The sequence below is a fragment of the Engystomops pustulosus genome, chromosome 7, assembly GCF_040894005.1.
Source record: "Engystomops pustulosus chromosome 7, aEngPut4.maternal, whole genome shotgun sequence".
Lineage (NCBI taxonomy): Eukaryota > Metazoa > Chordata > Amphibia > Anura > Leptodactylidae > Engystomops > Engystomops pustulosus.
This window is the reverse complement of record NC_092417.1, coordinates 87,898,255-87,970,343: the sequence shown is the minus strand read 5'-3', so window position 1 is coordinate 87,970,343 and position 72,089 is coordinate 87,898,255. Positions and strand designations below refer to the sequence as shown.

The 72,089-nt window shown below is 44.7% G+C and overlaps 1 long non-coding RNA gene across 1 annotated transcript; it reads left to right on the top strand.

Moving 5' to 3' along the window:
• The first annotated feature begins 29,698 nt into the window (after positions 1–29,698).
• LOC140068881 (uncharacterized) lies at positions 29,699–68,951 on the top strand. Its single transcript, XR_011848609.1, has 5 exons — positions 29,699–30,220; positions 66,231–66,342; positions 67,092–67,158; positions 67,623–67,692; positions 68,763–68,951. It is a non-coding gene; the product is annotated as an uncharacterized lncRNA (long non-coding RNA).
• The last annotated feature ends 3,138 nt before the right edge of the window (positions 68,952–72,089 follow it).

The window sequence follows — 72,089 nt, the reverse complement described above, 5'->3', positions numbered from 1 at the left end:
TTTAATTATCCCAGGAAAAAAAATCCAAGATCCAACAAACAAGTTTAGCTTCATTTGCAGCTGATTTCGTTATTAAAGAAAAAATAATAAATACAAATAATTGTTATGAGTATTGCCACGTCTTTAATTTGCTATATAGTTGTAACATTTGTATCACTGCAGATGACAATGTACAACAGGTTCCATGACAATGGTGTAATCATTTACCATGGTATAGAGCCTCATTTTACAAAGCTGACATTTACTCTCCCTAATTAAGTAAATGAAGAAACGATATTTTGTGCCACCACTACACATTACTTGACAATTGTACGCATGAACTTAATTATGGATTTCTTAATATCAACAGCAGAAATCTAATAAAACTCAGTGTGAAGGAACAGAATCATGATGACGCCGAGAGATCCATGTGGGCTACAGGGAAATAGGAAAAAGTTTACAAGTGCAACTTCAAAAAAACTCAAACTTCTTGTACATGTTTGACGTTGGTGGACAACTTTCTTTTTGACAATGTTTTTGTTTTTTCTTACATTTAATGTATGTTGGCAGTTAAGTACAATATAAGAACCGTATTCATTGCAAAAAAAAAAGATTTAAGTGATCATCAAAGAGAATGATGAAAATTAAGAAACCTTGAGAACTATACAAAAGACCTAATGTCATGGAGAACTGCCACCCAAATGGCCACCAAGGTTTTAACTTGACTTTACTGGGCTGACTATTATGGATACCATGTTTCCTATGCAATCCCATGACCACACTGGACAAATATTGAAATATTAAAGGAGTTGTCTGGCTATATGCGGCCTGGCTATATAAAACAATAAACATCTCATACTTACCGCCTCTGGAGCTCTGAGTCACCTGTGGTGCCGCAAATCACTGTGAGTCACTACACCTCTCATACATCATTATTTTCAGTGTGCAGCAGGGTAGCGTTAGTAGTTAGGATGGCACTGCCAGTCTCTGCAAACAAAAAGAGCAGTGACATACTGCACCGTAGGTGAGTGGAAGCACCAGAGAAGGTAAGTATAAGATGTTTATCGTTTTAAAAGCCCCCCCAAGCCATATATAGCTTTTAATAAAATCCTAGACAACCCCTTTAGGGTAAAATATAGGACTTTAAAGCTTGGTAAACAAAATTCTAAAGTATCCTTTTCTCCAACATTTGGTGCTAGCAGCCATGAGATTTGGGCTTCAGAAAGAAACAAAAAAGGAATAAAAACAATGACAAAGGTCATAAATAAAACACAATGTTGTCCTTTCTATAAATGGCAGCAGCCACTACAGGTCTCCAAGAATGGTTGAAATACTAAGCCGCCCCAGATTCTTAAGAAGAAGAAATGTTTTGCTATTCCACATATGCTGCAGATGTCATTGAGAATATAATAAAGCATGGGATTGTTCTATTGGTTAAAAACATTACTTTGATTAATTTTTCACACACTTCACTACAAAACCATCTGTCTGATTAACATTCTGGAGAAATATATTGTTTTGTAACAACGGGAGTCATGCCATGTTCCTTCTTAACCACACAAACATTGGTAGCATTTCAGATAAAGCGGCTTCTAATCATTACAGTCAATTCCGCTGTAGGCAGCAAGTACTTTAATCTTACTTGAGCACTGACCTATAAACGTCTCCCACACACACAATACGTGTTTCTGTTTTTATTTTGCTGCAGTGTTTCCCTTTAGCTTCTACAATTAATCATTTATAGTGATCTATAATTTAAAAAAACTACATTTATTCTACCTAAGACAGGATCCTTATGAAATTGGGCCCGGGGTTGGTACATGTTTTAGGACCACTCCATTCGTCTTTAGCCCCAGTGTATCCAGTTAATTCAACGAGTTAATTCCTTTTCACACTACACAAGGGGACTTGTGGAGAGATGGTATTTCTAATGGGCTCACAGTATTACGTTTTGTATGAATAAAAGATGTGCTTGAAAGTTGTACAGGCCCTTATGACATTTTACACTACATCAATATATTCTACTATAATACTCTCCCTTATGGACAAATAATATTATTTGTATTATAACTATGATATTATAACACTACCAGCTTTCTTGAAACTGTCCCCCTTTTAATACCCCCTGCCTGAAGCTGCCACTCTTAATGTTCCCTTTCCTAATTTTTCTGTACACGCCTCCTTTATAACCCCCCCTTTTCCTGCAGCTGTCCCCTCAAAATGTCTCCATTCATGCAGTTGGTCCTTTATAATGCCTATAGTTTTTTTCTATAGTTCCCTCCTAAAAAGGGGGCATTGTAAGGAGGGGCTACAGAAGGGTGCATAATAATACCCTTATTTTTCTACCCCCCTCCACTTATAATGCGCCTCTGGCCACTGATGTATGCCCCCTCCAGAGCTGCATACAGAGGGAAGAGTAGGGCATTGCTGCTTCTTCTATTGTAGTGGGGAAAGGTGAGTACAGGATTTTATGTTATCTTTTTCACAGTGAAAAGAAGGAAGGAGGGTGGGTGGTGGGTTGCATGGAGGAGGAATACATCAAGGGCTACAGACAGTGGGGAAAGATGAGTATAGATTTTATTGTGATGGTTGGTCAGTGAAACAAAATCTCCCCCTTATGGACAAAATGGGATACTATACTACTGCTAGCTTATAGGGACATATACAACTAGTATAAGATTCAAATGAATATAGAGGAAATTTCTCATTTGTCGGTGGATTTGTTCTTTAATCTGTGACTGAATTACAGAATTCTGCTAAGCCATTTCACTAACACTTCAAATCTTCTCAGCTGCATCTGCACCACTACAAAACCAGGCCCATATGGAAGCGCAGGGAGTGCCAGGGACTGTGATGCTCCTTATTTCACTAGATACATCTGCTCCAAGTCTTCTGTTTTCTCAATATACTTCCTATGGTAGGAAGGGAGCAGCTAAGCATCCCCTGCTGATGTCATCATCCCTGTGGTATCCAGATTTTGTTTTACAATGTAGCTCCTGGCAACATACTTTAAGCATTCTGTTCATCCTGATTTACATGCCGCATGTTTAATGTCTAGAGATTGTGATGCCCAACTGTAAAACCTTGTGGGATTTCAACAAAAGTTATTTAACCTCATTTGGTAGAATCATAAGAGGGACAGATTCCCTATAATACTCCTATAATGGCGATAAAACTAGTATGCCAAAAGCAGTTTCTTAATTTTTTACGTAACTATGTCTACTCTCTCCAAGACTTATTAAAATAGCTAAGACAATAAAGAGTGGACTTCAAACAGTTCCTTGACCTTGGACAGTAAAATAAGTTTGGCCAAAACAGAAAATGTATGTACTATAAGACTGTCCTCTATGCATAGACTATAACTATATTATAATCCTACCCATATGCAGTGGCATAGCTATAGGGGTCAAAGGGCAGGCGCATTGATCTTAATACTTTGATCTCTTTTGATTTTTGGTACTTTCAGCACCATAAATATTTTTACTTTGTGCATTGAGATTTATGACACAGTCTGCCAGACGTGCTCCTCCCTAGAAAACCATTTATCTTTTAATGTAAACTGTAGAAGTTGGTCAGTAGTCAAGTTAGTGATGCCAGGGAAGAATATGTAGCTACATTATCCTCTTATACATATTAAAGAGATATCTTTCATACAAAGTTTAGCCACTTTATCTAAGCTCCTCTAAGAGACCTCTACCATATCTACCAGCTGCACTGGTGGCTAAGTGGCTAAGGGGTGCTGTAGGGGCACTGATACCAGAGTCATATACATAGAAAAGAGCCATATACACAGCTGTTTTCTATGTACAGTGGTTGAGTTCTGTTACTTCAGTTCAGCTCCTATTCTTTGTAACAGGAGGTGAGCTGCATACACGCAGCGTGGCCGCTACACCAAGGAGGGATTAGAGACGGAAGTCTTCCTTGGAATTGGATATCGGATTGGTGGTTATGTTAGGTAACTATTGTCGGCACAAGACCTACAGAACCAAACAGGCCCATATACTGTGTGGTGTCCATGACAAGAATACTGCTCTGTGCCCAATCAAGGAAGCGGGAGGTTAGTAACAATACTGTAGGACAGCCACTATACAATGTTTGGCTTCATAAATTGTGCAGACTTAGCAGACACAGCTTACCAGAGGGGTACTGTGCCAAGTATCAGATTACCGCCAATCTGAAAGCTATCACCTACCAAAGATTAGCAATTAGTATCTAAATCTTGGACAATCCCTTTAAATATGTTTTTATACACTCAGTTGAGCTATATGCAGGATAGGTCATTTGTATTAGATTAAAAGAAATCAACCACATAAAAAACATTAAAAAAAATACAAATACTCACCCCACTCTTCATCATCTCGATTATACATGCCCTCGCCACCTGGTGGCAAAGTCACGCCTCTTGCGTAATGTCCCCTCGCATGGGAGAGGGACGTGACGAGGGCGTGCATTAGCAGCCCGGAGCACCGGATATCTTGTAACTGCGCTATGTGCTGCTAATTATAACTTTCTTTTCTAGGTGATTCTGGCGTGTCAAGATTAGTGATGGACAATGCTGGGATCAAGAGGAGCGAAGGTGAATATTTGTATGTTTGTTAATGTTTTATATGTGGTTGATTTCATTTAATGAGGTTTGGGCTAGGATTCTGGAGGAACAACTTATCAGTGGGAGGTAAGGATGTCAAGGTAAGGATGTTCACTTATCTTAAACTCATCATTTGTTCTTTAGTCAATCGGGATCATAAATAATACAATGGAGAATTGTTAAAACCATGTCTCTGTTCGCACCATGCAGCTAGAAACATTCTGTTCGGTAGGGAGCAGTAATTGATCCTTTTATCACAGATTCTGAAATCTTGTTTACAGCCTTTGCTTGCATTTGCTAATTCTTTTGCTGGTCCTGATCTCTAGGATGATAGATCCCACTAGGGAATTGAGGAAACCACTAAGTTGTTTTCATATTTTCTCCACCAGCATATTACAGTATCCTCCCCCCCCCCTTTACTGGTGGTTGAATCCCTTTAACCAGTAATGTCTACCACACTTTGTCAGTGCTTTAAGTGAGAAAGGTCGAAGTTCCAGTAAGGAATTATCTGTATGAATCAAGTTCTCTAGAGGGAGAATTAAACATTCATCAGCAGGAGTAAGGAGCTATTCCTGGTCTCTACACCAAGTACTTTGCAACTTGTATCTATGGAGTAATTATTTTACTTGGAAAAAGTTATTTAACATCTACATATTGCAGATCGGAAATGCAGAATTTGTAAGAGAAGAAGGTCAAAGATGTTTAGCATTCTCGGCACGGAGGTATGTAAAGAAAAAAGACAACATGAAAAGGCAAACTATTGCAAACTCTTGACCCAAGGGCAGGGTAGCGGTTGTCTTCAACGATCCTAAATAAAACAAGATATGGCATACACCTCAGAACCCTTAGTAATGTGTGAACATTGTTTTAATGTGGATTTTACACACTAAAAAGAATACAATTCAAAATCCATTCTAAAAAAATATTCTAAGAAAGGTTAGTTCTAACTTTCAACTTGGCCCTTTTGACAAAGTATGCCAAAGGCTGGTTTAAATGCTTAAAGGGGTATTCCCACGAAGACAAGTTTCTTAAATGTACTCAGAATAACAAAATAGCACATTCTCTAATTCACTGTTATTAACAAAAATGCAGCATTTCACAGATATAAGTCCAACCTGTCTCTATCAGTCCTGGTTTACACAATTTCAGTTGCCCCCAGACACGACCCTGTAACTTCTGGCTAAGGGTCGGGGCAGCCATCTTGAATTTCTGTGTGATGGCCGTGGACGACTTTCTCTCTGATACACACTCACTGACTTCCTGCTGGGATACACTGACACTGAGTTTCTGCCGGCTGTGTGAGGAGAACTACAAGCTACATACAGATCAGTTCTTTACCTAGGGAGTCATAGCAGATCTAGTGTGTTGTGGAACAGAAGAGATGTAGGAAAGCTGTGTCATTGTGTGCAATAGGGATCTAATGGATCTCATCATCTCTGATTAGAGATGAGCGAACATGCTCGTCCGAGCTTGATGCTCGGTCGAGCATTAGGGTACTCGAAACTGCTCGTTACTCGGACGAATACTTCGCCCGCTCGAGAAAATGGCAGCTCCCGCCGTTTTGCTTTTTGGCGGCCAGAAACAGAGCCAATCACAAGCCAGGAGACTCTGCACTCCACCCAGCATGACGTGGTACCCTTACACGTCGATAGCAGTGGTTGGCTGGCCAGATCAGGTGACCCTGGGATAGACTAGCCGCTGGCCGCGCTGCTCGGATCATTCTGTCTCTGGATGCCGCTAGGGAGAGAGCTGCTGCTGGTCAGGGAAAGCGTTAGGGTGTTCTATTAGCTTACTGTTAGGCAGGAGTGATTCTCAAAGAACCCAACAGCCCTTCTTAGGGCTACAATAACGTTCTACTTTTTTTATTTTAATTTGCATCTTTTACCATTTTGTGAGGAATTAGCAGGGGGACTTGCTACCGTTGTGTTTAGCTCTTAGTGGCACACATATCCATAGCAAAGACCGAAGTGGCAAAATTCAGTAGGGGTTGGATTTCTATTAGGCAACAACTCAGTGTCATCTCATCTGGCATAGTAGTGTGCTTCCTTTGATACTTGGCTAGAAAATAGCCATAGGAGAATACAAACAGCTTCTTGAAGCCTACAGTAGCGTTCTATATATTTGATTTCTGGTTGATCTGCTGGTGGCTGTAGTTTCTGCAGTGCATGTACTTGCCAATTCTGAGCAATTTGTAGTGAGACTTGCGACCGCTGTGTTCTGCGCTTAGTGGCGCACATATCCATAGCAAAGGCCGAAGTGGCAAAATTCAGTAGGGGTTGGATTTCTATTAGGCAATAACTCGGTGTCATCTCATCTGGCATAGTAGTGTGCTTCCTTTGATACTTGGCTAGAAAATAGCCATAGGAGAATACAAACAGCTTCTTGAAGCCTACAGTATCGTTCTATATATTTGATTTCTGGTTGATCTGCTGGTGGCTGTAGTTTCTGCAGTGCATGTACTTGCCAATTCTGAGCAATTTGTAGTGAGACTTGCGACCGCTGTGTTCTGCGCTTAGTGGCGCACATATCCATAGCAAAGGCCGAAGTGGCAAAATTCAGTAGGGGTTGGATTTCTATTAGGCAATAACTCAGTGTCATCTCATCTGGCATAGTAGTGTGCTTCCTTTGATACTTGGCTAGAAAATAGCCATAGGAGAATACAAACAGCTTCTTGAAGCCTACAGTAGCGTTCTATATATTTGATTTCTGGTTGATCTGCTGGTGGCTGTAGTTTCTGCAGTGCATGTACTTGCCAATTCTGAGCAATTTGTAGTGAGACTTGCGACCGCTGTGTTCTGCGCTTAGTGGCGCACATATCCATAGCAAAGGCCGAAGTGGCAAAATTCAGTAGGGGTTGGATTTCTATTAGGCAATAACTCAGTGTCATCTCATCTGGCATAGTAGTGTGCTTCCTTTGATACTTGGCTAGAAAATAGCCATAGGAGAATACAAACAGCTTCTTGAAGCCTACAGTAGCGTTCTATATATTTGATTTCTGGTTGATCTGCTGGTGGCTGTAGTTTCTGCAGTGCATGTACTTGCCAATTCTGAGCAATTTGTAGTGAGACTTGCGACCGCTGTGTTCTGCGCTTAGTGGCGCACATATCCATAGCAAAGGCCGAAGTGGCAAAATTCAGTAGGGGTTGGATTTCTATTAGGCAATAACTCAGTGTCATCTCATCTGGCATAGTAGTGTGCTTCCTTTGATACTTGGCTAGAAAATAGCCATAGGAGAATACAAACAGCTTCTTGAAGCCTACAGTAGCGTTCTATATATTTGATTTCTGGTTGATCTGCTGGTGGCTGTAGTTTCTGCAGTGCATGTACTTGCCAATTCTGAGCAATTTGTAGTGAGACTTGCGACCGCTGTGTTCTGCGCTTAGTGGCGCACATATCCATAGCAAAGGCCGAAGTGGCAAAATTCAGTAGGGGTTGGATTTCTATTAGGCAATAACTCAGTGTCATCTCATCTGGCATAGTAGTGTGCTTCCTTTGATACTTGGCTAGAAAATAGCCATAGGAGAATACAAACAGCTTCTTGAAGCCTACAGTAGCGTTCTATATATTTGATTTCTGGTTGATCTGCTGGTGGCTGTAGTTTCTGCAGTGCATGTACTTGCCAATTCTGAGCAATTTGTAGTGAGACTTGCGACCGCTGTGTTCTGCGCTTAGTGGCGCACATATCCATAGCAAAGGCCGAAGTGGCAAAATTCAGTAGGGGTTGGATTTCTATTAGGCAATAACTCAGTGTCATCTCATCTGGCATAGTAGTGTGCTTCCTTTGATACTTGGCTAGAAAATAGCCATAGCAATAGGATAGGATTGTTTGGTTTTAAAAACTCAAAAAAAAACAAAAAACACAAAAAAACACAAAAAAAAACAAAAAGAAGTAAAAAAAAAAAAAAAGTTATAACTCTCATTTTAAAAATGTTTAACCCGAGGGCTAGGGGTAGAGGACGAGGGCGGGGACGTGGGCGTCCAACTACTGCAGGGGTCAGAGGCCGTGGTCCTGGGCGGGGTGAGACACCACCTGCTGATGAGGGAGCAGGGGAACGCCGCAGAGCTACACTCCCTAGGTTCATGTCTGAAGTTACTGGGACTCGTGGTAGAGCACTGTTGAGGCCAGAACAGTGCGAACAGGTGATGTCGTGGATTGCTGACAATGCTTCGAGCAATTTGTCCACCACCAGTCAGTCTTCCACGCAGTCCACCCATGTCACCGAAATCCCCACTCCTCCAGCTCCTGCACCTCAGCCTCCTCCCCCCCAGTCTGCCCCCTCCCAGGAAAATTTGGCATTTGAACCGGCATACTCTGAGGAACTGTTTTCTGGACCCTTCCCACAGTCACAAACCACTTGTCCGGTTGCTGCTGAGCAATTTTCCGATGCCCAGGTTTTCCACCAGTCACAGTCTGTGGGTGATGATGACCTTCTTGACGTAGTGGAAGTGTGTAAAGAGGTGTCCGACGATGAGGAGACACGGTTGTCAGACAGTGGGGAAGTTGTTGTCAGGGCAGGAAGTCCGAGGGGGGAGCAGACTGAGGGATCGGAGGATGATGAGGTGACAGACCCAAGCTGGGTTGAGAGGCCGGGTGAACACAGTGCTTCTGAGACGGAGGAGAGTCCTCGACCTGAACAGGTTGGAAGAGGCAGTGGTGGGGCCAGACGGAGAGGCAGGGCCAGAGCTGGTGCATCAGCGCCACTGTCAACTAGTGAAGCTCCCGTGGTGAGGGCTCTTGCGGCGAGGGCTAGATCTTCAGAAGTGTGGAGGTTCTTTAAGGAAACACCGGATGACCGACGGACTGTGGTGTGCAACATTTGCCAAACCAGGCTCAGCAGGGGTTCCACCACTACTAGCTTAACTACCACCAGTATGCGCAGGCATATGAATGCTAAGCACCCCACTCAGTGGCAACAAGCCCGTTCACCTCCGGCCGTGCACACCACTGCTCCTTCCCCTGTGTCAGCTGCTAGTCAGCCCCCTGCCCAGGACCCTGCCACAAAAACCCCATCGTCGCCTCCACGATCCTCCACAGCATCCACCAGTGTTCAGCTCTCCATACCCCAGACGCTGGAGCGGAAACGCAAATATAGTGCAACCCACCCGCACGCCCAAGCCCTTAATGTGCACATCTCCAGATTGCTTAGCCTGGAGATGCTGCCCTATAGGCTAGTAGAGACCGAGGCCTTTCGCAACCTCATGGCGGCGGCCGCCCCTCGGTATTCGGTCCCCAGCCGCCACTACTTTTCCCGATGTGCCGTCCCAGCCCTGCACCAGCACGTGTCAGACAACATCATCCGTGCCCTGACCAACGCCGTTTCTGACAAGGTCCACCTGACCACGGACACGTGGACGAGTGCTGCCGGGCAGGGCCACTATATATCGCTGACGGCACATTGGGTTAACTTGGTGGAGGCTGGGACCGAGTCTGACCCTGGGGCTGCTCATATACTGCCGACGCCGAGGATTGCGGGGCCTACCTCGGTCCAGGTGTTTCAGGCCTACTATGCCTCCTCCTCCTCCCACCCCTCCTCCACCTCCTCCTCCGAACTACCATCCGTGGGCACGGCGCCATCAGTCGGTAGCTCTAGGCACAGCAGCAGTGCCGTCGCTAAGCGACAGCAGGCGGTGCTCAAACTGCTGAGCCTAGGCGACAAAAGGCACACCGCCCAAGAGCTATTACAGGGCATCACGGCGCAGACTGATCTGTGGCTGGCACCGCTGAACCTCAAGCCGGGAATGGTTGTGTGTGACAACGGCCGTAACCTGGTGGCGGCTCTGCAACTCGGCAGACTGACACATGTGCCATGCCTGGCCCATGTGTTAAATCTGATGCCCAGATGCTGCCACTCTCAGGGCAGCGCAGCGCCGCCTCCAACTGCCCGCTCACCGACTGTTGTGCGACGTGCCCACGAGGTGGAATTCAACACTGACCATGTTATCCAGAGTTTACCAGCAGCGCAGAGCGATTGTAGACTGCCAGATGTCAACTTCCACCAGAACTGGTAGTCAGGTCAGTCAGCTTCCTCAAGTCTACAATGAGGAGTGGACGTGGATGTCTGATATCTGTCAGGTGCTGAGTAACTTTGAGGAGTCAACACAGATGGTCAGTGGCGATGCCGCCATCATCAGCCTCACCATCCCGCTGCTTGGCCTGTTGAAAAACTCTCTGGTCAGCATGAAGTCGGAAGCTTTGCGCTCGTCACAAGAGACGGGGGAAGAATATTCCCTTGTTGATAGCCAAAGCACCCTGAGGTCTGTTTCTCAGCGCATATCGGAGGAGGTGGAGGTGGAGGAGGATGAGGAGGAAGAGGAGGAGAATGTTGGCGAGACACAAGAGGGGACCATTGTTGAGTCCTTCACTGTTCAGCGTGTATGGGCAGAAGAAGAGGAGTTGGAGGAGTTGGAGGAGGAGGAAATGGACAGTCAGGCCAGTGAGGGGAGTGAATTCTTACGCGTTGGTACTCTGGCGCATATGGCAGATTTCATGCTAGGCTGCCTATCCCGTGACCCTCGCGTTCAAAGAATTTATTCCAGCACCGATTACTGGGTGTTCACTCTCCTGGACCCACGGTACAAGCAAAATCTTCCCACTCTCATCCCTGGAGAGGAAAGGAGTGTGAGAATGCATGAATACCAGCAGGCCCTGGTGCACAAGCTGAAACAGTATTTCCCTTCTGACAGCGCTAGCGGCAGAGTGCGTAGTTCTGCGGGACAAGTAGCGAGGGAGAGTAGGCGAGCAGGCAGCTTGTCCAGCACTGGCAAGGGTACGCTTTACAAGGCTTTTGCCAGCTTTATGTCACCCCAGCAAGACACTGTCACCTGTCCCCAGTCTCGGCAGAGTAGGGCTGATCTTTACAGAAAGATGGTGAGGGAGTACGTAGCTGACCATACCATCGTCCTAAATGATCACACAGCTCCCTACAACTACTGGGTTTCAAAGCTGGACATGTGGCACGAACTGGCGCTGTACGCCTTGGAGATTCTTGCCTGCCCTGCCGCTAGCGTCTTGTCCGAGCGGGTTTTCAGTGCAGCTGGTGGCATCATCACCGATAAGCGTACACGCCTGTCGACTGACAGCGCTGACAGGCTGACGCTTATTAAAATGAATAAAGGCTGGATTTCTCAGAATTTCCAATCTCCACCAGGTGAAGGAAGCTCAACCTGAATAATTGATCCACTCCTCCTCCTCCTCCTCATTTTCCTCCTTCTCCTCCTCTTTGTACAGTAAAGCAGAGGAAAATGGCTATTTTTTGACAGGGCCCACTGGCTCTTGCTATAGTACTTCATGCATTTAATTTTTCTGGAGGGCCACCTACCCGGTCCTCTGTTTGAAACAATTTTTGTGAGTGCCACATACAGGCACTCAATCTATTCCATTTTTCTGGAGGGCCACCTACCCGGTCCTCTGTTTTAAAAAATTTTTGGGACTGCCACATACAGGCACTCAATCTATTCCATTTTACTGCAGGGCCACCTACCTGCTCCTCTGGTTTGAACAATTTTTGGGACTGCCACATACAGGCACTCAATCTATTCCATTTTACTGCAGGGCCACCTACCTGCTCCTCTGGTTTGAACAATTTTTGGGACTGCCACATACAGGCACTCAATCTATTCCATTTTACTGGAGGGCCACCTACCTGCTCCTCTGGTTTGAAGAATTTTTGGGACTGCCACATACAGGCACTCAATCTATTCCATTTTACTGGAGGGCCACCTACCTGCTCCTCTGGTTTGAAACATTTTTGGGACTGCCACATACAGGCACTCAATCTATCCCATTTTACTGGAGGGCCACCTACCTGCTCCTCTGGTTTGAAACATTTTTGGGACTGCCACATACAGGCACTCAATCTATTCCATTTTACTGCAGGGCCACCTACCTGCTCCTCTGGTTTGAAGAATTTTTGGGACTGCCACATACAGGCACTCAATCTATTCCATTTTACTGCAGGGCCACCTACCTGCTCCTCTGGTTTGAAACATTTTTGGGACTGCCACATACAGGCACTCAATCTATTCCATTTTACTGCAGGGCCACCTACCTGCTCCTCTGGTTTGAAGAATTTTTGGGACTGCCACATACAGGCACTCAATCTATTCCATTTTACTGGAGGGCCACCTACCTGCTCCTCTGGTTTGAAACATTTTTGGGACTGCCACATACAGGCACTCAATCTATTCCATTTTACTGCAGGGCCACCTACCTGCTCCTCTGGTTTGAACAATTTTTGGGACTGCCACATACAGGCACTCAATCTATTCCATTTTACTGCAGGGCCACCTACCTGCTCCTCTGGTTTGAACAATTTTTGGGACTGCCACATACAGGCACTCAATCTATTCCATTTTACTGGAGGGCCACCTACCTGCTCCTCTGGTTTGAAGAATTTTTGGGACTGCCACATACAGGCACTCAATCTATTCCATTTTACTGGAGGGCCACCTACCTGCTCCTCTGGTTTGAAACATTTTTGGGACTGCCACATACAGGCACTCAATCTATCCCATTTTACTGGAGGGCCACCTACCTGCTCCTCTGGTTTGAAAAATGTTTGGGACTGCCACATACAGGCACTATCCAAATTAAATTGTCTCCATAGCAGCCTCCACACGTTGTCTCCATTGCTACCTCCAAAAGTCGTCCATATAGCTGCCTCCATACATCGTCCCTTTATCAAACGAGGTGTGTCAGGCAGAAATTTGGGTTGTTTTCATGGATTCCACATCAAAGTTGTTTACTTTGTCGCCACCCTGCTGTGTTATCCACAAAATATACTGGCAAACTTTTACCATTTAGGGATATTATTTCAGCGCTTCTTGCGCATCTGTTTACATTCCCCTCACCCGGCATATCCTAAACTTATAAGAACGCTACTACACTTGATCTTATACAAAAGGTTCTTAGAAGTGCTGTTTGGGGAGTAGCCTAGAGACAGGGGCTTGGATTGGCGAAAGCTCGCCTGGCAGCGGAACGCCAGCTCCATGCGCATCATGCGCTTCTTGCGCATCTGTTTACATTCCCCTCACCCGCCATATCCCAAACTTATAAGAACGCTACTACACTTAACTTGGTGCAGGCTGGGACCGAGTCTGACCCTGGGGCTGGTAATATACTGCCGACGCAGAGAATTGCGGGGCCTACCTCGGTCCAGGTCTCAAAGGCCTACTATACCTCCTCCCACCCCTCCTCCACCTCCTCCTCCTCCGAATTACCATCCGTGGGCATGGCGCCATCAGTCGGTAGCTCTAGGCACAGCAGCAGTGCCGTCGCTAAGCGACAGCAGGCGGTGCTGAAACTGCTGAGCCTAGGCGATAAAAGGCACACCGCCCAAGAGCTATTACAGGGCATTCCACATCAAAGTTGTTAACTTTGTCGCCACCCTGCTGTGTAATCCACAAAATATACTTGCAAACTTTTACCATTTAGGGATATTATTTCAGCGCTTCTTGCGCATCTGTTTACATTCCCCTCACCCGCCATATCCTAAACTTATAAGAACGCTACTACACTTGATCTTATACAAAAGGTTCTTAGAAGTGCTGTTTGGGGAGTAGCCTATAGACAGGGGCTTGGATTGGCGAAAGCTCGCCTGGCAGCGGAGCGCCAGCTCCATGCCAAGATCCAACTAACATAGTTTTAACTGCAGCACCTTTAATCTACTACTAGTTCACTGCCTCCATACATGGTCCCCTTATCAAACGAGCTGTGTCAGGCAGAATTTTGGGTTGTTTTCATGGCTTCCATGTTAACTTTGTCGCCACCCTGCTGTGTAATCCACAAAATATACTGGCAAACTTTTATCATGTACCGATATTATTTGAGCGCTTCTTGCTCACCTCCTTTGGTTCCTCTCTGCCACCCATTGGTTTGAAGCCTGAGTCCATTTAGGGTATGTCGCCATGCCACTCTCTAGCCTTCCGCTGCTGCCGCTGCCTCTGCATGCCGTCCCCTATAGTGTCAGGGTCAATTATTGGATGTTTTAGATGCTATCTAGCTTCATTCTGTCACTCTGTCATGGCCATGCTGTTGCCCATAATTTTGGCATAATGGTGCGATTAGGCAGCCTCAGAGGCATCCATGCATGCTGCCCCTGCTGTTTCCTGTCCATTTCCGTGGTGTTTCCATCCTTTTATGAGGTTCCCAGGTGTTTGGCCAAGCTTCCCTGTGCAGAGCCTTGGTCCCCTTGAAAAATGCTCGAGTCTCCCATTGACTTCAATGGGGTTCGTTATTCGAGACGAGCACTCGAGCATCGGGAAAAGTTCGTCTCGAATAACGAGTACCCGAGCATTTTAGTGTTCGCTCATCTCTATCTCTGATCTCTCTTTCTATGTGTCAGATACAAGAACAATGTTTAGAAGCTAAATGAAAGTGGATACCCTGTACCCTGATAATATTGGATAACCACATTGTCAGCTCACAGAACTAGATGGATGATAATGGGGGTCATTTACTAAGGGCCCGATTAGCGTTTTCCAGACATGTTACCCGAATATTTCCGATTTGCGCCGATTTTCCCTGTATTGCCCCGGGATTTTGTCGCACGCAATCGGATTGTGGCGCATCGGTGCCGGCATGCACGCGACGGAAATCGGGGGGCGTGGCCAAGCGAAAACCCGACGGATTCGGAAAAACCGCCGCATTTAAAACAAAAAAAGTGCCGCTTGGGACGCGCTTACCCTCACTAGGTCCGGCTCGGTGAATTCCAGCGCGTTCAGATGCTTTTCAGCGCAGCAGCGTCACCTGGTGGATGGCGGAGGAACTACCTTAGTGAATCCCGGCCGTACCCGAATCCACCGCAGAGAACGCGCCGCTGGATCGTGAACAGACCGGGTAAGTAAATCTGCCCCAATGTGTCTGCTTAGAGAATTCCCACCCACACCCTGGAATTTTATACTGACCATTGCTGAGTGATAGGAGCTAAAACAGCAATAAAACTGAGTACAATTGTGAAGTAAGGGGATAAATTATCTTTATTGTATCATTAGGGGATTGAAATTTGAGAATTTTCTTTCATGGGAAAATTATTGGGGCCTTTGTCGTGAAAGGAAACCACTGAGCACCATTTCTGCAAAACTACATTATCGATAAGTGTTGGTAATAATAGTTGAACCACTGGTAAATAAACATGTGAAGGATTTTCCAATCATGCCCACTTAACCATATGGTGGAGATCACGGATAAAACATGATCAAGGCTTTTATGACAGATCTTGATGGCATGGTTTATCCAGACAGCTCAGATCCAACAAGCAATATCTGTGATAAAGGATCCGCTTTGACTAAAGCAGCAAATTACTATCATATTGAAAATGGTTTTCTTCCATGTAGATATTTCTCCAGAAACAAGACAGTAAAGCGGCATATAAAAATGTTGTGATCTCTTAATATTTACATATTTCCTCAGCTATCTCTTCCATAAAGTACTGTCTGTCTTAAATTGCAGTGTAGGGGAAAGAAATAAGAGAAGTGTTTTATAGCACATATGGTCTAATTTTATTTGACATCTGTTTTGTAACAAACAATATTTAGCTCACTTATTTTTTGATACGTACTGCAAACACAAAGACCAATGAGCGCAACTTATCAAGCTGAGTTTTGTTGTGGTAATTATCAGAATTAGAACCTGGTAACAGTTCTGCACTGGGTGTGGAGGTAACAATCAGACCCGTCCCATGGTATATGAGGGGATTCAAAGGTCACTGTACTACATAAGAATATACAATTTTTTTAAAGTAGCACATAGTAGGCAGTAGTGTTCTTGTGGATTTTATATTTGGGGCTCTTTTAAGACTGATACTTACTGTAGTGTAGAGCAATACAATACAATTAGAATAGAAACCAAAAAAAATAAATATCCATAAAAATACAACTCTGGGGCAAGTCCCAAAAAAACACTTAAAGCAAAAATACTATAAAATAATGTAGAGCTGCTTTTGTTTAAGGTAAGTCTTCCACTCAACTTTTAATTGCTGAAAATAGATAATTACGGAGCTTTGAACAACAATATTTTTCTTCTTCCTTGTATGTGATAGGTACTTACGCACACAGTAACAGAAACAAATATGCGTCCTTCCACTTCAGGTCTTGTCAGTACTACATAGAAACATGCGGTTCTATATACTATATTTTTATTTTTTAATTTCCCAAAAAATAATCCAATCACTGCATGTGGTTCAAAATCCTCAACCACCAATAGAACTATATTATGTCATGTCACGAATGTGCAATTGATATCAGGGCCGATTCTAGCATATTTGCTGCCTGAGGCGAATATCAAAATGCCCCCCCCCCCCCCGCTCCCTGTTAAGTAAAAAACTTTACTAACAATTAACATCCCCACAGGCAGCTCCCTGACACTGTGTGACTGACTACAGGTTCTGGGAGTCATTAGTGACATCTAGTACCTTATAGATGACAATCTCTTCCATCAGTAGGACTTTATTCCAGGTTCTCCAATCCATGAAGTATCACAGGTGAATTCACGGCCAGATATCTTCAGCTCCGTGCAGCATCTCCACCCGGCGTCCCTAAAAATACCACAGTCACTTACAGTATGAAGTATATACCCCTCACAACACAACTGACTGCACTCTCCCCACATATAAAACATCCCTTCATTATATATATATAGTCTACTGGAATTATAGCATGCTGAGCACCAATCAATATACAACACCCCCAATTTATTAATACAGCCCCCCCCCCCAACATTTGGTTTAAATGATGCAAAGTAATCTATGGTATCCTATAACTAATATATCCCACCCTGTTATTATGTTACATGTGATTTTATATTCAGTGCTTCCCTGATTAATGTAAATATATAGCACCCCCTAATATACAGCCCCCCAGCTTAGTAATATACTGTATCCCATATACAGACCCCCAACTCAGTAATATACTATATCCCATATACAGCCCCCCAGCTTAGTAATATACTGTACCCCATATACAGTTCCCCCGCTCAGTAATATACTGTATCCCATATACAGCTCCCCAGCTTAGTAATATACTGTACCCCATATACAGCCCCGCAGCTTAGTAATATACTGTATCCCATATACAGCCCCGCAGCTTAGTAATATACTGTATCCCATATACAGCCCCGCAGCTTAGTAATATACTGTACCCCATATACATCCCCCCAGCTTAGTAATATACTGTACCCCATATACATCCCCCTCAGCTTAGTAATATACTGTATCCCATATATAGACCCCCAGCTTAGTAATATACTGTATCCCATATACAGCCCCCCCAGCTTAGTAATATACTGTATTCCATATACAGTTCCCCCGCTCAGTAATATACTGTATCCCATATACAGCTCCCCAGCTTAGTAATATACTGTATCCCATATACAGCCTCCCAGCTTAGTAATATACTGTATCCCATATACAGCCCCCAGCTTAGTAATATACTGCATCCCATATACAGCCCCCCAGCCTAGTAATATACTGTATCCCATATACAGACCCCCAGCTCAGTAATATACTGTATCCCATATACAGTTCCCCCGCTCAGTAATATGCTGTATCCCATATACAGCTCCCCAGCCTAGTAATATACTGTACCCCATATACAGCCCCCAGCTTAGTAATATACTGTACCCCATATACAGCCCCCAGCTTAGTAATATACTGTACCCCATATACAGCCACCAGCTTAGTAATATACTGTATCCCATATACAGACCCCCAGCTCAGTAATATACTGTATTCCATATACAGCCCCGCAGCTTAGTAATATACTGTATCCCATATACAGCCCCCAGCTTAGTAATATACTGTATCCCATATACAGCCCCCCCAGCTTAGTAATATACTGTATCCCATATACAGCCCCGCAGCTTAGTAATATACTGTATCCCATATATAGCCCCCCAGCTTAGTAATATACTGTATCCCATATACAGCCCCCTCCCAGCTTAGTAATATACTGTATCCCATATACAGCCCCCCAGCTTAGTAATATACTGTTTCCCATATACATCCCCAGCTTAGTAATATACTGTACGTCATATACAGCCCCAGCTTAGCAATATACTGTACCCCATATACAGCACCCCAGCTTAGTAATATACTGTACCCCGTATACAGCCCCCCAGCTTAGTAATATACTGCACCCCATATACAGCCCCCAGCTTAGTAATATACTGTATCCCATATACAGCCCCCCCCCAGCTTAGTAATATACTGTATCCCATATACTGCCCCCCAGGTTAGTAATATACTGTATCCCATATACAGCCCCCCCCCCAGCTTAGTAATATACTGTATCCCATATACTGCCCCCCAGGTTAGTAATATACTGTATCCCATATACAGCCCCCCAGCCTAGTAATATACTGTTTACTCCCCAGCTGAAATCTGGCCCCATATAAATATATAACACCCCCAGAAAAAGAAGAATCTGGCCTCGTATAATATATACAGCCCCCCCCCCCCCCTATAAAATTATTCTGGCCCATATAATATATAGAGCACCCCCCATCCCAGTATAAATGACTCTGATCCCATATAGTATATACTGCATCCCCCCAGTATAAAACAATTCTGGCCCCATATAATATATACAGTACCCCCCACTATAAAACAGTTCTGGCCCCATATAATATATACAGTACCCCCCTGTATAAAACAATTCTAACCCCATATAATATATACACCCCCCACAGTATAAAACAATTATGGCCCCATATAATATATCAACCCCCCCCCCTCTCAGTATAGAACTCCCCCTTATCAGCCACATAGAATTAATGAAAGTGCATTAAAAATAATAAAAAATCATACTCACCTGCAGGCAGCTGCTTCCTCGGCGCACGGCTCCGGCTCCGTGACGTCATGACGCCTGTGTCACTGCTAAGAACGGAGCGACACAGCATCCGGAAAGGCGCTGCATCGCTCCGCATATAAATCACGCCTTTGTCTTAAAGAGACAGGCGCGATTTATTTAGCTGGTGGGACCCGCAATCTGCCGACTGAGGCGAGATTTTCATCTCGCCTCATGGCAGATTCGGCCCTGATTGATATGTACTATAGTGACAACAGATACTATATAGATAATAGATGGACCAAAAAGCTGGGCACCAAACCAAAACAGAAAAGTGGCCTTTCAAAGTCCAGTGGAGTCAGAACCCAAAAATACATAATAAATAATGAATGATTCCTAAATCATATAAATATCAGATCATTACACAGAAGCTAGCTAAATCTAGGAATGGCCAGAACATAAAGGCCATGTACAAAAGTCATCCCAGCCCATACACATGCTTAATCACTTTCTCAGCCACCATGTTGGTCTACTGTATCTATTCCCTAGTTCAAAATAGCCCCATGATCCAACAAACCTTCCCTCTCCTTACTAGTTGGTCCTCATGTTATTTATCATTCCTAGTATAGTATTCCCTTTACAGTATTTTTCAGACTATAAAGCGCACCGGAGTATAAGGCGCACCATCAATAATGCCTGCTAAAATGTCTAGGTTCATATATAAGGCGCACTGGACTATAAGACGCACCTGATTATAAGGATGTAAGACCAGCAGGTGGCAGACCTGTGCACAGTTCAAGGCAGCTGTTGTCTGTCAGTACAGTACATATATAAGGCGCACTGGACTATAAGGCGCACCTTTGATTTCTGAGAAAATCAAAGGAATTTTTGTGCGCCTTATAGTCCGAAAAATACGGTAATTGTCATAGCCTCCTCACTCATTTCTGTTCCCCAACATAGGTCTTCATCAATAGGTCTACTTGTCCAAAGTATTGCTCCCTGTACTTTTTGGTTCCCAGCACAGTTCCCTTCTTATTCAGGACCTGAAATTTAGACATACATATGAACATAGATGGTACAGAGCACAAAATGCAACACAAGAATTGATAAATCACAAGTCTCATGTAACTGCAGCCGACTCTAATAAAGTTGAGTAACTTATCAGACATCTAGAGCTACAAGTTTCAGAACACCTAACTTACACATCTTTGTTTTGAATCATATAGAATATTCATAAAGAAATCTGTGGATTTCCAGATTGGACTACAGGTTTCATTAAGCCTGCCAGAGAGACAAACACAATCAAAAGAAAGTACATGTCTCTTCTGAGAGAATGGGACTGCTGAATGGTACAGTATATACATCTTTCCCCTTGTCCTTCTCGTACATTTAGTACCTATAGATATACACATACACCGTAAAAAAAACCGCACACAATATAGTAAATTACTCATTAATGTTGCATCTACTCTAGTGTCGCTCTGAGTAATCCCTTTTATTGGAAGAAATGTGTCAGGGATGCAGGGTTGTCTTTTAGGGTTCAGTATGAGGTACTGCCCTTGTAAGGGTGGGAGTCATTACGTGGAAGGCCAGGGACAGTAAGTTGTTATATCCATTGAATACTCTTCAATGGTGGTGGCTACAAATCAGATGTAAGAAGCATATCTGGTAAGGCAGATTTTTTCTCTGTATTTGCTGGCTGGTGGTTGCTATCTTAAAACAGACCTATTGCTGATTGGTGTGAGTAATTTAGTGTTGTGTCTTTTTGTTGTTTTTTTTACCATTGGGGTATGTATGGTCTATGCGTATCTATATAGGTACTTTTTAATTCCAAACACAAAGTCCCAAAAAGTCAGCTCACCTTCCCTCCAATTTACCTCCAGCGCACAGGTCACAATAGCTCCAGGATCTTCTAGCACAAACACGATCCAAAGAAATAGACACCAGCGCTTCAGAGGATTGAAGATGCAAAAACTTTCCGTTTATTTCAATTCCAGTAAAACATACTTAAAGGTAAGGTGCACACTCCCATAACATGGTATCCAGCAAATAACCTACACATTTTGCTCCTTAAAGCTTAGACAAGGTACTTTTTAATGCATACTTAATAAAGATCATGTTTTAGCTGTTTGCTGGTGCTATACCTTTTCTAGTGTAAATAGGGCATTTTTGTGTACTAAATTGTGACCCTATTTCTTTAAGTAAATTTGTTGTACAATTGTGCTATTCTTGACTTGACTAGTACATTTGAAAAAATATATTGTTTATATGTCTTTAAGAGTAAATTGAGTGGTTCATTTTTTAATTGAATTATTTCTATTCTTTTCCCTTATAAATAATGGCTGGACCATTATATAAGCTCTTATATCTCTTGTGTCTCCCCCTCACCCTCCTTGCAAGCCTGGCCCTCACTCGAATTGTTTCCATATGATTATATATTAATTGTATTGTCTTATTTTATTCGGTTATGCCCCCATGATTTGTAAAGCACTATGAAATATGATGGTGCGATAGAAATAAAGATTATTATTATTATTAATGGGGAACTAGCAGATGTCCAACTTCAATCAGACAACACTTCATACTGTAGTGTTCAGGTCTGAGATCAAATCAGGTAGCAATGAGTCAATACAAAAAACAGACTGAGGTCCTGAAAGGGGAGTCAGTTAGCCAGACAGGGGTGAAAATCAGGATTCACAAGATAGACTATCTTTACACAAAATTTACCAAGGGTAGTACTATATGGGTGACCCTATTGGGGACTTGCACTTTCCCTAGTGAAGTTTTGTAATAGTCGTTAACCCCTTAATCTATGTTAGACAACATGCTAGGTGCTGGGTTATATACTATAAACTGTTAGGGACAGGTGGCAAAAGCTGCAAGATTTGTTGATGATGTGCAATGCTGGTTCATAGTATGGCAAACATTACTTTAAGAGCATACACATATGCAATTCTTTTTTGTTCATGAGAGGATCTACCACCAGAAGAGTCTAGAGGCTTCTCTCTCCCCACTACTAGAATACATGTATTCAGGGGCGTAACTTGAGGGGGTGCAGAGGGTGTGATCACAACCGGGTCCTGGAGGCTTAGGGGCCCATAAGGTGCCACTTTCCCATATGAGAAGATTAGTACTATAAAACATACATTATAGTCAGGAGCCTGGCACAGACTTTGCACTGGGGCCCTTCAGTTTCAAGTTACGCCACTGCATGTATTTATGTGTAAGATGTAATCAAGAAGTCTGTTAATGTGTTGAGATGACCATGCATGTCAGATACTGTAGCTATTGTCCACAGGGTTAGTAAGCTAGAAATGTGAATAGCAAACATAGTCAAGCAATAAGGTATAATTTCCATTCTTCTGTTTCCAGTTAAATAGTTAAACAAGTGGAATTATTATTTTCTTTAGAGGAATTGCTTATTTACTGATGTAGTGCTGTAAAAAAATGACTTATTGTGGCAAGTAATGAGTATGACGCGCCCACTGGTGACATTTCAGCTCCTGCCCTCTCAGTCTAATTTGCTCTCACTTGCAGTAGACAGCTGTCAATAGATCTAATATTGTTTGGTTTCCAGCAGCAGGATTCCTGACACCACTGATATCAGAGCAGACATTGAGTGATCCTAATAGAGACAGCATTTAACTATGCAAAATAAGCAAATGTATTCAAATATCTGGAAAATATATATCTGTAGATTGGAAGATAGAGCAGAAAAATGGAACATACATACAGTGGATGCATTCAAAAAATGTATGTTCATGTTTTAGTATACCTAAAAAATACCTAAAAAGCTGTGTGTGACTTTTACACAGGATATCTTTCTCTTTTTCAGATTCATGCTCATTAATTCATCCTAGATAGTGGAGTGCTACATCACACACTCTTTTTAGATTTCCCATGCCGACTTCTGTAAAGAAGGGTAGCAATATTGGAGTGAAAGGGTTCTTCAACTTTTGGCCATTGCAGAAAGTTGCCCTCTGATCCCTTCTCACTTGGAATTATATACATGTGTGTACTTCAATACTGGTTTTAGTACAACCTTAATTTTGGGCATGTTCCTTCTATAACTACTTAGCAAATCCTACAGGAGGACTTGAAGCTCTGGAAGAAGGACCCTGGACCATAGAACTATAGTATTATTTGTTTTTTGACCTTCGTTTTTCATATAAGTTATACATTTCCAGAACAATAGGAGCTATGTCAGTACAGACCGATTTGATTCAGACCTGGAAAGAAGCTTCTGTGAATAGAATCTTTAATGATTCGCTTATATCTGATCACATTGGCCCACATTTATCAGAGCCCCTGTGCCAGTTTTTTGTCTGACTTTGCACGTTCTTTTTAGTGCAAACTGTTTGCACACAAGACTCATCTGTGGCGACATATTCTGGCGTGTGCTACTCTATACCCCACATGACGCAAAATTCTGCACTGAAAGGGGCGTTCCTGTGGACAGTTGGACCGTGTGACACATTTATGATGCAGTATCTGGCAGAATTGTGTTGCAGGCCCTATGTTAAAGGTTGTTTATTTCTGTACTATCATTTTACATTATTTGCACTGTTTCTTTTTGTGTGAAATTATATATATGATTTCAAATCTAATTTCAACGTTGACAGAACAAGTTAGAAGACATTGATGCAGTCATTACACCCATCACTATTCCAAAAAACATTTCAATAGAGATCATTTTCAAAGAAGGTATGAAAATGTCATCAACTTGTACCAGGAGGAGGGAGCCAAGTAACTAGTTTTCTAATTAAGCTACTTTTCCCAAAAAGAAATTCTTAAAAAAAAAAGAAAAAAAAAAATCAACATTTCTACCAAGGTGTAAGCTTGTCATAAATTATCCCAAATCCAGATTATTATTACTAGACAACTTTGCAAATACAGATCCCAAATATTAGCTTACGAATGTGACAAGACAGAGAGTGTTATGTCTCTCGCAGTCGAGCATTTAATAAATGCTTGCGAAACCGCATTAGATATTAATATTCAGCTTTGAAATAAAGATTTAAAACGTGCTTTATTAATCCACATATTTAAGTCTCCTAAATGAACATTTCTGTTTTTCCGAATAATTTCTACCATCTGTGTCAAAATTCTGAGAGGGGAGGGAAAAATTTTTTGCGGTGGAACAAATGTTGGTTTTAGAAAACATTCTTAGTGCACTGTTAAAATTGTCACACATTAACATCTCGGGCCATCTGCGGAGACGACACGCTCGGAGCGGCTTGCGAGTATGAGTTGATTGGCTCAGCGTTAATAAGTATGTGGCATCTTACACCACAAGGTGAATGAAACTCATTTTTGGAATGATTTTTTATACTTGCGTGGTCTACTTGCCTTACTCGGACCCCCACTGCACTCCCAGATTACTGTCACTTATGGGGTGTGATGCTGCCATATGTAATAATATAATATTGCCAGCGCGTCTTAGAGTCTAGAATCTGTCGCACAATGGGGGATTCGACAGAATCTAACAAAGACGATTTAAGAAACGCATGGTGTTATGACAGTAATAATGGAATGAAATGTGCAATGAAGCGGCTGTCATATGGCAGGTTTTATTATAAATAGCAGACAATATCTTGCTGGCCTTCATTAGGAGCTCCTTTGTTTGTCAGTCAGTATTATAAACTCCATTAATGGATACTGTAATACAATGTTAAATAGCTATTAACATACCTGCAACCAAAAATTTAAGTAATGACTGTGCCTCTGTCTCATTACACACTGTCACTACGACCGCGCTTAGTTACATGGACAGGATGTAACTACCTAAAAGCCACTTGATGCCAGCTCTTATGTGACTTCTATCTTTTAGTTCCCCAAGTCAGACAAGCCACAGTCACCACTGAATTGATTGACTTCTTCTTGTTGCAATGCTTATAAGTCCATATGCGTGAGACAGGTCAAAGGCTTTAGGCTACAAGGTTACAACAAGGCACAAAATGTCATAAAAAGGGCTTATAAGCATGTCTATCTGGCCTACAATTATTGGCTGGCAATAGGGACACCAAAGTCACAGTGATCAACTGGTTGCTTAGCCAACCTCATTCTGAAAAAGTATCTAATGTAGCCAAACAAGTAGGGAAAATCTGAAGCAGTAAGGGAAAGATGGAAGCGGTTAACAATTCATATCTATTTCTTCAAAGTTAGCCATTGCCTGTGTCCTTTTGGGCTAGCTTCAGGTGAACGCAATGGTATTGCCCATCCCTGCTGAAGGGGATGTTACTAATGTCACCTGAAAACCTCTTAAATAATTGCTCAGTCGGTCACACTCTGGCCTAGGAGCCTTAAAAAATCCATAAGGTGTCTGTTTACCATTCAAAGAGACCAGTACTAAAAATGATACATTATAGATTTACACTCACTGGCCATTTTATTAGGTACACCGCGCTAGTAACGGGTTGGACCCACTTTTGCCTTCAGAACTGGCTCAATTCTTCGTGGCATAAATTCAACAAGGTGCTGGAAACATTCCTCAGAGATTTTGGTCCATATTGACATGATGGCATCACACAGTTGCCGCAGATTTGTCGGCTGCACATCCCAAAGATGCTCTATTGGATTGAGATCTGGTGACTGTGGAGGCAATTTTAGTACAGTGAACTCATTGTCAAGTTCAAGAAACCAGTCTGAGATGATTCCAGCTTTATGACATGCCGCATTATCCTGCTGAAAGTAGCCATCAGATGTTGGGTACATTGTGGTCATAAAGGGATGGACATGGTCAGCAACAATACTCAGGTAGGCTGTGGCATTGCAACGATGCTCAATTGGTACCAAGGGGCCCAAAGAGTGCCAAGAAAATATTCCCCACACCATGACACCACCACCACTAGCCTGAACCGTTAATACAAGGCAGGATGGATCCATGCTTTCATGTTGTTGACTCCAAATTCTGACCCTACCATCCGAATGTCGCAGCAGAAATCGAGACTCATCAGACCAGGCAACGTTTTTCCAATCTTCTACTGTTCAATTTCGATGAGCTTGTGCAAATTGTAGCCTCAGTTTCCTGTTCTTAGCTGAAAGGAGTGGCACCGGTATGGTCTTCTGCTGCTGTAGCCCATCTGCCTCAAAGTTCGACGTACTGTGCGTTCAGAGATGCTCTTCTGCCTACCTTGGTTGTAACGGGTGGCAATTTGAGTCTGCCCATTCTCCTCTGACCTCTGGCATCCACAAGGCATTTTCGCCCACAGAACTGCCGCTCACTGGATGTTTTTTCTTTTTCGGACCATTCTCTGTAAACCCTAGAGATGGTTGTGCGTGAAAATCCCAGTAGATCAGCAGTTTCTGAAATACTCAGACCAGCCCTTTTGGCACCAACAACCATGCCACGTTCAAAGGCACTCAAATCACCTTTCTTCCCCATACTGATGCTCGGTTTGAACTGCAGGAGATTGTCTTGACCATGTCTACATGCATAAATGCACTGAGTTGCCGCCATGTGATTGGCTGATTAGAAATTAAGTGTTAACGAGCAGTTGGAGAGGTGTACCTAATAAAGTGGCCGGTGAGTGTATATTTGGAGGGTTGGGTATAGATTTTGCATTGGGGGCTAGCAGCTTTAATTTACTTGTTCGGTTGAAACATGGTGTAATTTTATAATGTTAGAAATGGCATGGAAGTGTTCTATAGTCAAGGTATGAAATAGGTTTTTGGGCTTAAACAGGGAGATTCCTTCTTGTGCAGGAACACAACGCATTGGCCCACTCCACCACTGGAGGTGCCCGTCTTCACTGGAAAATAATAGCAATGCCTGGTGGCTCTCAAGGCATTTCGAATTATTTCAGGGTTTGTATGCCAGAAAACTGTTGTAGAAGCCCTGATTACCGTACCCCAAAATTTACACAATACTATGCTGTGATGCCATTTTTAACCCTTCCCATTAAAGAAGAAAAACAGAACAAAAGGAAAAAACAGATCTACCTGTGTGTCTGTCTGTTTAAAAGAATGAATTCTGCTTTCCTTTTATTATGTCCTATGTATCCCACTCACCTGTTCTTGTTGAGAAACTTCCTGACCTTGCGTTCCACCCACCATGGATACAAAGCATTTGTCAGGCATATCAAATACAAGCAAATGGTTTTCGACACTTGACACAGATGTTAAAGGAGGGAGTGTTTAATTACTCACATGCCGCGTTAATAAAGTCTGATTTATTTATAAAACGCTCCCTCCTTCACCTGCTGGCATCCTGCAATGATTCTCTGCACTAGATCATATTCATCTCCAGGTCTATTCTAGTGCTTCAGCTGGAAACACTACAGAACTTCATCTCTTTGGGATGCGGATTATTCCGGAATATTTACTTGACTCTATTCAAGCTGTATTGTCAGGGAGAACAGCTGGGTGTCCTTTCACTTACTACATTTTCCAGCTGTGCATGGAAATCCATTATAATCAAGAAAATATTCCCTGATCATATGTAAGGCGATGTCAGAATTAAAGATCCACTCCAACCAAAATGTGTACATGGGTACCATATCACGGTGGTCCCATAGTCTGAATTTCACACAATTAAGGCAGTGATCGAGATCAGCAACTTATTTAACTGAAACATAGCATAAAACAGTCCAGGATAGGGTCTTTCATTCGGGTCACTTTTTATAATATTTAAGGTGAGATAAGAATCCATCTCCAGGTACAAAGTTACATTTTATCTGCTGAAAACTATACATTATTGTCTCTCATGAAAACGATATCAGATCATCCAGAAAAAATACTGATCATAATTTCTCAAGTTTTTACATTATCTGTTATACTACTTTTAAAGATAGGACAGGGCCTATTCCTGCCTGTATTTGAAGACCAGACAGTCACTTCCTATGGACATCGGCATGGTGAGCAGAATTCATCCAGCAATGTCAGGCTGGCCACAATCACCGGCACATGGCATATTGCTTGCAGCTCGCAAACTGCACACATTCATGTGTATGAGTCCTTAATGTGAAGGGTAAAGTATAGTGGATCAGTATTAACACAATGGGGGTCATTTACTAAGGGCCCGATTCACGTTTTCCCGACGTGTTACCCGAATATTTCCGATTTGCGCCGATTGTACCTGAATTGCCCCTGGATTTTGGCGCACGCGATCGGATTGTGGCGCATCGGCGCCGGCATGCACGCGACGGAAATCGGGGGCGTGGCCGAATGAAAACCCGACGTATTCGGAAAAACCGACGCATTTAAAAACCGAAAATGTGTCACTTGGGACGCACTTACCTTCACTCAGCCCGGCTCCGTATATTCCAGTGCGTTCAGATGCTCTTCAGCGCAGCAGCGCCACCTGGTGGATGGCGGAGGAACTACCATCATAAATCCCGGCTGGACCCGAATCCAGCGCAGAGAACGCGCCGCTGGATCGCGAATGGGCCGGGTAAGTAAATCTGCCCCAATGTACGCTGGTCTACTTGCCATTTCACTAAGAATCTAATTTAACAGTTATCGGAAGAATCTAGGAAAGGGTTAACAAAATCTTAAAAGGATTTGAGATAAATTTACCCCTGGAACACTTGCCAAATCCCTAAAACCTGGCAATGATTCCATTATATCCACATCAACATTATCAAGGTACAAATTTTCCATAGTTTCAGACTTTAACTATAAAATCTTCAGATAATGATGCGGTAATTAGATATAAAGTGGCATATATGATATATATTTAAGTGCGGGGCAGGTCAGTTACTCTTTGCTGGCCAGTTAGCTGGGGTTATATTTTATTTTAGTTAATTTATTGTAAAACTGGCATAATTGCACATTACGCTCCATTAAGAGCCCTCATCATTGAGCATAGATTAAAATTTGGTTTTAAATCCTATAGCTGGACCAGCAAACACACACAGACAGTAAAATATGTGATGCTCTGCAATCTCAGTCATCAACTTATTAAAGCTGGTAGATGACACTAATCATCACTATGTTACTACAGGTTATTACAGGCAATTTAGAATTGATATTATTTCACACAACAGGGAGAGTATGTGTATTTGCTATTCAACATTTATATCTATATATAATGTACTTTACATGAAATGGTAAAAACCTTGGTTTCTATCTAAACAACACTGCATAGTTGTATTCACTACTCTGCTGGGTATATCACTGAGCATATATGCAGCACCCCTGCCGATACAAGGCAGAGGGGTTGTTGCGAATACGTCCCAATATGTAGCTTGCAACCTGTGTGGAGTCTGATCAACCCCACAGCAGGTCACTACACAACACGGGGAATACAGCAGCGGTAGATCCTGCCTGGTAAGGCAGGAGTCAATTGTTTAATGTGATGTCATTCCATCAGCCAATCACACCTGTTATAATATTGTATTGTAAGCTGGGATGCAATTGGAGGAGTTACCACCACCTGACCAGTGGGAGTAATAAAACCTCTAGTCAGGAAAGTTCTAGAGCCTAGTCTGACAGGAGTCAGTCAGAGATCAGAAGACTGACAAGTGTCAGTCAGACAGTCAGTCAGGGAGTCTAGTGAGGTGAATCAGAAGAAGACTGGAGTTAATCCAGCCAGAGCAGTATGACAAGATTCAGTCAGAGGAAGACTGACAAGAGTCAGTCAGACAGACTAGTTTAGTTGGTCTCTGAGGGAGACCAGTACAGTGCAGCCAGTAAACCAGATCAGACCAGTCTAGTCAGACAGAGGAGAGCCAGCTCATTGAGGGTGATATCTGAAGTAACCCAGGACAAGCTGAAGCATCCTACGAGGACACAGCTATCTCCCAGCCTGTCCTTGCATCCAGGCTGGTGATCTATCCCTGTGGTTCCCTCTCCAAGTGCATCCCCAGCCTGCTACCATTGTTAAGATTCGTTTGGCAAGTTATCCACTGTTCCTGTTGGTTCCAATAAAGAACTGTAAGTTGCTTTTAGACAATGTTTGCCTCCATCTGCTCCCTGCTACTACGGCTGTCACCATCACGAGCACCCAATCCACTACACAGGGACTCATACTCCAGACCCCAAAGGGTTGCCCCAGGGAGAACCACTATACCAGTCTCTCCCTCATCATTTCTTGCACACACCACCTGCTGGAGACCCGCCAGGCTGTAGGACAGTCCTCCGGTCCCCATACCAAGCACATTGATACTAGTGTGCCTAGGCCGCAACCACCAGCCACTCCGGTATCCCAGGCCCTGGCTGTCTCCAGGCCCCAAGAGAAAAAGGCTAGGCCCTGGTGAGGGATGTTGCATATACATTACATATCCAGTGCTGATCTTGAGTTGTAGTCTTAATGAAAAAGTACTTAAGAGCTGTATTCACTATTCTGCTGGTGGAACCACTGTGTACACATATGACTTTTCCAGTACTGATCCGAAGATCCAGACAATATTATACTTCAGAGCTGCAGTGACTATTCTGCTGGTGGTATCACTATGCACATAAAGTACTTTACTCATCCTGTATACAATTTTGCAGCTTACCTGAAATCTCCCAGCATTCCCTACTGTAATGTTATCTGATATATAATAGATGAAACTCACTGCCCCCTGAATTAATAACTAATATACTGTATTCAGTATGTGCTCAGTTGTCCACCGGTTTGCTTGCAATTACATAATTGGACTGTAACTCAGTGCCATAAAGCTTGTGGAATTTCTTCTCTTAGAGGGAAATGACATGTTTAAAGTTTATCTAAAGTTCAGACCTCAGTTATCTTCAGTGGTAGAATCTGGGTTATGAAAACCCAGTAATAGTGAAGGGTCTTCTGGGTGTGGTACCTTCTGACTTTTGTTGGCCTCACTTGGTGAAGATTTTATACTGTATTTACATATCACAGTAACTACTCTAGATTTACTCCAAATAACTCACCCAACCATAATCTGCAGTAGGTGAAAATGTTTTGGTTCCACCCTAGAGCAGAAATGGCTGGCAGCTGACATCAACAAAAATTGGGGGCATTTTCAGGACGATTAAAATAATTTTTGAGAAAGGAAAGGATGGTAATTAGAGATGGGCGAATCGATTCTAATGATTCTAACTTCGGTTAGAATTTCAGGAAAAATTCGATTCGCCACGAAGTTTTTCCCCTCATGTTTCTGCTAAATGGGCGCAAGAAGAACGTGTTACATGGGGCAGAGAACTCTGGGAAGGAGAAAGGAACACCCTCGATGACATCTGCAGACCTGTAAGCCAATCAGTGACCGGCAGGCTTATGTGATGTCACACAGCCCTATAAAACCAGCCATTTTCTATCTCAGCACTTCACACTTCATGTTGTAGCGTCCAGCTGCTACTATTGTGCTGTGTGATTCTTGCTGCAATCCTTCGCTGTTCTCTAAGGGGTATCTGTATACCCCAAATAGCAGTTCTATTTAGTGACAAAATTGAATAGGAAGAAATCTATTTGACTTTCATACATCAGCAGTAGCGATTGGTGGACTAATCCCTGGTTGTTCTTTAAGGGGGATCTGTATACCCCAAATAGCAGTTCTATTTAGTGACAAAATCGAATAGGAAGAAATCTGTTTGACATTCATGCATCTGCAGTAGTGAGCTGTCAGTTGTGGGGTATCTGTATAACGGACATTGCAATACCTTTTGGGGGCTCTAGTTTACAGCCAGATTTGCGTGTCAAATCCATGTAGTTTATAAATCATTATGTCAGATAGAAAGGTGGCAGGTGGAGCAGGCAGAGGTGGCAGCACAGTAAAGGGATGTCGCAGCAGGGGTGACTCTGTGAGACCAGAACTGCCATTGTCATCTAGTGGCAGTGTGTTGATCAACAACCCAAAGGTTGTTGAATGGTTGACTAGGTCATCCAATTCCTCAAATATAACATCTGAAAACCCCAGCCAAGAGTCCGTAGGTTCCTCTGATACAACAATTAGTTGGCATGGTCCAGGAGCAGGTCAGCGGCCCTCACCTGTCCTCAACCAGGCTCTGTCCTGTTCCTTTCCCGCAGCCAGAGAGCTACTAGGTGGTCTGGGCTCCGCACCACTATTCAGCGAGAACGAAGTGTTTGAGGACAGTCAGTAGCTGCTTTGCAGTGAAGAGGTGGGGCAGACTTCCGCTGCTTCCTGCAGTAGGCAGGCTGTGCATACTGACATCGGTGAGGAGAGTAGCAGTGACCGGGAAACGCAAATTGACGATGATGTAGCCATTCGCACTTGAGAGCCGGGTGTAGCAGGGGATTCATCATCGTCGGGCAAAGAGAGTGTCAGCTTGCGGAGCAGGCAGCAAGTCACTACTGTGGCTGTGAGTCAGCAGGGTGGCAGCAGTGGGAGGACGGGAGCCAAACGTCCGCGGGGTACAAATCCCAATTCGCAGGCCCAAATAAGCAGTGGCACAGGGGCTCAGCGAGGCAGCAGCGGTAGTAGTCGCTCAGTGCAGAGTCTTGGCGGGCAAAATTACCACCTCAGCGGTGTGGCAGTTTTTTTAAAGACACCAGAGGAGCCGAGCGTGGCTATATGTCGTATCTGCGGGCAGAAAGTGAAGCGTGGCCAGGAGGATAACCTTAGTACCATGGCCCTGCGCCAACACATGCAGTGTCACCATCCAATAGCCTGGGAGAAACGGGTGTCAGATGCGGTCCATCCTGCAGGCGGAGCAACAGCAGCAGCAGCACCTAGTGGCACACATGCTGTTTCAGCAAGTCAAGGCTCCAGCACCTCTGCCGAAGGGAGCTGTTTGTCTTTGACATCATCTCCCAGTCCAGATGCTCCTGCTCCTCGCTACGCATGGCGTCAGCAGTCGTTGAGCGAGGTGATTACAAAAAGACAACTCTATGCGTCCAGCCATCCTATGGTGCAGAAGCTGACCGTGCTCTTGTCGAAGTTGTTGGTACTGCAGTCTCTCCCTTTCCAAGTCGTGGACTCTGCACCCTTCAGAGAACTAATGGCTTGTGCCGAACCGAGGTGAAGAGTTCCAAGCCGCAATTTTTTTCCAAAAAGGCTGTGCGAGCCCTTCACCAATATGTACAACAGAAGGTGGGCCAGTCCTTGAGCTTATCAGTTTCTTCCAAGGTGCACGGCAGCGCGGACGTGTGGAGCTGTAATTATGGTCAGGGCCAGTATATGTCCTTTATGGCCCGCCCAGCCACACCAACAACTTCAACAAGAGAAGGGGCTTTCTCCTCCACGTTGTCAAACTGCTGCTCCTGCGCCAGTGTCCGCCTCCTCCTTCTCCACCACCACCTCAGCCTCCACAAGTGCTGCTCCATCATACCAGATGTGCAGGGCACAGCGGTTTCACGCAGTTCTACACCTGGTTTGCCTGGGCGAACGAAGTCACACAGGGGAGGAACTGCTCCGCGTCACGCAAAAAGAAATCAATGTGTGGCTTTCTCGGCGACAACTAAAAATCGGAACAATGGTGACAGACAATGGGAGGAACATGGTGTCCGCTCTGCACCGAGGAGGGATGGTCCATGTGCCCTGCATGGCGCACGTGTTCAATCTTGTAGTCAACAAGTTCCTGAAGTCTTACACCCATCTGCATGACATTCTAAAAATGGCCAGGACACTGTGCACGCACTTCAGCCATTCTTACAAAGCCAAGCACACCCTCCTCGAGTTGCAGCGTCAGAACGGCCTACCACAACATAGTCTGATATGCAATGTTTCCACTCGTTGGAATTCCAGCCTCCATATGTTAGACCGCCTGTATGAACAGAGAAAAGCCATTAATGATTTTTTGATGATGCAAGTGGACCGTAGTACTCCCCTCTGTAACTTTGATGTCAGCCACTGGCAGCTCATGCGTGACACCTGCCGTTTGCTCAGGCCTTTTGAAGAGGCCACGTTATTTGTCAGTCGCCAGGAATGTGGGATGAATAACGTCATTCCATTGCTTCATGTCCTGGAACTCATGCTGCAAAATCTGTCTGGTCAGGGCACTGGAGAAGTGGAGACTACATCTCATGGCCACATGAGTCCGGTGGGGGCTGAACTGGAGGAGGAGGACATTGGAGCACAAGCAGAGTCTGGTGCAATTTGTGGTTTTTCTACTCAGGTGACAGGAGAGGAGGAGCAGGAGCATCCGGAGGAGGTAGAAGACGAGGCAGATGACCCAAAACACTGTGGCAGTATACTGTGGATATGTAGACCGGGAGTGCCTCAGAGTCACTTGCGCAGATGACCCGCAGCATGCTGATTTGACAGTAGTGACAGCCGAATAGTCAACATCCGGCATAGGGATGACTTTTGGCTCTCCACCCTCTTGGACCCTCACTACCGGTCCAAAATGGGTGACTTTTTTCCTGCTGCTGAGAGGAAGGAACAACTGGCATACTATAGAGAAATACTGAGCACACAGTTGGCCACTGCCTATGTGTGCCGTTGTCCATCCTTTGTCAGGCCAGACCGGGGGATTCCTGGCAGTCATTGCTCACGTACTACTACTACGGCTGCTTTTGGGAGCTGGGGGGGGGGGGGTAGGAGCAGTAGCAGTTCCATCAACAGTCGCTTAAGTCTGGATTCCTTAATAAGCAATTTCCTTCATCCGCCACCGGCAGCAGCAGGACATGAAGCAAACCCTGCATCAGCAGGTGGTGACAGCACTTTACCACCTGAGGTAGAGGATTTCATGGACTACTGGGCAGCCAAACTTGATGCGTGGCCACAACTTGAGGAGTTTGCAGTAGAGAAGCTGTCCTGCCCGGCCAGTATTGTGGCATCAGAGCGGGTGTTCAGTGCAGTGGGGGCTATCATTACCCCCAGGAGAACCCGCTTGTCCACCCGTAATGGGGAGAGGCTGACCTTTGTCAAGATGAATCAGGCTTGGATCGGCCAGGATTTCAACTCACCAATGCCTAATGCATCAGATTAGATCAGCCATGACGCCTCCTCCAAACGTTGAGAAATGAGTGGGGGTTCTAACTACCTGCCTCAGCTACTATTCTGATGCTGCCACCCGCCTGATGCCACACATCTGCTGCTAGTTGCACCATCTGCCTCCTACCATCTTTACCAGGGACTGGAATTGTTCGCCACCTCCACACTATATCATGGTGCCACTCTGCAGGCTCCTGCTGCTTCTGATGCCACCTTCACACTATATCATTGTGCCACTCTGCGGGCTCCTGATGCCACCTTCACACTATATCATTGTGCCACTCTGCGGGCTCCTGCTGCTACTGATGCCGCCTTCACACTATATCATTGTGCCACTCTGCGGGCTCCTACTGCTGCTGCTTCTGATGCCACCTTCACACTATATCATTGTGCCACTCTGCGGGCTCCTGCTGCTTCTGATGCCACCTTCACACTATATCATTGTGCCACTCTGCGGGCTCCTGCTGCTGCTGCTTTTGATGCCACCAACACACTATATCATTGTGCCACTCTGCCGCTCTTGCTGCTTCAGATGCCACCTTCACACTATATCATTGTGCCACTCTGCGGGCTCCTGCTGCTACTGATGCCACCTTCACACTATATCATTGTGCCACTCTGCGGGCTCCTGCTGCTGCTTTTGATGCCACCAACACACTATATCATTGTGCCACTCTGCCGCTCTTGCTGCTCCTGATTCCACCTTCACACTATATCATTGTGCCACTCTGCGGGCTTCTGCCTCTGCTGCTTTTGATGCCACCAACTCACTATATCATTGTGCCACTCTGCGGGCTCCTGCTGATTCTGATGCCACCTTCACACTATATCATTGTGCCACTCTCCGGGCTCCTGCTGATTCTGATGCCACCAACACACTATATCATTGTGCCACTCTGTGGGCTCCTCCTGCTGCTGCTACTGATGCCACCTTCACACTATATCATGGTGCCACTCTGCGGGCTCCTGCTGCTGCTGCTACTGATGCCACCAACACACTATATCATTGTGCCACTCTGCAGGCTCTTGCTGCTTCCGATGCCACCTTCACACTATATCATTGTGCCACTCTGTGGGCTCCTCCTGCTGCTGCTACTGATGCCACCTTCACACTATATCATTGTGCCACTCTGTGGGCTCCTCCTGCTGCTGCTTTTGATGCCCCCAACACACTATATCATTGTGCCACTCAGTGTAAAAAGAGTGCACTCTTTGATGTTATAGTGGGATCTTGGCCCTCAGCTCAGTCCTTTCGAGCTGGCACAGACGTTACCTTGTAAGGCTGCGTTCCCGCTTCGCTTATTTGGGGAAGTTGGCCTATGTAAGTGCACATGGAAGTGAAGAGTGAAGCGATTCTAAGAGCCGCGGCTGTCATGTGCGTGTCATCCTAAAACACAGCATTGTTTGAAGACCAAACCACGCTCCCTATGCATATTTAAGCATGGCACATCGTTCTACAACACCCTACAGTGGGATCTTGGCCCTCAGCTCAGTCCTTTCGAGCTGGCACAGACGTTACCTTGTCAGGCTGCGTTCCCGCTTCGCTTATTTGGGGAAGTTGGCCTATGTAAGTGCACATGGAAGTGAAGAGTGAAGCGATTCTAAGAGCTGCGGCTGTCATGTGCGCGTCATACTAAAACACAGCATTGTTTGAAGACCAAACCACGCTCCCTATGCATATTTAAGCATGGCAAAACGTTCTACAACACCCTACAGGCTCTCTGCAGCCAGGAAATGCCTGTTTTTTAACGTGATTCGTTTTGATACGATTCGGGTCGAATCGAATTTTTTTGAAAAATCTGCGAATCTGGTCAAGACGAATTTTAACAAATTCGCCCATCTCTAATGGTAATCTTCTTCACTTGTTCTTTAGTATAAGCCTACTAACACAAAGGGTTAAAGTAGTTATACTTCATATATCAACATATGAATAATTTTCTCTTTGTATTTCACTATAAATTGTTTGATTTTCTTTGTCTTGACAGATAAAAAAAAGCCTGACTCCCACACTTCTATAATGAGCCCTTCAGCTTCATTGTTTCAGCTCTTTGTAGTTTTTAGCACCCTGTTCTATGCATTGGTGGACAATTAGCAAAACATATGTGGGGTCAGTGAGGGGTTTCAGGGGTTTTCTTGAAGGATGGTGACATTCACTGTACACGTGTCAATATCTGCTTCCCACGTAATTCTTAGTGATATTTTTGTATTGTGCTCTTTAATAAACTTTACCACCCCCTCCTTCCTTATGAATGAATAAGCAGTGACAGGGCTAGATGGATGAAAGCTTCACACAGACGTTCTCTATTGTTTTGTGCTTGTCCTAATTGAAGCTTTTTGATTATCTGAAATAAGTATTTCTGTAGAGAACAGCAGTGGTTTGTGAGAAGAGGGGCATGTATCGGTATATTGATTCTTCTCCAGGCATTTGTGTAGAGTTCTAAATCGTTCCTAGGCCACGTTAAAAATGATTACCATATTTTTTGGACTATAAGGCACACTTTTTTTTTTTTTTTAACAATTCTGTTTTTTATTTTTCAATAAAATAACAACACAAACTGTACAATACAAAGATCCACAATATATAAGTGTCATAGACATTTTCATTCATAGAGTCACAAGCATATTATATTATATATTGATAGTATCTTGAATAAAACATTATAAATAACAGTGTGTATGGGTCTTCTTTTGGTGGTAAGGTCCATGTATAGGCGGGGGAAAAAATAGGCGGGGAGTTGGGAATTGGACAGGGGTAGAACAGTGGGGGGGGGGAGTGGGGGGGGTGCAGTAGGTTCTTTACACTATCATATCTTGTAGTAGTGTGTTTTTCCACACTTGTGTCTATTTATGTCCTGGCTAGGAGATTTGGCTAATGAGTGCTCCTAGCTGGTAACAGATTTGGAGGCCTATATCGTGCCCTTGCTCTGTCGTGAATAGTCCCCTCACCCTGGCACCATACTCCGTTGCTTCTCTACAAAATTCTTCCATGGTAGCCATATTTTATTGAATTCTGCATGCGTATGTGAAGACCAGCTAGAGATCTCTTCCATGAGGTAAATTTCGGATACCTTGTCTTCCCACATTTTCAGAGGGGGGGCGACTGTCTGTCTCCAATGGGTAGGTATAAGCAATTTTGCTGCTGCTATGAGAAATGTTACCAATTTTGAAGCTGACAAGTACTCTCCCCCTGGGGATAGTCCAAGACATACCATTGGCAGATCCAGTTTAAATTTTGGTGAGATTATCTGTCGAATTTTGTCTTGGATACTTGACCAGTATTTTTGAATACCTGTGCAGGTCCACCATATGTGTCGGTATGACCCTAGTTCTTTATTGCACCTCCAGCAGAGGCCTGTGTCATGTAACCCCCATCTATATAAGGTTTCAGGTGTTTTGTACCAGCGTGCTAGTAATTTAAAGTGGTTCTCTTGGAGACGTACACACCTGGAAAATCCATATGGGTGTTGTATTATCCATAGCTTTTCTTTGTCGGATAAATTTAGACCCAGCTCCTTTTCCCAAGATGATATGTATATAGGTAAGCCCGGAGCTTTTGAAGCTGCTATACAATCATATAGGTATGACAGGGTGACTGCTTTCGGGGCTCCCACTGCCACTGCCAACTCTAATGGTGTCGATTCTCTAAGAGGACCAAATTTCTTTTTAAAAGCCTTGCATGCCGAGTTGAGCTGCATTTTAATGAAGTGAGCTTGCCCCATGCCTTTTAGCCTGTTACGTATCTGTTCATCTATGTCTTTATCTAAGCTATCTAGCAGTTCTCTAACCGTCAGGTCACCAAGTCTTGACCACCAGCCAGGAATGTCCTTCCATCTATCTGTTAGGGATAAGGGGATTAGGCTTGCTGGCATTAGCGGGGACGGAAACTCCGAAATTTTTATTTTAGAGTTAGCTTTATGCCAGGCCTTGATTACAGCTAGGAGAGTTTCATTCAGACCCTCTGAGTCTCCCTGCCATGGTGGTGGTATCCATATTCTTCCCAAAAGTTGTGTGTCCTGTATCCCTGGGTTAGAAGCCGTCCCTGTCGTGTCGTTCGTTGGTAGTCTATAACGTAATACCCTGGCCGCTTGTGCAGCCCAGTAGTATATTTGGACGTCCGGAAGTCCTAGGCCTCCTCTCATCTTTTTCCGAGTAAGTAGGGTGTGAGCCTGTCTTGGCCTTTTCCCTTTCCATAGATAGGAGGAGAATAGTCTCCTTACTTCAGTAAAAAACTTTGTAGGTATTTCTATTGGGAGCATCATCAGGGGATACAGAACCTTGGGTAGCACGTATGCTTTGAGCACATTCTTCCTCCCCATCTATGATATGTTGGGTAAGTCATAGTTGGTCAAAAGCTGTTTAACTTCCGTTAATAAGGGGGAGAAGTTTAGATTGTATAATTTTCTTAGATCACCCGGGAGTTTTATGCCTAGATACTTAATATGGTCGTTTTGCCAAGTGAATGAGGATGTAGGTTTAATGTTATTTATCTCTTGTTGGGTTAATGTCACATTCAGTATCTCTGATTTGCTCAGATTAATTTTGAAATTTGCTATATAATCGAAATGAGTAAACATCTCCTGCATAACCGGGAGAGCTGGCTTTGGATTTGTGATCAGAAAGACTAGATCATCTGCGAATGCAGTTAAGTGGTATTTTTTGTTCTCCATTGTGACTGGTTCTATCCTTGGGTCTTGTCTGACATGCTGCACTAATGCTTCTAGGCAAAGTATAAATAGAGTGGGGGATAGTGGGCAGCCCTGCCTCGTTCCGTTCGTTATTTTAAAAGGTTTGGATAGTATCCCGTTGACCTTGATCTGTGCGGAGGGAGCGGAGTATAGACTAAATATCGCTGCTATGAAGGCTGGGGGAACCCCAAATTTCTCTAATGTGGCCTCCATAAACTGCCAATCCACCCTATCAAATGCCTTCTCGGCATCCGTGCCGAGAAGGACTAAGGGTATCTTGTGCTTGCGTGCATGCATGATAGTCTTCATTAGGGTAAAGACATTGTCTTTAACCTCCCTTCCTTTTATGAATCCAGCTTGCTCTGGTGCAATCATTTTCGGTAGCAGTGGGGCTAATCTGGCTGCAAGCAATTTTGCCCAGATCTTCATATCGATATTTAGTAGCGATATTGGCCTATAGTTCCCCGCTAACTCAGGGTCCCTCCCTCCTTTGTGTAGAATTGTGATATGTGCCAACAGCATGAGAGGGTGCAGGGTACCCCCCTTCAATAATTCATTGCACAACGCTGCTAGGTGTGGTAATAGTAAATCCCCCAATTTTTTGTAGTATATTATGGTAAAGCCATCAGTACCCGGGCTGCGGCCGCTAGGGATTGATGATATAATTTTCCTTAATTCCGCTATTGTGACTGGTTGTAGCAGGGCTTTACCTGTGCTATCGTCTAGTCTAGGAAGTTTTATATTTTCAAGAAACTCGTGTATCTTATTCGTTCTCGTACTTTTCTGTTGTGGTTCCTCGTCCTGTCTTAAGTTATAAAGTTTTGTGTAATATTTGTTAAAAATCTCGGCGATTTCGTCAGCTTTTGTCACCGTTTTACCTGAATCATCCCGCATAGCGGTGATATACGTTTTTGCTTGTGCTTTCTTGAGTAACTGAGTCATTGTCTTACTGCATCTATCTCCGTGTGCGTAAAACCTGTGCCTAGCTCTTGCGTATGTTTTTGCTGTTTGAATGTTTAGTACGTCTTTTAGTTCTTCTCTAGTCTGCTGTATTTCTTCCTTAACTTCTAACAATTGTGATCTTTTGTGTTGTCTCTCTAATTTAGCTAATTTTGCTAAGAGGTCACAGGTTTTGGCTATTCTCTTTTTCTTGACTCTAGCTCCCATTTCCATAAGGTAACCTCTCGCTAGTATCTTCTGTCCCTCCCATAATGTTATCGGGTCAGTCACTAATTCCCTATTTTCCTCGAAGGATGCAGACATTTTGTCTGTCAGTTCTTTCAGCAAGTTAGCGTCCTCTAATAGAGAGTCATTTAACTTCCAGGACCAGTCTCGGATAGGCATGTGGGACATTCTTATTTCTGTTTCCACCGGGGCATGGTCAGATAAAGAAATGACCCCTATGTTTGATGAAGTTACTTGTTGTGCGTGCCTAGACTGCATGAACAGGTAATCTAGCCTCTGATATGAGCCGTGAGGGCCCGAGTAAAAAGTGTAATTAGAATTTGTAGGGTTAAGCATTCTCCATATATCCATGAGATTTTGTTCCTGTAATGCTATTTTCAGTTTTCTCAAGGCCCTAAAGGGAACCGCTGAGTGTTTTGTGGACGAGTCCACTAGGGGATCTAGGGTAACGTTTAGATCCCCTCCAACTAGCAACGTGCCTTCTGAAAACCTCTTAATAGTCTCTAATGCATTGCACAACCATGTGCATTGGCCTTGGTTAGGTGCATACAAGGATGCAAAGGTATATTTACACCCTCCTATAGTGCCTTTCACTAGTATCATTCTACCCTCTGGGTCCATGTATGTGTCCTTGTGTATGAATGGTACCTCTTTGTGGAAACCAACTGAAACCCCCTTAGACGCTGAAGTGGGATGGCTACAGTGGAACCATTGTGAGAACCAGGTTGTGGAGACTCGTGGTATATGTCTTTCCCTAAAATGGGTCTCTTGCATTAGTACTACGTCGGTTTTCCCTTGTTTTAAGAGAAGGAGAATTTGGGCTCTCTTTTGTGGGGAGTTCATCCCCTTAACATTCCAAGTTGTAATTTTTAGTTCAGCCATGAGTGATTAATACTTTCTCGCTAATATCCCTAATCGGGATTGTGGACATCAGCCTACTACTGGGGGTGTGGGGAGATATGGGGAAAGGGTGTGAACTCGAACTAAATAACAATAACTTGTTGTATTGACATGTGATGGTATGTGTCGTTAAGGTGAGGGGTGATTCCCACCCTGCCCCTACTACATGCAGGAACTCTGCAGGGGCCTCATTATTGCGCTTGCATGCGCTGGGGGTCATGTGTCTCGGTTCTTGTTGTTGTGACGTGAGAGAACCGGAATCTGAGGGTCCCTTGTTGCTCAAGTTGACCGTAACTCGGTCATTGGAATGAATAAGAGGTGTCATAATTTCCCTTGAGCTCTCAGTTAGCTCAGGTACATTTTACAACGACATGGTACAAACATAAGTTAATAAAAAATCTAATATAAACGCTAATGCATAGCTTTCAGATCTTGACTTAAGAGATCTGGATGAGTAGATTATACTGCAACAATCTCCCTTTTCATACAACGGCTGAGCTTAGGGAGTAGTATAAAAGTAACACACAAAAACTTTAGCATGAACATATTTGTTTACGAACCCTTCCAAGTCCCGAATAACCGCAAACAGTCCTTGCGCGTGTCTTGTTGCTGAACCATAATTAAGGCACACTTTTTAACAAGAAAAAAACTAGCTTAAAGTGCCTGTGTCTTATAGTCTGAAAGTCAGAAGTATCCAGCACTGCCAGACACTCCTGACCTATGCAATGGAGATCGGGTGAAGTGCTAACATAGATCTCTTAGAGAGTAAAACCTCTGCACTGCTCTCTCTCCCTCTCCTGGCTGTCCCGACATGAGCATTACCTACAGGACCTGGAGTGATGTCAGAAGCATGTGACTGATCAAATGCTTTCTGTAACCCTTTCATTTCTGCCTTCCATTGTTATAAGTCAGGATGGAGCCAGGGGATGGGGCCAGAGAAAAAGTTGCAGCTGCGACTGGGTATGAAGAAGAGCAAGAAGAACAAGGTTTGCATGGAAGACATGTTAATGTGTGTAGCAGAGTGTGTTGTGCTTGCGTATGACAGGGAATTCGGAATTGTTGTCAATTATTATTATTTTTTTTTTATTACTTAATCTGGGGTGTGCATCTTATAGTCCAAAAATACTGTATGTGGTATATATATGGTAATTCTGCTTTAAAAAATTCTTAACTTGGATTTTGACAAAAAAGCCTCAGTGATCCAATGTTGTGTCATACAAAGGAAAATCCTCTTTCATCAAGGGGTTGAGCAATGAGTAAATTTCTTCATACTTTGATGACATTGGACACGCATACTCTGTCTCATAGACTGTAAGCTCTTGCGAGCAGGGCTCTCACTCCTATTGTTCTGTATGACTGTACCCTGTAATATTATATTTTATTTGTATATATCCCTTATGATTTGTAAAGTGCTGCAGAATTTGAAGTCACTGTATAAATAAAGATTATTATGATTATTATTATGGCATATAACCTGCAGCTTCATTCCTCAACCAAAAAGCCTGTGTATAGGACACTTCACTGGTGTTAACTGCCATAGTCTGATCAATTCTAACCATAGGTGTCCCAAATGGTCAGGGACTTAGGATGATAATGAAACATACACCTTCCTCTATCAGTCCTAAAACTGTTTTCAATCCTTTTTATGTCCTGTTACTAAAAGTAGACAGTAAGCGCATAATATAAGTATTCTGGAGCTAGTTGGTGGAATGCGCTGAATAGCTTTAAAGTGTAACCGTCATTCTGAGCAAAAAAAACTAAAATACATAATTCTGCTCCAGGTGTCCCTGGGAATCATTCCTCAAAGTATTTTCCCTTTCGGTCCTCATTTAGTAACTTTTTTGGCCCATAGCAACCAGGGTTTCCAGCTCTCAAAAAACTACAATCAGCAAGTTGGAGGGGCGGAGCCTGTCTCCTGTCACCTCATCACAAACCCCTGCTGCTGACCAATGTCACCATAGCTATCTATCTATCTATCTATTATCCATTTATCTATCTATCTCTCAATCTCCTATCTATATCATATCTATCTATGTATCCATGTCTATCTATCTACCTACCTAAGTAACACTCCAGCACAGCACATGAGGGCACAGCTTGTAGACTTGGAGAGAGTCTCCTGCCACTTCCTTGTATGAGGTGATGGGGGAGCAGGGGCTGCAGTTTCTGTAGGGAAAGCTGGGGAGAGATAAGAATGTAGGTGCTTGGTCACTACATTAGTGAGGGCTTCTCCCTGCACATGGAAGTGCTGGGGCAGTGACACATGAGGTAATCAGCTGTGAGCAGTGAGACATGAGGTAATCAGCTGTGAGCAGGGAGACATGAGGTAATCAGCTGTGTGCAGGGAGGGGATGGGTGCGTGTCTCCTGTTCCGTAGTCTGGCTTCTTTATGAAGACCGAATGTCCATAGTAACAGCTATCTGAGCAGTCACTGCAATCTAAGGGAAGTCTGCAGAATACAAGAGGAAGGAGCAGGATTCGGATAACTAATCCAATTGCAAAAGGGCTTAAAATTACCTGCCCTAAAACATATCAAAAGTTTTTTAAATGACGGTTACACGTTAAAGCAAATTATGGCAAGCACCAGGGTGTTATATATGACAAGAGTAAAGCAAGACTAAAATATAGTATACCAGGGATTTTGAGAGATTCACAAGATAAAGATATGACACAGTTTGTCGGAATTGGTAAGATATCCTCAAGAAAACATAACCGAAGAGTAACTGGGTTGATCATAGGCATCTTCATACATAGGCATTAGTGGATTGATTACAATATATAGAATGTCCTTTTACCAACTCTAGCAGTAGGGTTGACTGAATTGGTTAGCACAGTTTTGAGTTAGATAGCTTTGATAGCAAATATACACAGAAGGAGATTATGTTGAGTGGTCTGGAAAATTTTAGGTCATGTCCAATTTTACTTTGTTTATAGATAGAGATGAGCGAACATACTCGTCCGAGCTTGATGCTCGTTCGAGCATTAGCGTACTCGAAACTGCTCGTTGCTCGGACGAATACTTCGCCCGCTCGAGAAAATGGCAGCTCCCGCCGTTTTGCTTTTTGGCGGCCAGAAACAGAGCCAATCACAAGCCAGGAGACTCTGCACTCCACCCAGCATGACGTGGTACCCTTACACGTCGATAGCAGTGGTTGGCTGGCCAGATCAGGTGACCCTGGGATAGACTAGCCGCTGCCCGCGCTGCTCGGATCATTCTGTGTCTGGATGCCGCTAGGGAGAGAGCTGCTGCTGGTCAGGGACAGCGTTAGGGTGCTAGTAGATTACTGTTAGGCAGGAGTGATTCAACAAGAACCCAACAGCCCTTCTTAGGGCTACAATAACGTTATACTTTTTTTTTTTTTGTTTGCTTGTGGCTGGGCTTGCTGGCACTAGTAGTGCAGCTAGTACCATATTGTGAGGAATTTGCAGGGGGACTTGCTACCGTTGTGTTTAGCTCTTAGTGACACACATATCCACCCCAAAGGAGAATCCAAACGGCTTACTTACGCCTACAATAGCGTTATATATATTTTATTTCTGGTTGATCTGCTGGTGGCTGTCCTTGCTGCAGTGCATATACTAGCCAATTGTGAGGAATTTGGAGTGAGACTTGCGACCGCTGTGTTTAGCGCTTAGTGAGGCACATATCCATCGCAAAGACCGAAGTGGGAAAATTTATAAGGGGTTGGATTTCAATTAGACACAGTCTGCCATTTCCTTTTTATTTTCCTTTTATTTTTTCATAACTCAGCGTCATCTCATCAGTGTGCTTTCATACTTGGCTAGAAAATAGCCAAAGGAGAATCCAAACGGCTTACTTACGCCTACAATAGCGTTATATATATTTTATTTCTGGTTGATCTGCTGGTGGCTGTCCTTGCTGCAGTGCATATACTAGCCAATTGTGAGGAATTTGGAGTGAGACTTGCGACCGCTGTGTTTAGCGCTTAGTGACGCACATATCCATCACAAAGACCGAAGTGGGAAAATTTATTAGGGGTTGGATTTCAATTAGGCACAGTCTGCCATTTCCTTTTTATTTTCCTTTTATTTTTTCATAACTCAGCGTCATCTCATCAGTGTGCTTTCATACTTGGCTAGAAAATAGCCAAAGGAGAATCCAAACGGCTTACTTACGCCTACAATAGCGTTATATATATTTTATTTCTGGTTGATCTGCTGGTGGCTGTCCTTGCTGCAGTGCATATACTAGCCAATTGTGAGGAATTTGGAGTGAGACTTGCGACCGCTGTGTTTAGCGCTTAGTGACGCACATATCCATCCCAAAGACCGAAGTGGGAAAATTTATTAGGGGTTGGATTTCAATTAGGCACAGTCTGCCATTTCCTTTTTATTTTACGTTTATTTTTTCATAACTCAGCGTCATCTCATCAGTGTGCTTTCATACTTGGCTAGAAAATAGCCAAAGGAGAATCCCAACGGCTTACTTACGCCTACAATAGCGTTATATATATTTTATTTCTGGTTGATCTGCTGGTGGCTGTCCTTGCTGCAGTGCATATACTAGCCAATTGTGAGGAATTTGGAGTGAGACTTGCGACCGCTGTGTTTAGCGCTTAGTGACGCACATATCCATCGCAAAGACCGAAGTGGGAAAATTTATTAGGGGTTGGATTTCAATTAGGCACAGTCTGCCATTTCCTTTTTATTTTCCTTTTATTTTTTCATAACTCAGCGTCATCTCATCAGTGTGCTTTCATACTTGGCTAGAAAATAGCCATAGCAATAGGATAGCATTGTTTGGTTTTAAAAACTAAAAAACACAAAAAAAAACTAAAAAACACAAAAAAACACAAAAAAAAGTAAAAAAAAAAATTAAAGTTATATAACTTTCATTTTCAAAATGTTTAACCCGAGGGCTAGGGGCAGAGGACGAGGACGAGGGCGGGGACGTGGGCGTCCATCTACTGCAGGGGTCAGAGGCCGTGGTGCTGGGTGGGGTGAGACACCACCTGCTGATGAGGGAGCAGGGGAACGCCGCAGAGCTACACTCCCTAGGTTCATCATGTCTGAAGTTACTGGGACTCGTGGTAGAGCACTGTTGAGGCCAGAACAGTGCGAACAGGTGATGTCGTGGATTGCCGACCATGCTTCGAGCAATTTGTCCACCAGTCAGTCTTCCACGCAGTCCACCCATGTCACCGAAATCGGCACTCCTCCAGCTCCTGCACCTCAGCCTCCTCCCCCCCAGTCTGCCCCCTCCCAGGAAAATTTGGCATTTGAACCGCCATACTCTGAGGAACTGTTTTCTGGACCCTTCCCACAGTCACAAACCACTTGTCCGGTTGCTGCTGAGCAATTTTCCGATGCCCAGGTTTTCCACCAGTCGCAGTCTGTGGGTGATGATGACCTTCTTGACGTAGTGGAAGAAGTGTGTAAAGAGGTGTCGGACGATGAGGAGACACGGTTGTCAGACAGTGGTGAAGTTGTTGTCAGGGCAGGAAGTCCGAGGGGGGAGCAGACTGAGGGATCGGAGGATGATGAGGTGACAGACCCAAGCTGGGTTGAGAGGCCGGGTGAACACAGTGCTTCTGAGACGGAGGAGAGTCCTATAGCAGAACAGGTTGGAAGAGGCAGTGGTGGGGCCAGACGGAGAGGCAGGGCCAGAGCAGGTGCATCAGCGCCAAATGTGTCACGTAGTGAAGCTCCCGTGGCGAGGGCTCCCGCGGCGAGGGCTAGATTTTCAGAAGTCTGGAGGTTCTTTAGGAAACACCGGATGACCGACGGACTGTGGTGTGCAACCTTTGCCAAACCAGGATCAGCAGGGGTTCCACCACTACTAGCTTAACTACCACCAGTATGCGCAGGCATATGAATGCTAAACACCCGAATCTGTGGCACCAAGCCCGTTCACCTCCGGCCGTGCACACCACTGCTCCTTCCCCTGTGTCAGCTGATAGTCAGCCCCCTGCCCAGGACCCTGGCACAAAAACCCCATCGTCGCCTCCACGATCCTCCACAGCATCCACCAGCGTTCAGCTCTCCATACCCCAGACGCTGGAGCGGAAAAGAAAATATAGTGCAACCCACCCGCACGCCCAAGCCCTTAATGTCCACATCTCCAGATTGCTTAGCCTGGAGATGCTGCCCTATAGGCTAGTAGAGACCAAGGCCTTTCGCAACCTCATGGCGGCGGCCGCCCCTCGGTATTCGGTCCCCAGCCGCCACTACTTTTCCCGATGTGCCGTCCCAGCCCTGCACCAGCACGTGTCAGACAACATCATCCGTGCCCCGACCAACGCCGTTTCTGACAAGGTCCACCTGACCACGGACACGTGGACGAGTGCTGCCGGGCAGGGCCACTATATATCGCTGACGGCAAATTGGGTTAACTTGGTGGAGGCTGGGACCGAGTCTGACCCTGGGGCTGGTCATATACTGCCGACGCCGAGGATTGCGGGGCCTACCTCGGTCCAGGTCTCAAAGGCCTACTATGCCTCCTCCTCCTCCCACCCCTCCTCCACCTCCTCCTCTGAACTACCATCCGTGGGCATGGCGCCATCAGTCGCTAGCTCTAGGCACAGCAGCAGTGCCGTCACTAAGCGACAGCAGGCGGTGCTCAAACTGCTGAGCCTAGGCGATAAAAGGCACACCGCCCAAGAACTATTACAGGGCATCACGGCGCAGACTGATCTGTGGCTGGCACCGCTGAACCTGAAGCCAGGCATGGTTGTGTGTGACAACGGCCGTAACCTGGTGGCGGCTCTGCAACTCGGCAGACTGACACATGTGCCATGCCTGGCCCATGTGTTAAATCTGATAGTTCAGCGTTTCCTCAAGACATACCCCAATCTGTCATATTTGCTCACGAAGGTGCGCCGCATCTGTGCGCATTTCAGGAAGTCCAGCACAGATGCTGCCACTCTCAGGGCAGCGCAGCGCCGCCTCCAACTGCCCGCTCACCGACTGTTGTGCGACGTGCCCACGAGGTGGAATTCAACATTAATCATGTTATCCAGAGTTTACCAGCAGCGCAGAGCGATTGTAGACTGCCAGATGTCAACTTCCACCAGAACTGGTAGTCAGGTCAGTCAGCTTCCTCAAGTCTACAATGAGGAGTGGACGTGGATGTCTGATATCTGTCAGGTGCTGAGTAACTTTGAGGAGTCAACACAGATGGTCAGTGGCGATGCCGCCATCATCAGCCTCACCATCCCGCTGCTTGGCCTGTTGAAAAACTCTCTGATCAGCATGAAGTCGGAAGCTTTGCGCTCGTCACAAGAGACGGGGGAAGAAGATTCCCTTGTTGATAGCCAAAGCACCCTCAGGTCTGTTTCTCAGCGCATATCGGAGGAGGTGGAGGAGGATGAGGAGGAAGAGGAGGAGAATGTTGGCGAGACACAAGAGGGGAGCATTGCTCAGACCTTCACTGTTCAGCGTGTATGGGCAGAAGAAGAGGAGTTGGAGGAGTTGGAGGAGGAGGAAATGGGCAGTCAGGCCAGTGAGGGGAGTGAATTCTTGCGTGTTGGGACTCTGGCGCATATGGCAGATTTCATGCTAGGCTGCCTATCCCGTGACCCTCGCGTTCAAAGAATTTATTCCAGCTCCGATTACTGGGTATTCACTCTCCTGGACCCACGGTACAAGCAAAATCTTTCCACTCTCATCCCTGGAGAGGAAAGGAGTGTGAGAATGCATGAATACCAGCAGGCCCTGGTGCACAAGCTGAAACAGTATTTCCCTTCTGACAGCGCTAGCGGCAGAGTGCGTAGTTCTGCGGGACAAGTAGCGAGGGAGAGTAGGCGAGCAGGCAGCTTGTCCAGCACTGGCAAGGGTACGCTTTACAAGGCTTTTGCCAGCTTTATGTCACCCCAGCAAGACACTGTCACCTGTCCCCAGTCTCGGCAGAGTAGAGCTGAGCTTTACAGAAAGATGGTGAGGGAGTACGTAGCTGACCATACCATCGTCCTAAATGATCACACAGCTCCCTACAACTACTGGGTTTCAAAGCTGGACATGTGGCACCCGCTGCTTGGCCTGTTGAAAAACTCTCTGATCAGCATGAAGTCGGAAGCTTTGCGCTCGTCACAAGAGACGGGGGAAGAAGATTCCCTTGTTGATAGCCAAAGCACCCTCAGGTCTGTTTCTCAGCGCATATCGGAGGAGGTGGAGGAGGATGAGGAGGAAGAGGAGGAGAATGTTGGCGAGACACAAGAGGGGAGCATTGCTCAGACCTTCACTGTTCAGCGTGTATGGGCAGAAGAAGAGGAGTTGGAGGAGTTGGAGGAGGAGGAAATGGGCAGTCAGGCCAGTGAGGGGAGTGAATTCTTGCGCGTTGGGACTCTGGCGCATATGGCAGATTTCATGCTAGGCTGCCTATCCCGTGACCCTCGCGTTCAAAGAATTTATTCCAGCTCCGATTACTGGGTATTCACTCTCCTGGACCCACGGTACAAGCAAAATCTTTCCACTCTCATCCCTGGAGAGGAAAGGAGTGTGAGAATGCATGAATACCAGCAGGCCCTGGTGCACAAGCTGAAACAGTATTTCCCTTCTGACAGCGCTAGCGGCAGAGTGCGTAGTTCTGCGGGACAAGTAGCGAGGGAGAGTAGGCGAGCAGGCAGCTTGTCCAGCACTGGCAAGGGTACGCTTTACAAGGCTTTTGCCAGCTTTATGTCACCCCAGCAAGACACTGTCACCTGTCCCCAGTCTCGGCAGAGTAGAGCTGAGCTTTACAGAAAGATGGTGAGGGAGTACGTAGCTGACCATACCATCGTCCTAAATGATCACACAGCTCCCTACAACTACTGGGTTTCAAAGCTGGACATGTGGCACGAACTGGCGCTGTACGCCTTGGAGGTTCTTGCCTGCCCTGCCGCTAGCGTCTTGTCCGAGCGGGTTTTCAGTGCAGCTGGTGGCATCATCACCGATAAGCGTACACGCCTGTCGACTGACAGCGCTGACAGGCTGACGCTTATTAAGATGAATAAAGCCTGGATTTCTCATAATTTCCAATCTCCACCAGGTGAAGGAAGCTCAACCTGAATAATTTATGCACTCCTCCTCCTCATTTTCCTCCTTCTCCTCCTCTTTGTACACTAAAGCAGAGGAAACTGGCTATTTTTTGACAGGGCCCACTGGCTCTAGCTATAGTACTTTATGCATTTAATTTTTCTGGAGGGCCACCTACCCGGTCCTCTGTTTTAAACAATTTTTGGGAGTGCCACATACAGGCACTCAATCTATTCAATTTTTCTGGAGGGCCACCTACCTGCTCCTCTGGTTTGAAAACTTTTTTGGACTGCCACATACAGGCACTCAATCTATTCCATTTTTCTGGAGGGCCACCTACCTGCTCCTCTGGTTTGAAAACTTTTTTGGACTGCCACATACAGGCACTCAATCTATTCCATTTTTCTGGAGGGCCACCTACCTGCTCCTCTGGTTTGAAAACTTTTTTGGACTGCCACATACAGGCACTATCCAAATTAAATTGTCTCCATAGCAGCCTCCACACGTTGTCTCCATTGCTACCTCCAAAAGTCGTCCATATAGCTGCCTCCATACATCGTCCCCTTATCAAACGAGGTGTGTCAGGCAGAAATTTGGGTTGTTTTCATGGATTCCACATCAAAGTTGTTAACTTTGTCGCCACCCTGCTGTGTTATCCACAAAATATACTGGCAAACTTTTATGATTAACCGATATTATTTCAGCGCTTCTTGCGCATCTGTTTACATTCCCCTCACCCGCCATATCCCAAACTTATAAGAACGCTACTACACTTGATCTTATACAAAAGGTTCTTAGAAGTGCTGTTTGGGGAGTAGCCTAGAGACAGGGGCTTGGATTGGCGAAAGCTCGCCTGGCAGCGGAGCGCCAGCTCCATGCCAAGATTCAACTAACATAGTTTTAACTGCAGCACCTATAATCTACTACTAGTTCACTGCCTCCATACATGGTCCCCGTATCAAACGAGCTGTGTCAGGCAGAATTTTGGGTTGTTTTCATGGCTTCCACATCAAACTTGTTAACTTTGTCGCCACCCTGCTGTGTTATCCACAAAATATACTGGCAAGCTTTTATGATTAACCGATATTATTTCAGCGCTTCTTGCGCATCTGTTTACATTCCCCTCACCCGCCATATCCCAAACTTATAAGAACGCTACTACACTTGATCTTATACAAAAGGTTCTTAGAAGTGCTGTTTGGGGAGTAGCCTAGAGACAGGGGCTTGGATTGGCGAAAGCTCGCCTGGCAGCGGAGCGCCAGCTCCATGCCAAGATTCAACTAACATAGTTTTAACCGCAGCACCTTTAATCTACTATTAGTTCACTGCCTCCATACATGGTCCCCTTATCAAACGAGCTGTGTCAGGCAGAATTTTGGGTTGTTTTCATGGCTTCCACATCAAACTTGTTAACTTTGTCGCCACCCTGCTGTGTTATCCACAAAATATACTGGCAAACTTTTATGATTAACCGATATTATTTCAGCGCTTCTTGCGCATCTGTTTACATTCCCCTCACCCGCCATATCCCAAACTTATAAGAACGCTACTACACTTAACTTTGTTCAGGCTGGGACCGAGTCTGACCCTGGGGCTGGTCATATACTGCCGACGCCGAGGATTGTGGGGCCTACCTCGGTCCAGGTCTCAAAGGCCTACTATACCTCCTCCTCCTCCCACCCCTCCTCCACCTCCTCCTCCTCCGAATTACCATCCGTGGCCATGGCGCCATCAGTCGGTAGCTCTAGGCACAGCAGCAGTCCCGTCGCTAAGCGACAGCAGGCGGTGCTCAAACTGCTGAGCCTAGGCGATAAAAGGCACACCGCCCAAGAGCTATTACAGGGCATTCCACATCAAACTTGTTAACTTTGTCGCCACCCTGCTGTGTAATCCACAAAATATACTGGCAAACTTTTATCATTTACCGATATTATTTCAGCGCTTCTTGCGCATCTGTTTACATTCCCCTCACCCGCCATATCCCAAACTTATAAGAACGCTACTACACTTGATCTTATACAAAAGGTTCTTAGAAGTGCTGTTTGGGGAGTAGCCTAGAGACAGGGGCTTGGATTGGCGAAAGCTCGCCTGGCAGCGGAGCGCCAGCTCCATCCCAAGATCCAACTAACATAGTTTTAACTGCAGCACCTTTAATCTACTACTAGTTCACTGCCTCCATAATAATAATAATAATAATCTTTATTTATATAGCGCCATCATATTCCGTAGCGCTTTACAAATCATAGGAAACAAATACAAATGTAATGTAACAGAGCACAACATTTGTATGGAACAACAGGAGTGAGGTCCCTGCTCGCCAGAGCTTACGGTTTATGACGATGATGGGGTAACACGAGGTAAAAGAATATTTAATGGTCAAGCCATTCTTTTTAGGGAATAGAACAAAATATAATAAATGGAATTGCTGTCGCTTGAACCACTCAGCCGTCATCTTATATACCAGGTCCAGGGTGAATGGGACTGCAGAGAAGTCTGGTGCCTGTTGGTTGCTGGATAACAGATGGGAGGACGACACAGGACGGGTTAGTAGAAGAGTTAAAACTTCATGCAGTTAATGAGTGTTATAGGCTTGCCTAAAGAAATGGGTTTTAAGAGCACGTTTGAAACTTTGGAGGTTAAGTATTAGTCTGATAGTCCGGGGCAGAGCATTCCATAGAATTGGTGCAGCTCTAGAGAAGTCTTGGAGACGCGAGTGGGAGGTCCGCACTAGGGTAGAGGTTAATCTAAGATCACTGGCGGATCTAAGAGCACGGGTTGGGCGATAGACTGAGATAAGAGAGGAGAGGTAGGGGGGTGCAGCATTATACAGAGCTTTATGAATGAGGGTTATTATTTTAAACTGTATTCGAAAGGAGACTGGCAGCCAGTGCAGCGACTGGCATGAACTGTAAGCATACATGGTCCCCTTCAAACGAGCTGTGTCAGGCAGAATTTTGGGTTGTTTTCATGGCTTCCACAACAAACTTGTTAACTTTGTCGCCACCCTGCTGTGTAATCCACAAAAAATACTGGCAAACTTTTATCATTTACCGATATTATTTCAGCGCATCTGTTTACATTCCCCTCACCCGCCATATCCTAAACTTATAAGAACGCTACTACACTTGATCTTATACAAAAGGTTCTTAGAAGTGCTGTTTGGGGAGTAGCCTAGAGACAGGGGCTTGGATTGGCGAAAGCTCGCCTGGCAGCGGAGCGCCAGCTCCATGCCAAGATCCAACTAACATAGTTTTAACTGCAGCACCTTTAATCTACTACTAGTTCACTGCCTCCATACATGGTCCCCTTATCAAACGAGCTGTGTCAGGCAGAATTTTGGGTTGTTTTCATGGCTTCCATGTTAACTTTGTCGCCACCCTGCTGTGTAATCCACAAAATATACTGGCAAACTTTTATCATGTACCGATATTATTTGAGCGCTTCTTGCTCACCTCCTTTGGTTCCTCTCTGCCACCCATTGGTTTGAAGCCTGAGTCCATTTAGGGTATGTCGCCATGACACTCTCTAGCCTGCTGCCGCTGCCTCTGCATGCCGTCCCCTATAGTGTCAGGGTCAATTATTGGATGTTTTAGATGCTATCTAGCTTCATTCTGTCACTCTGTCATGGCCATGTTGTTGCCCATAATTTTGGCATAATGGTGCGATTATGCAGCCTCAGAGGCATCCATGCATGCTGCCCCTGCTGTTTCCTGTCCATTTCCGTGGTGTTTCCATCCTTTTCTGAGGTTCCCAGGTGTTTGGCCAAGCTTCCCTGTGCAGAGCCTTGGTCCCCTTGAAAAATGCTCGAGTCTCCCATTGACTTCAATGGGGCTCGTTATTCGAGACGAGCACTCGAGCATCGGGAAAAGTTCGTCTCGAATAACAAGTACCCGAGCATTTTAGTGCTCGCTCATCTCTATTTATAGATAAGTGCACCTATAAATTGTAAAATATAAAAAATTAAACATTCTACAAATTCACCATATCAATGCACAGCTGGGCACACTATCCAACCATATGTTAGAAGTGAGAGATGGGTTAAAGATTATTTTACTTTCCTACAAATGAGATAGAAGCTTTGTTAATAAATTCATGCACTTGTTTTTCTTGGTTCCTAAGTCAGTCTGTGCCATGCCTGTACCACATAGCAACAGGATGCAGTAATTAGCGCTCCTCAGCTCGGTGCTTCCAGCAAACAAAGATGGTTGAAAACAGTGGTGGATCCAGCCATCTGGTAGACTGTGTTTATGTCTTAGTGTAATTTTACTTTATGCAGATAATAGGCAGAGATTTGATGTCATGTTCTGCTCTTTTTATTTCAATTCCTGGATATAGGGTCATATTTATCTCACAGCCTTTTTGCAGTAATAGGAAACTGATCTCTTACAGCCAAATTGTAGAAAAACATATCACTGTTTACATCATGGTGATTCATTGCTTAGGGTAAACAGGGATTCACATGGATTTTAATGTCACACAATTACTGCATATCTTATTAGCGTAAAGTAGAGGTTGTTGTATTAGCCTTTGTGATACCTTAAATTCCGCTAATTCTTGTACCTAAGTTTGGAGAATCCTTTTGAATTACTCATTGTGCCATAACTAGGGGCGCCTGCAAATAATGGTAGTCCTTGTTGGCAATGTAGGCGCAGCAACTTTATTTCAGGGCACCTGGAGGCACTGGTGCTGCTGGTGGATCCAAATCTGATTGCAGTATTTCACTAGTGTAAGATTGTTGTCAGCACCCGTCCAGCAAACGCGCAACCACAACCAGACTTGGCGCTAGCTGTCAGACTAGGTAAGTGATGGTGAACTCACCCTGCGACGTCCCTGCGGGCTAAGGCCCTGCCTAAAGCAGATAAACCGCCCTGATAAGGGCAAACCCACTATCAGGAACCTAACTGACGGTCCCTGAGTGACCCTACAACAGGACAGGGGACACTTACTTCGTCTGGCAGCTGCTGGATGGTGGAGCGGACAGGTAACGGAAATACAGGTATAGACCAGTGTTCACACTGGCGCACAGAAACCAACGCAAGACTGAACAGCTAACCGGAATACAGGAATAGACCAGTGTTCACACTGGTACACAGAATACAACACAGGACTAAGACAGGGACAGATATATACAGGTCTTCAGGCAGATAATCACAGGTCAGGTCCAGATACAGGTACAGGCGGGATATACCCAGGTCAGATCAAGATTAGAGATGAGCGAACATACTCGTCCGAGCTTGATGCTCGTTCGAGCATTAGCGTATTCGAAACTGCTCGCTGCTCGGACGAATACTTCGCCCGCTCGAGAAAATGGCAGCTGCCGCCGTTTTGCTTTTTGGCGGCCAGAAACAGAGCCAATCGCAAGCCAGGAGACTCTGCACTCCACCCAGCATGACGTGGTACCCTTACACGTCGATAGCAGTGGTTGGCTGGCCAGATCAGGTGACCCTGGGATAGACTAGCCGCTGCCCGCGCTGCTCGGATCATTCTGTGTCTGGATGCCGCTAGGGAGAGAGCTGCTGCTGGTCAGGGAAAGCGTTAGGGTGTTCTATTAGAATAGTGTTAGGCAGGAGTGATTCAACAAGAACCCAACAGCCCTTCTTAGGGCTACAATAATGTTATACTTTTTTTTTTTTGTTTGCTTGTGGCTGGGCTTGCTGGCACTAGTAGTGCAGCTAGTACCATATTGTGAGGAATTTGCAGGGGGACTTGCTACCGTTGTGTTTAGCTCTTAGTGACACATATATCCACCTCAAACACCAAAGTGGGAAAATTTATTAGGTGTTTGATTTCAATTAGGCACAGTCTGCCAGTTTCTTTTTATTTTACGTTTATTTTTTCATAACTCAGCGTCATCTCATCAGTGTGCTTTCATACTTGGCTAGAAAATAGCCAAAGGAGAATCCAAACGGCTTACTTACGCCTACAATAGCGTTATATATATTTTATTTCTGGTTGATCTGCTGGTGGCTGTCCTTGCTGCAGTGCATATACTAGCCAATTGTGAGGAATTTAGAGTGAGACTTGCGACCGCTGTGTTTAGCGCTTAGTGACGCACATATCCATCGCAAAGACCGAAGTGGGATAATTTATTAGGGGTTGGATTTCAATTAGGCACAGTCTGCCATTTCCTTTTTATTTTACGTTTATTTTTTCATAACTCAGCGTCATCTCATCAGTGTGCTTTCATACTTGGCTAGAAAATAGCCAAAGGAGAATCCAAACGGCTTACTTACGCCTACAATAGCGTTATATATATTTTATTTCTGGTTGATCTGCTGGTGGCTGTCCTTGCTGCAGTGCATATACTAGCCAATTGTGAGGAATTTGGAGTGAGACTTGCGACCGCTGTGTTTAGCGCTTAGTGACGCACATATCCATCGCAAAGACCGAAGTGGGATAATTTATTAGGGGTTGGATTTCAATTAGGCACAGTCTGCCATTTCCTTTTTATTTTCCTTTTATTTTTTCATAACTCAGCGTCATCTCATCAGTGTGCTTTCATACTTGGCTAGAAAATAGCCAAAGGAGAATCCAAACGGCTTACTTACGCCTACAATAGCGTTATATTTATTTTATTTCTGGTTGATCTGCTGGTGGCTGTCCTTGCTGCAGTGCATATACTAGCCAATTGTGAGGAATATGGAGTGAGACTTGCGACCGCTGTGGTTAGCGCTTAGTGACGCACATATCCATCGCAAAGACCGAAGTGGGACAATTTATTAGGGGTTTGATTGAAATTAGGCACAGTCTGCCATTTACTTTTTATTTTACGTTTATTTTTTCATAACTCAGCGTCATCTCATCTGGCATAGCAGTGTGCTTTCATACTTGGCTAGAAAATAGCCATAGCAATAGGATAGCATCGTTTGGTTTTAAAAACTAAAAAATACAAAAAAAAAAAAAAAAAAAACACAAAAAAAAGTTAAAAAAAAATTTAAGTTATAACTTTCATTTTCAAAATGTTTAACCCGAGGGCTAGGGGTAGAGGACGAGGGCGGGGACGTGGGCGTCCAACTACTGCAAGGGTTAGAGGCCATGGTCCTGGGTGGGGTGAGACACCACCTGCTGATGAGGCAGCAGAGGAACGCCGCAGAGCTACACTCCCTACAATAGCGTTATATATATTTTATTTCTGGTTGATCTGCTGGTGGCTGTCCTTGCTGCAGTGCATATACTAGCCAATTGTGAGGAATTTGGAGTGAGACTTGCGACCGCTGTGTTTAGCGCTTAGTGACGCACATATCCATCGCAAAGACCGAAGTGGGATAATTTATTAGGGGTTGGATTTCAATTAGGCACAGTCTGCCATTTCCTTTTTATTTTCCTTTTATTTTTTCATAACTCAGCGTCATCTCATCAGTGTGCTTTCATACTTGGCTAGAAAATAGCCAAAGGAGAATCCAAACGGCTTACTTACGCCTACAATAGCGTTATATATATTTTATTTCTGGTTGATCTGCTGGTGGCTGTCCTTGCTGCAGTGCATATACTAGCCAATTGTGAGGAATATGGAGTGAGACTTGCGACCGCTGTGGTTAGAGCTTAGTGACGCACATATCCATCGCAAAGACCGAAGTGGGACAATTTATTAGGGGTTTGATTGAAATTAGGCACAGTCTGCCATTTACTTTTTATTTTACGTTTATTTTTTCATAACTCAGCGTCATCTCATCTGGCATAGCAGTGTGCTTTCATACTTGGCTAGAAAATAGCCATAGCAATAGGATAGCATCGTTTGGTTTTAAAAACTAAAAAATACAAAAAAAAAACAAAAAAAACACAAAAAAAAGTAAAAAAAAAATTTAAGTTATAACTTTCATTTTCAAAATGTTTAACCCGAGGGCTAGGGGTAGAGGACGAGGGCGGGGACGTGGGCGTCCAACTACTGCAGGGGTCAGAGGCCATGGTCCTGGGCGGGGTGAGACACCACCTGCTGATGAGGCAGCAGGGGAACGCCGCAGAGCTACACTCCCTACAATAGCGTTATATATATTTTATTTCTGGTTGATCTGCTGGTGGCTGTCCTTGCTGCAGTGCATATACTAGCCAATTGTGAGGAATTTGGAGTGAGACTTGCGACCGCTGTGTTTAGCGCTTAGTGACGCACATATCCATCGCAAAGACCGAAGTGGGATAATTTATTAGGGGTTGGATTTCAATTAGGCACAGTCTGCCATTTCCTTTTTATTTTCCTTTTATTTTTTTCATAACTCAGCGTCATCTCATCAGTGTGCTTTCATACTTGGCTAGAAAATAGCCAAAGGAGAATCCAAACGGCTTACTTACGCCTACAATAGCGTGATATATATTTTATTTCTGGTTGATCTGCTGGTGGCTGTCCTTGCTGCAGTGCATATACTAGCCAATTGTGAGGAATATGGAGTGAGACTTGCGACCGCTGTGGTTAGCGCTTAGTGACGCACATATCCATCGCAAAGACCGAAGTGGGACAATTTATTAGGGGTTTGATTGAAATTAGGCACAGTCTGCCATTTCCTTTTTATTTTACGTTTATTTTTTCATAACTCAGCGTCATCTCATCTGGCATAGCAGTGTGCTTTCATACTTGGCTAGAAAATAGCCATAGCAATAGGATAGCATCGTTTGGTTTTAAAAACTAAAAAATACAAAAAAAAAACAAAAAAAACACAAAAAAAAGTAAAAAAAAATTTTAAGTTATAACTTTCATTTTCAAAATGTTTAACCCGAGGGCTAGGGGTAGAGGACAAGGGCGGGGACGTGGGCGTCCAACTACTGCAGGGGTCAGAGGCCATGGTCCTGGGCGGGGTGAGACACCACCTGCTGATGAGGCAGCAGGGGAACGCCGCAGAGCTACACTCCCTACAATAGCGTTATATATATTTTATTTCTGGTTGATCTGCTGGTGGCTGTCCTTGCTGCAGTGCATATACTAGCCAATTGTGAGGAATTTGGAGTGAGACTTGCGACCGCTGTGTTTAGCGCTAAGTGACGCACATATCCATCGCAAAGACCGAAGTGGGATAATTTATTAGGGGTTGGATTTCAATTAGGCACAGTCTGCCATTTCCTTTTTATTTTCCTTTTATTTTTTCATAACTCAGCGTCATCTCATCAGTGTGCTTTCATACTTGGCTAGAAAATAGCCAAAGGAGAATCCAAACGGCTTACTTACGCCTACAATAGCGTTATATATATTTTATTTCTGGTTGATCTGCTGGTGGCTGTCCTTGCTGCAGTGCATATACTAGCCAATTGTGAGGAATATGGAGTGAGACTTGCGACCGCTGTGGTTAGCGCTTAGTGACGCACATATCCATCGCAAAGACCGAAGTGGGACAATTTATTAGGGGTTTGATTGAAATTAGGCACAGTCTGCCATTTCCTTTTTATTTTACGTTTATTTTTTCATAACTCAGCGTCATCTCATCTGGCATAGCAGTGTGCTTTCATACTTGGCTAGAAAATAGCCATAGCAATAGGATAGCATCGTTTGGTTTTAAAAACTAAAAAATACAAAAAAAAAACAAAAAAAACACAAAAAAAAGTAAAAAAAAAATTTAAGTTATAACTTTCATTTTCAAAATGTTTAACCCGAGGGCTAGGGGTAGAGGACGAGGGCGGGGACGTGGGCGTCCAACTACTGCAGGGGTCAGAGGCCATGGTCCTGGGCGGGGTGAGACACCACCTGCTGATGAGGCAGCAGGGGAACGCCGCAGAGCTACACTCCCTAGGTTCTTGTCTGAAGTTTCTGGGACTCGTGGTAGAGCACTGTTGAGGCCAGAACAGTGCGAACAGGTGATGTCGTGGATTGCCGACAATGCTTCGAGCAATTTGTCCACCAGTCAGTCTTCCACGCAGTCCACCCATGTCACCGAAATCGGCACTCCTCCAGCTCCTGCACCTCAGCCTCCTCCCCCCCAGTCTGCCCCCTCCCAGGAAAATTTGGCATTTGAACCGCCATACTCTGAGGAACTGTTTTCTGGACCCTTCCCACAGTCACAAACCACTTGTCCGGTTGCTGCTGAGCAATTTTCCGATGCCCAGGTTTTCCACCAGTCGCAGTCTGTGGGTGATGATGACCTTCTTGACGTAGTGGAAGAAGTGTGTAAAGAGGTGTCCGACGATGAGGAGACACGGTTGTCAGACAGTGGTGAAGTTGTTGTCAGGGCAGGAAGTCCGAGGGGGGAGCAGACTGAGGGATCGGAGGATGATGAGGTGACAGACCCAAGCTGGGTTGAGAGGCCGGGTGAACACAGTGCTTCTGAGACGGAGGAGAGTCCTCGACCAGCACAGGTTGGAAGAGGCAGTGGTGGGGCCAGACGGAGAGGCAGGGCCAGAGCTGGTGCATCAGCGCCAAATGTGTCACGTAGTGAAGCTCCCGTGGCGAGGTCTCCCGCGGCGAGGGCTAGATTTTCAGACCAGGATCAGCAGGGGTTCCACCACTACTAGCTTAACTACCACCAGTATGCGCAGGCATATGAATGCTAAAAACCCGACTCAGTGGCACCAAGCCCATTCACCTCCGGCCGTGCACACCACTGCTCCTTCCCCTGTGTCAGCTGATAGTCAGCCCCCTGCCCAGGACCCTGGCACAAAAACCCCATCGTCGCCTCCACGATCCTCCACAGCATCCACCAGCGTTCAGCTCTCCATACCCCAGACGCTGGAGCGGAAAAGAAAATATAGTGCAACCCACCCGCACGCCCAAGCCCTTAATGTCCACATCTCCAGATTGCTTAGCCTGGAGATGCTGCCCTATAGGCTAGTAGAGACCGAGGCCTTTCGCAACCTCATGGCGGTGGCCGCCCCTCGGTATTCGGTCCCCAGCCGCCACTACTTTTCCCGATGTGCCGTCCCAGCCCTGCACCAGCACGTGTCAGACAACATCATCCGTGCCCTGACCAACGCCGTTTCTGACAAGGTCCACCTGACCACGGACACGTGGACGAGTGCTGCCGGGCAGGGCCACTATATATCGCTGACGGCACATTGGGTTAACTTGGTGGAGGCTGGGACCGAGTCTGACCCTGGGGCTGGTCATATACTGCCGACGCCGAGGATTGCGGGGCCTACCTCGGTCCAGGTCTCAAAGGCCTACTATGCCTCCTCCTCCTCCCACCCCTCCTCCACCTCCTCCTCCGATCTACCATCCGTGGGCATGGCGCCATCAGTCGCTAGCTCTAGGCACAGCAGCAGTGCTGTCGCTAAGCGACAGCAGGCGGTGCTCAAACTGCTGAGCCTAGGCGATAAAAGGCACACCGCCCAAGAACTATTACAGGGCATCACGGCGCAGACTGATCTGTGGCTGGCACCGCTGAACCTGAAGCCAGGCATGGTTGTGTGTGACAACGGCCATAACCTGGTGGCGGCTCTGCAACTCGGCAGACTGACACATGTGCCATGCCTGGCCCATGTGTTAAATCTGATAGTTCAGCGTTTCCTCAAGACATACCCCAATCTGTCAGATTTGCTCACGAAGGTGCGCCGCATCTGTGCGCATTTCAGGAAGTCCAGCACAGATGCTGCCACTCTCAGGGCAGCGCAGCGCCGCCTCCAACTGCCCGCTCACCGACTGTTGTGCGACGTGCCCACGAGGTGGAATTCAACATTAACCATGTTATCCAGAGTTTACCAGCAGCGCAGAGCGATTGTAGACTGTCAGATGTCAACTTCCACCAGAACTGGTAGTCAGGTCAGCCAGCTTCCTCAAGTCTACAATGAGGAGTGGACGTGGATGTCTGATATCTGTCAGGTGCTGAGTAACTTTGAGGAGTCAACACAGATGGTCAGTGGCGATGCCGCCATCATCAGCCTCACCATCCCGCTGCTTGGCCTGTTGAAAAACTCTCTGATCAGCATGAAGTCGGAAGCTTTGCGCTCGTCACAAGAGACGGGGGAAGAAGATTCCCTTGTTGATAGCCAAAGCACCCTCAGGTCTGTTTCTCAGCGCATATCGGAGGAGGTGGAGGAGGATGAGGAGGAAGAGGAGGAGAATGTTGGCGAGACACAAGAGGGGAGCATTGCTCAGACCTTCACTGTTCAGCGTGTATGGGCAGAAGAAGAGGAGTTGGAGGAGTTGGAGGAGGAGGAAATGGACAGTCAGGCCAGTGAGGGGAGTCAATTCTTGCGCGTTGGGACTCTGGCGCATATGGCAGATTTCATGCTAGGCTGCCTATCCCGTGACCCTCGCGTTCAAAGAATTTATTCCAGCACCGATTACTGGGTATTCACTCTCCTGGACCCACGGTACAAGCAAAATCTTTCCACTCTCATCCCTGGAGAGGAAAGGAGTGTGAGAATGCATGAATACCAGCAGGCCCTGGTGCACAAGCTGAAACAGTATTTCCCTTCTGACAGCGCTAGCGGCAGAGTGCGTAGTTCTGCGGGACAAGTAGCGAGGGAGAGTAGGCGAGCAGGCAGCTTGTCCAGCACTGGCAAGGGTACGCTTTACAAGGCTTTTGCCAGCTTTATGTCACCCCAGCAAGACACTGTCACCTGTCCCCAGTCTCGGCAGAGTAGGGCTGATCTTTACAGAAAGATGGTGAGGGAGTACGTAGCTGACCATACCATCGTCCTAAATGATCACACAGCTCCCTACAACTACTGGGTTTCAAAGCTGGACATGTGGCACGAACTGGCGCTGTACGCCTTGGAGGTTCTTGCCTGCCCTACCGCTAGCGTCTTGTCCGAGCGGGTTTTCAGTGCAGCTGGTGGCATCATCACCGATAAGCGTACACGCCTGTCGACTGACAGCGCTGACAGGCTGACGCTTATTAAGATGAATAAAGCCTGGATTTCTCATAATTTCCAATCTCCACCAGGTGAAGGAAGCTCAACCTGAATAATTTATGCACTCCTCCTCCTCCTCATTTTCCTCCTTCTCCTCCTCTTTGTACACTAAAGCAGAGGAAACTGGCTATTTTTTGACAGAGCCCACTGGCTCTAGCTATAGTACTTTATGCATTTAATTTTTCTGGAGGGCCACCTACCCGGTCCTCTGTTTTAAACAATTTTTGGGAGTGCCACATACAGGCACTCAATCTATTCAATTTTTCTGGAGGGCCACCTACCTGCTCCTCTGGTTTGAAAACTTTTTTGGACTGCCACATACAGGCACTATCCAAATTAAATTGTCTCCATAGCAGCCTCCACATGTTGTCTCCATTGCTACCTCCAAAAGTCGTCCATATAGCTGCCTCCATACATCGTCCCCTTATCAAACGAGGTGTGTCAGGCACAAATTTGGGTTGTTTTCATGGATTCCACATCAAAGTTGTTAACTTTGTCGCCACCCTGCTGTGTTATCCACAAAATATACTGGCAAACTTTTACCATTTAGGGATATTATTTCAGCGCTTCTTGCGCATCTGTTTACATTCCCCTCATCCGCCATATCCCAAACTTATAAGAACGCTACTACACTTAACTTGGTGCAGGCTGGGACCGAGTCTGACCCTGGGGCTGGTCATATACTGCCGACGCCGAGGATTGCGGGGCCTACCTCGGTCCAGGTCTCAAAGGCCTACTATACCTCCTCCTCCTCCCACCCCTCCTCCACCTCCTCCTCCTCCGAATTACCATCCGTGGCCATGGCGCCATCAGTCGGTAGCTCTAGGCACAGCAGCAGTGCCGTCGCTAAGCGACAGCAGGCGGTGCTCAAACTGCTGAGCCTAGGCGATAAAAGGCACACCGCCCAAGAGCTATTACAGGGCATTCCACATCAAACTTGTTAACTTTGTCGCCACCCTGCTGTGTAATCCCCAAAATATACTGGCAAACTTTTATCATTTACCGATATTATTTCAGCGCTTCTTGCACATCTGTTTACATTCCCCTCACCCGCCATATCCCAAACTTATAAGAACGCTACTACACTTGACCTTATACAAAAGGTTCTTAGAAGTGCTGTTTGGGGAGTAGCCTAGAGACAGGGGCTTGGATTGGCGAAAGCTCGCCTGGCAGTGGAGCGCCAGCTCCATGCCAAGATCCAACTAACATAGTTTTAACTGCAGCACCTTTAATCTACTACTAGTTCACTGCCTCCATACATGGTCCCCTTATCAAACGAGCTGTGTCAGGCAGAATTTTGGGTTGTTTTCATGGCTTCCATGTTAACTTTGTCGCCACCCTGCTGTGTAATCCACAAAATATACTGGCAAACTTTTATCATGTACCAATATTATTTGAGCGCTTCTTGCTCACCTCCTTTGGTTCCTCTCTGCCACCCATTGGTTTGAAGCCTGAGTCCATTTAGGGTATGTCGCCATGACACTCTCTAGCCTGCTGCCGCTGCCTCTGCATGCCGTCCCCTATAGTGTCAGGGTCAATTATTGGATGTTTTAGATGCTATCTAGCTTCATTCTGTCACTCTGTCATGGCCATGCTGTTGCCCATAATTTTGGCATAATGGTGCGATTAAGCAGCCTCAGAGGCATCCATGCATGCTGCCCCTGCTGTTTCCTGTCCATTTCCGTGGTGTTTCCATCCTTTTCTGAGGTTCCCAGGTGTTTGGCCAAGCTTCCCTGTGCAGAGCCTTGGTCCCCTTGAAAAATGCTTGAGTCTCCCATTGACTTCAATGGGGCTCGTTATTCGAGACGAGCACTCGAGCATCGGGAAAAGTTCGTCTCGAATAACGAGTACCCGAGCATTTTAGTGCTCGCTCATCTCTAATCAAGATCAAACAGGTTATATACAGATCAAGATCAAGAGGGTAATATACAGATCAGGTACAGATACAGGCAGACAGGTAAAACTGAACTAGAAACACAGGGAAGACAAGACTCAAAATACCCAGCAAGTCTGATGGATACAGGTACAGGCAGGATATACACAGGTCAGACTCAATATAACCAGCCAGGTAAGATGGGATTGGGCAGGTATATGAGGCCGATCCCGGACACGCCTCCAGCAGCACACTGGGGGAACTGTCCATCAGGCTAGCAACCCTTGCTGGGCAGGACAGAAATGCAAGGAGCCGGGTGTGGCTCAGTTAATCCAAACACAAGAATTAAGCCACAGTTTACACACAAATAAACGCCAGATATTCCGCCAACTGTGGATATAGCGACGTTCAGGCACGGACATTACAATTGTATATGATAATAATAATCTTTATTTATATAGCACCATCAAATTCTGTAGCACTTACAAATCATAAGGGACATATACAAATATAATATTTCATTACATAGTACAGACAGTCATATGGAACAATAGGAGTGAGAGCCCTGCTCACAAGAGCTTACAGTCTATGGGGATGAGGGGGTGACACAAGAGGTTGTATAATGGCCCAGCCATTCTTTATTAGGGAGCAATATAAAATAATTGAATAAATAATTTAATAAATAAAAATGTTGCTGCTTGAATCAGCCCTCAGCCGCCATCTTATTGACAAGGTCCAAGGTGAAAGTGACTGCAGAGAAGCCTGGAGCTCGGTATCTGGTGTTTGCTGGATAACAGACGGGAGGATGACATAGGACAGGTTAGTAAAGGGAGAGTTGACATTTCATGCAGTTAGCGAGTTTGATAGGCTTGTCTAAAGAGATGGGTTTTAAGAGCACATTTGAAACTTTGGAGGTGGGTATTAGTCTGAGAATTTGGGGAAGGGCATTCCAGAGAATTGGTGCAACTCGGAGAAGTCCTGGAGACATGCATGAGAGGTTCAAATTAAGGTAGAGTGAATCTAATATCACTGGCAGATCGAAGAGCACAGGTTGGGCAATAGGTTGAGATGAGATGTACTCTAAATCTACCATCAAAAATCCATCATGTTAACCTAGGGACACTTACTCATAGATCCAGGCACGGTAACTATGGAAATCGTATTTGGCCTCCTTTGGCCTCCTTCCTTCTAAAAGCAACTTTTAAAATTTGATCCAGAAGGGCTGTTGGAGGCGTTACCTGAGCCCATCCGTGCTGTAGCTTCACAGACTATTACAATGTCCATGAGCAGGTTTCCCCCACCCCCTGCTCCCTCAGTACTTCCCACACCTTTTGCCTGAAGCACATCAGTGGGAGGGGAACTATGCTGGAAGTCTGGGAGATAAGTGTAGCTACAGTTAGTAGAGAGTGAAGGATGTACTGGTTACTGCTTCTTTCAGCTGTCGGAAAAGAAAGGAAGGATGGAGGAGGTGCCAGTATACAGAGATATAGAAGCATGTGGAAATCAGGAAGCTGTGAGTTCCTGCATGTGATGTCTCCCCCTCCTCCTTGACTTTTGATATATTGTAGGCGCTCCTGGTGCCCTTCGTAGATCTGCTAACTGAAGACCTGCCTGACAGATCGCAGGACAAAGAAGGTAATTATATAGTGTGTACTGTGTGTACATATTGTAAGTGGGTATATGTGCATGCAAATGTGCAATATATGACTGTGGTTTTTGTACAAATATGTCACTTTAATTTTAATGAAAGATTTTGTATGAAAGGTTTAATTACATAGGACTGGCCTTGCCATTTTACAATTTGTCCATTTAACATACCTCGTTAAAAAATTGTGAAAAATGTTTTATTAACTTCAGCTTGTGAAGCATGTTTTAGTTGTGCATATCTTTCGAAATTTTTCCTCCATGAAGCAGCTGTGCACTGTACCTCAATGCTTTTTTCCTCCAAAAATCAGCCCCTTCAAATTTAAGTGTGAGTTTCCCCATAACAGGATCCATTCAGTTGTTCCATACACCCCTAATAGGACCTTATATTTATGCCACACCCGATGTAACTTTACTGCTGATGGAGCAACCTGTGTTTTTTTTTTATTCACTAGGCTGGATTCTAAAGCAGAGAAGATATTCTCGTAACCTTCCTCAAGTTGTTCTAATAACCTTTAAAAAAATGTGAGTTCCTACATTCACCGATGAACTGAATTTGTGATGCAATATAGTAGTGGAAAAAAGATGGAAGAGATACCCCTCCACTCGTAATATTTTTCCATAAGAATTCTTGCTTTATCTGCACTCTCCGCCATAGAAGTTTGTTCAAGATTGCTCTCAGCATTCTAAACCATTTGTCATCAATAAAGCAAGGACAGTTAGTTATGAAATAGAGAACTTGGGGAAGGACTGCCATTTTGGCATCTTTCTCCATATACGGACTCTCTCTCCCAGTTTCTCAACTAGAGGAGATATATTCAATCTGGGGTAATCGGTGACCTTCATGTTAACTTTGAACCCAAGGTATTCAAATACACCTTTATTATCTATTAGAAGTAAATCTGCAATGATGTTTCCCGGGTAATCGTCTATTTTACATATGATGGATTTCTTCTAATTGATTTGTAGCTCTGAAACTTTGGAAAACTGGTCTATCGAATTAATGGCTTTGGGAACCGACAAAAGAGAATCTCTCAAGCTTAGTAAGATATCATCTGCATAAAGCAGGATTTTGTCGCTAGAACCCCCACATCCACACCCCAATATATCGTTATCTTCTCTGATGGCAGATGCCAGTGGCTCTATAAACATAGCTTATAAGAGGGATGACAGGGGGTAACCCTGGCAAGTCCCTCTGCTTAGAGAAAATTCCACCGACAGCCTCCCATTAATCTTTACTCTAGCCTTAAGTTTTGAGTAAAATAGCTTTACACGCTCAATAAATTTCCTACCCAATTGAAATGTTTCCATTACATTCCAGAGGAAGATCCATTCCATCATGTCGAACGCCTTTGCGTCATCCAAAGACAGGATGGAGCGGGTCTCTCCCTGTCAAAATTGAATGGCACCATATAACCTTTGCAGGTTAGTCTTAATACAGCGTTCGGGAAGAAAATCAAATTGCTCCGCATGTATTATATCAGTTTCTACATTTTTTATAACAGTTTGGCGAGCACTTTCCCATTTGTATTCATAAGCTAAATTGGGCGATACGACTCTTTTATAACTGGATCCTTAATGTTTTTACAAATCAGGGTGATGCATGTCTCATACCACGAAGCGGGAAGCATCCCCTCTCTCTGACTCGCCTCCCACACCTGAATCAGTATTGGAAAGAGAATGTCACCCACTTTTGGATAGACCTCCATTGGAAAGCCATCAAGACTTGGAGATGAATTTCCGGGGAATGTGCCAGGCGTCGCCTCCAGTTCCTGTATTGAAATCGGGGACTCAAGAATAGTTCTTTGCTGGCTAGATAATTGGGGCAATAAAACCTTATATAAATATTCCTGAGTCTGACTGGGTGAACTCTGTAAATCTGATGAATATAAAACCTGAAAAAAATTCTCAAACTCACCTTCATCTTGAGTCCAATTAATCTTAATGAAATCTTTCAGGTCCTCTCTAATATTTTCTAAGTCCCCTATCAGGTTAAACCAATGGGGGTTAAACTTCCACTGGGTTAACCTCTGCCTAACGTTCTTAAACCATAGTTTTAATGCGATTGGCGAATGATCAGAAATAGTTCTTGCCCCATTCTTCATTTTTTTAATTAGTAGGCAACTGTTATCATTAGTTAATGCTAAGTCAATGTGAGATCTAGACTTGTGTGTCTGACTGAAACAGGAGAAAGCTATTTTATTACCATAGAGGGTCCTCCATACATCCATTAAACCCGTTTCCTTTCAGAAACCAAATAGTTGGGTGTGCTGAACCCTATCTTTACTTTGATGATAGGCTGACTCTCTGTCTAATTCATTCACCAACACACTATTGAAATCCCCTACCACTAAAAGTGCATTGGGCATTAATTTTGCTCCAAAAATCATTAATCTGACGCTTCCCTGCAATGGTTATATAGAATTCACCATCTATTTTGTGGTGCACCTTTAACATATGGCATGCCACACAATTTGAAAGTTAAATACGGTGCTCGGTGCAAATCAGTTGGACCGTCTGACGTCACGCCCCCTAATATGTGTTGCACGGAACCCATCGCAGCTGTGACACAAAAGGGTTGCATGTGGCACAATCCCAACGCAGACACTTCTTAAATACCTGTGCAAGCCATTTTAGCCATGAAGAACGTGCACGGTCTGACAAAAGTGCACCATGTGACACTTAGTTAATGTGCCCCATTATGATCCATCTAGTTCTGCGAGCTGACAGTGTGGTTAGATTATCAGGGTACAGGTTTATATACACATTCATTTAGCTTCTGAGCATTGCACTAGTATCTGACATATAGAAAGAGAGATGAGACAGATCAGAGATGTTGAGATCCACGAGATGCCTATTACATACAATGACAAAGCTCTCCTACATCTCTGCTATTCCACAACACACTAGATCTCCTTTGCCTTCCTCCTCTGATAAATAACTTATCTGTCTGTAGTACTTCTCATGCTGCTGCCGGCAGGATGTCAGTGTACGTGTCAGTGAGAGTTACAGTGTGTCAGACAGGGCTACAGAACAGTGAGCAGAGACAGAGCTCCGTGAAGCCTCGGGCAAGATGGCTGCTGACCCTAAAATCAAAAAAATCCATGGTTGGAAACCAGGTGCAGCTGAAATTGTGTACAAAAAGAGATAGGTTGGAATTATATCTATGAAATGCTGTATTTTTGTTAATAACAGTGAATTAGAGAATATTATATTATTGTGTATGTATTATTTTGTTATCCTAAGTACATTTAAGAAGCTATCGTTCATGGGAATACCCCTTTAACGACATGAGACGTATCTATATGTCGCATGTCAGCTGAATGGACGCTGCCATCTTAGCTTCAATCGTCGCACCCTGTGATGTCACTGGGCAGTGACTTTATAAGACCTGAGGCTGTAAAGCAGGTGATCATTCGTTACAATGTGCCAGAGGCACATTGTAATGCATGATCAGTAAAGTCCCCATATACTGCTATATTGTAGTGTAGTAGTGTATGGTAGGATCAATCAGGCAACCTAGTGTTAAAGTACCCTAGGGTGCCTAAAAAATAGTAAAAACATTTTTTTTAAAGTTAAAAAATAAATTATAAAAACCTAAAAATTCAAATCACCTCTTTTCCTAGAACTCATATAAATAAACAATAAAAATCATAATCATATTAGGTATTACCACATCCCAAATGTTTGATCTATCAAAATATAATAACGGTTATTCATAGTATTTAACCTCATAATGGAAAATAGCACCCAAAGTTGAAAATGACACTTTTTTCGCCATTTTGCAAAATAGAAAAAATGTAATAAACAGTGATCTAAAGGGCATACAGTCCTCAAAATGGTAGCATTGAAAATGTTATCTCATCTGGCAAAAATTTACCTCACATGGCTCCGTACAAAAATGTATGATAACATCATAAAATCTATATAGATTTAGTATCCCCGTGATCTTAGTGACCCAAATAATAAAGAAGACATGTTATTTGGGGTGTACAGTGAAAACTGTAAAAATCCAAGCCCACAAGAAAATGGCACAAATGCATTTTTTCAGCAATTTCACTTTGGAATTTGGATTTTTTTCCCGCTTCCCATTGCCCATCATAGAATATTAAAGGCTGTCATTGAAAAATAAAAAGAGTTATAGATTTTTGAAGGTAGGGAGTGAAAAATGAAAATGTAAAAATGAAAAAGGGCCCTCTCGACAGAAGCCTGAGAGAAAGACATCCTGCCCTAAGTGTAAGGAACATCCCACAGACGTTTTTCATGGGGTTCATGAGTCAGAGACTATGGGGTTGGGTAATCCCCCTACAACCAATACTGTACCCTTAACATGATTTTGAAGAGTCAAACTATTCAGCATATCACTCAGCTGTTCCATGTGATTTGTCTAGTCACAGCTGAATACATGCTGAGATTGTTATTGGAGAGTAACCCTACCCTCCATTCATTACATTAAAGACCATTTAAAGCATCTTTTGACTTTGGAACACCTTGGAGCAGAAAGGAATAAAAGCATTAAAGCGAAAAATTGGGTCATAGTGTATTTAAGCGTAGAGGAAATGACATCCTTGGTGTAAACCTTTACCCTCACTCAGTGGTACCTCACTGAAAAAGAGGCACTTTGGGATCCCTACATTTGCCTTGAACTGCAATAAACTGTGAATAAGCTTCCATAAAATAGTAACTTGCATCTCCTCTGATGTGTACCCCACCTTCTTCCTTATGTAGTGACCAGCGCCATGTCAGCATGTCGCTTTTTGTGTGACTTGAAAATCTAATAACGAAAATCTAATAAAGAGTTTAAAGAAAAAATCAAGCATTACTTACAAGAAGCCTAGTCTTCTATTCCAAAAGTAAAAGTACCGTTATTCATTAACATAAAGAAATAAACTAATGGATGAATAGAAATCAAGAAAAGTGTG